Genomic DNA, 72,089 nt, shown 5'->3' with positions numbered 1-72,089 from the left:
TCGTCCTCTGCACTGATTACCACACTAGTGACTGTGAGACGGCAGCCCTTCCATCGGCTACTGCACACCAAGTCTCCCTCTTCCTGCTGCACTCTCTTATACTGCGCCATGGTAATTCCTCGGGTGTTGATCAGCGACCGTGGGTGTCAGTTCATCGCTGATGTTGTCGAAGAACTCCTTCGTTTGTGCGAAACGCATTTCTGACATTCTACCCCTTATCATCCGCAAACAAATGGATTCACCGAGCGAACCAACAGGACACCCACCAACATGCTTTCAATGTACGCCGCCACCGACCACAAGGACTGGGACTCTGTGCTACCATTTATAACATACGCATACAATACCGCCCAACAGGAAACAACACGTTACAGTCCATTCTTTCTCCTCTATGCCCGGTCTCCTCGACACACTCTCATCACCATCCTCCCGTTCTTCACAGACGACGATCCTGGGATTGCTGAGATCCTCTGCCGGGATGAAGAAGCCAGCCGGATAGCCCGCCGGATAGCCCGCCTGAGAAATCTCGCCTCACAAAAGCGCTCTAACTCCTGCCACTACAGCCACCATCGCCACGTCACCTACCACCCTGGCGAGATGGTCTGGATTTGACGTCCACTAGGGAAGCCTGGCTTATGTCAGAAACTATGTTTCAGAAACTATCGGTCCCTATGTTATCCTCGAGGCAATTAGTGACCTCACCTATCGGATTGCGCGCCTTACCAAAAGTGGGCGACGTTCTTCACGATTTCAGCTCGCTCACGTCGCGCGCCTGAAACCCTGTCATTCTTGTGCTGACGATTGACTCGCACGGAGGGCTTCGCCTGCGACAGGGAAAGTGTTACGTACTTGTTCGCAAACAGAGCACGGAGGGAGGAAGAAGGAAGAGGAAGAAGAGGTGTGCGCGCCAGTTCGACCTTTGTCTTGTGGCACCTGTGTTGCTCCCGCTGGCCGTGTGTACCTAGCGTACTGAACCGGCTAGAAAGTCTCGGTCCCGACGCTAAGGGCATAACAATATATTTGAGCACCTAGAATCGATATCCATTACATATCAAAATTTTGTACCTGTATCTCGAAGAAAGCAATTATATGTCATCATCATCATCAGCCTGATTATACCCACTGCAGGGCGAAGGCCTCTCCCATATTTCTGCACTTAACCCGGTTCTGTGCTAGCTGCATCCACTTGACCCCTGCGAACTTCTTAATCTCCTCCGCCCACTTAACTTTCTGCCGCCCCGTGCTACGCTTTCCTTCCCTTGGAATCCAGTTTGTTACCCTCAGCGACCATCGGTTATCCTCTCTTCGCACTACATGGCCTGCCCATGTCCATTTCTTCTTCTTAATATATGTAAAATATGAAATATAATGGGTTTGTTATTGTGTAAAGAAAGACCGGTTTAACGAGCTGGTTGAGCGCACTAAGTTAGGGGGATTATCAATCCTTGATTATGGGCATAAGGTCGAAAGTTAATTATTTTTGTGAACACTAGGCATGATTTTCAAACGTGGGTGGTGTAGAGGAGGACAGTAGAGCACACAATTCGTAATCTTTTGTAGGTGCTAGAAAGCGATAATAAAACCCCTCTTAATCAAAGCAAAATCTGTCATTGTTTCTACAAAGCTCAAATAAGCTTGCAATGAGAAGTAATGAGAGTGATTCCCTATTCTCCGCATGACGCGAGAACCGAGTGTCACCTGTTATCTCTCGATATACTAGGTGGCATTCGTCACTGAAAAGCGGATATCCACTGCACCACGAACAAGTTTTATTATTGCACTTAGGCGGCATGGGTAACGAGTGCTTAATGATCTCGTGCTACGTTTACCGGATTCTGCAGCAGTGGTCAGCGGCTGTTCGTATAGCTCGGGTACACGTGCTCAAGATTTCTTAATACAAACATTTCGACCCTGAAGAGCACCCTAATGAGCATAACATCGACAATGGTATAATTCTTGAGAAGGCAGCAAAGTGCTTTAGGAGCTCGGTTAGGAACAGCGAACAATATCTGTTGAAGCAATTACCGTTAGACTCTCTATTTATGAACAATGTGGTAGACCACTGGTGGTAACATTCCTAACACTTCCTTTTCCAGAACGCCATTATCCCTGCCACAGTAGGGGTGGGCATTTCTGGTACTGGCGGGGGCAAAGCAGAGCCCTTGTTCAGAAGAAGCGCTAGCTTCGATTTCGAGCATGTGGACTACACGTGCTGTTTTCGAATGACCGAATAGGAACGAATAGCGGACGGGCAGCCGATGAAAGGAGCGCCGCTGTGTGATGCATGCTCTATAGGCGTGGCTGGCGCTATTCCTGGAAGCGGCCCCGCTTTTGTCCGTCTCAGTCTCTAAAGGTCTTTGCGGCACGGTGCAGGGAAGAATGGAATTCGCAGAACTGTAGAAGCAAGCCGAATGTTACTCCCGGTGAGCATAAACATTTCGTGCAAATCGTGCCTAGGAATAACATTATAAAAATCTATATTATATTCGCCGGGTCAAATAGTTTGCACGGCTTAGGTGTTTCAATTACACTACACTGATATATAAAAAACGGTTTCGTAATTGAAAGCCTATTTCTCCGGTTTGCTAGAATTCTTAGTAAAAGACGTTTCTACTGAGCTCCAGTTTAAGGTAGCAGCCCTCGCATGAATGGAGTCTATTGCTGACCTTTGGCTCCGCTACTATGAGAAGTTTTCGCCTTCCCTTTACGGAATAAAAAACAGAAAGTGAAGAGAAGCAACCATGTTCAATTGAAGTGAGCAGAAGCTTGTGCCAATGCGCATGGAGAACATGGAAATATTTGCAAGCGGGGCACTGAGTGCTGCAATGGAACGTGTATTTTCTCAGAAAAATACAAAATTTGCATATCAATTGGCAAAACAACAAATCGCTGCGCACAAGAATCCCAAAAAAGCACGCAGCGGCGTAACGGTTCAGTTATACATTTGTCAAATACTGTCTTTGTCATTGGAAACAATATATTTTAGTATGCGATTTTGCATCTTTTTCCAACAGGCATCGGTACGAATATAAGATGAGCATGGCCTCCTTTGATACAATACAAGTGAAAAAGGTAGTAACCACTGGCTGCTGGTAGCATTATAAACGATATGGGCAACGAACAAGGAGTTATCACACGCGTAGTCTGAGTTCGTTGATGGAAAAAAGCGCTTGTTGGTGCAGATAGCATTTTGAGAGAAACATGAGCGCCATAAAGCGAAGCAGGACAACTATTTTGTCCGGTTGAATAAAATCGCAGTGCAGAGACATACGAAATGAGACATTTGCGCGTCAGAAAGAACGCCTTCTCTACTGCTCCGTAGTTTGAGTACCGAAAAGACCAGTTTTGTTACTAAGGCAGGGTGTCTGCTGCAATAGCTTCCTGGCTCTCGCGTTCGATTGTAGGTTCAACGGCCGTGCGATGAAGATTCTTTTCTCTGTACTGCTTTCCGCCTGCGAATACAAACTTTAGGATCGTCAGTCGAAATTAGTGACTCCATGATGAGTGAGTTCCGATGAGTCGAAATGAGTAAGCTGAAATGGGTCGTGAGTTGAAATGAGGGAGTCTAGATGAGTCTGAGTTATTATGAGTCGTGAGTCGAAGTGAGTGAGCGCAGATGAGTCCTGAGTCACAAATGAGTGAGTCGAGATGAGTGAGTTTGGCGATGATTGATAGAGGAATGCCACAAGGACCTGTTCGCGCCCCGTTTTGTTCAACTTCACTCTGAGGAAACTCTCCCCTCTTATAAGACGAATAGAGGGAATAAAACATAGCATATATGCTTATGATATCACTGTTTGGACGAGTGGGGGCTGCAATGTCGATATCTCGTATAGACTTCAGATAGCGGCGGAGAGGGTAGAAGAATACGTTCTTGCCAGAGTACATTTTTTTTTCTGTGACGTCTGCATTTAGACGGAGGGGGAAATCAAACTTGGCCAGCGCAAGTTACAACGTCTGATGTGGTTTACACAATCCTTAGCCCTCCACTATAGCTTTGCTCACATATCCCATATGGCTGAGAAACGTGAAATCGAGAGAAAAATTGTTCCGACGCTGTTTAAATATTTTATCTTCAAAACTGCCATTGCCAGCTTAAAACGTAGAACTTTCGAGCCCCCCTCCCCCCCCCCCCCCACCCTCCCATCACCACGAACACTGATTTTAGCTAGAGAGGTTACTTCAGACAATAGTGAAGCGCATTGTTTGTTCTCCATCCCTCCCGTTGTGAAAAATGTAAACTTTTTCATTCATTTGTGTTTTACTTCTGCTGCAGAGAGCACGTCTACGGAAAGACAGACACAGGTAGCAAAAAGACACTCAATGTAATTAAATAGCGCATAAACTTAGTGTCTTCAAAGAAAGGGCATATCGGCGCGCGATTGCCTTGTACTCATTTTCTTTCAATGTCATTCACGTGCTCTATGGCTTTTTAATGTATTATAGCTTGGAACAGTGGCTATGTCAGAGAGATAAGAGGCAAAGAAAAAAAGTCATTAGTTTGGAAAAGAGACTTCCATAATTTCGGTAGTGTTCGAAGAAAGAAAATGCTTGTTGATGGAGCAACGAGCAAACTATCATTTGGAAAAGGAAATGTAAGCATTTTCTCGAGAGCTAAAAACGAACCTCTAAAATATAGAAGGAATATTTTGATATTTTATACGAATATATGTCATCAATCTTTTGCCCAGATGCAAAAGGGGGGGGGGGGACTCTCATGTGCGCGCCTTCTCTCAGAAGAGGAGGGAAAACAATTTGAACCTATGTGAAGGATCCCATGGGAATTAATCTGCCGATAGACTAACCATGGTAGAAGTTATAAAATACAAGCTGAAGAAGACTCGTTAAGGCAGCTGAAAAAATCTTTCAAAAGTTAGCCAGAAAGCCAGAAAGGTCTGGAGGGATGGGTACGCTCCGCTGCAGTGGTTATAACTTGTACATTACTCCTGCTTTTCTATTTTTATCGGACATGATAAGATGTGAAACGGTTCGTAAAATAGAGTGCACTTCCAAACCTTGTCTGCCTCTATATTTTATTTTAAATACTTCTTTTCACTCTGTACTATCTACACATCCTGGGAATTTAAAAATTAGTGAATGATGACATTTTTCCGCCAGTAAAAATCGCGACGATGCCAGAAGAAAGAAAACAGGAGAAGGAAACCCTAACTGGAAACCTGGCCTTCATTGTAAACTAGACACTAAACAAGGATCTGTTAAAAAAACGCTGGAGAACTCTCTTTGTAAGCACTTGTAACGAGCGCATGTGGCGGAATTTAAAACAACAAACGAATTGCACACAAAACAGATATAAGCTGCGGCACATTTCAGATTTTTCTTTATAATGGAATCTCTTTTCGAGAAAGGGAATGGATGAGTGGATTATGCAGGCACTGCAGGTTTTAAGCTGTAGTGTAATGAATCTCTGATGGCGCTTTGGTCCGCTCGACAAAAAGTGATAGCGGCTCTATAAAAGAAATGCACTAAGTAAAGAGCGAAGATAAGTTGCTGCATATGCGATGATGTTAGGACGTATACAAATGGCCCATTTTATTGCCTGCGCATGCGCATAGCGGTTGCCATGCACATAAAAGCAGAGCCACATAGTAGCGATAGACTCTAAGGAATGTTCCGTTTTATCGGAACAATCAAGGGAGATGTTTTATGGTACGCAATGTTCTTTCTGTTTTTTTCGGCTGGGAGGGTCAACGACCACCCGAAACTGAAAACCGCGATGGTAATGGATTGTTTTCTTGCCAAGGTTTTCAGCCGGCACACAAACTATACATGCAGAGAAAAACAGCCTCTCCATATGGTCGCATTCTTTCTCAACTCATCTTTTCCACGTTTTACACATTTCGCGACTCTTTCGCACGGGGAGATACTTCGGACGACGGATAGTACGAAGCGATGAGCCTCTCTATCCACCCGCATGGACTCCAAAACGTTGCGTGATGGCAGAATTTCGAAACTGCAGCATTTGTATAAGTTTCCTGAGAAAGCATTTTTCTCTTCCTGAGTTGCGAAGATAGTTCGTGTCGACAGAGCATGTTACCAGACTGTGGGTGCGCATCGTATCCGCATGAACTCTCTCTCATATAAATAGAAAAAATATGATGTGCATACAAGGAATCGAACCACCATGCTTTCATTTTCTGGCTAAGCGATCAAGCCTCATTATTAGGGCACTTCTTTATTTTTCTTTGTTGCGACTACTCAACGACAACTTCTTGAGAAGAGTCCGTACATATCCTTGCCTATCGTAAAGACGCCGGCAGCCGCAGATGGAGAAGATGAAATATGTAGTAAGTAGCTAAAATTATAAAATAAAAAACAAATACATAGAAGGCAGTTTCTGAGTAGAGGTTAAGAGGGCAACGAAAGCCTTTGGAAATATTTTCCTGCAAAATTCGAAACAAGCCAAAGGCAATGAATCCCTTTCATTTAGAAGCATAGCGCCATCTAGCAAGACTGACACCAAACACCCAATAGTCTCAGGCAGCTCTTTACTTAGCCTTGAGTTGCTTACATCGCTGGCTGGACATTTTAATTCGAATGTATGGAAGGTAAAAATGAAGTAGACATCGGCAAAGCAACAAAGCATGCAAAAACCAGCTCATAAATGCTGTAGGGACGGAACTCGCAATCTTTTAGCAATTTGCACCTAAGGAAAACTGAAGTTCATCAATTTACGTTTTATTACGTTTTGAATTCACTCTCACGTTTCGAGATATACCAGTGCAGTCAACTTCTCTTGAGGCCTGCTCATCGTGTACTCGTAGAATCATTTTCAACACAGTTTTATCACGCTTATCGCAGGCGTAAGAGGAAAAATTACATATTTGTTCAAATGTTTATATTGAGCAACCTTAAGGACATTTTCATTATTTGTGAAAGAGAAATTTCAACTAGATTAAAAAAAAATCACCGCGCCGACAAAGACAAACCAAGTGTGTCAAGCGCTGGCGCTACTTTGAAGCCTTAACCATATAATTCTTGTGGAACAATATGTCCCAGTGGACTGAATGACGGGCGAGGAAGCGTAAAAAAGAAAGCAACTCATACGGGTGTGTCTACGGCAAACCCCATCTAGAAAGGAGCTTAACCACAAAATATTATTACAGATGCACAAAATAAAAAATTTGTTTCTAATTTATTGTATCCAGTAAGTATGAATATTTCGCACTGATAGTGGAGGTACTCCCCTTCACGAAATGTGTCCCGAATGAACCCTTTCAACCAATTTGGCGGCAATTGACGCAACACAAATTCGCCACTGATTCATCAATAAAAGCAGGAAACCAATTCATATTTATTGGGGTAACTGCAGCATGATTTCCATCTTAATTCTCGCGTTTGTGCTATATATTCCAGTATGACGAGGAATAAATATTGCTACAGGGAGGTTATAACTAAAGAAGCAATATTACACCAAATCGCCAAATTAATATCTCATTAGTCGTAATTCCTTTTTGACAATATTTGAATACGTTTGCCAAATGCCCTTCTGCGCTTATATTTGGCTTAGGAATATATTCTTCTTTGTACAGGATTACATGGACCATCTTTTGACATTTGTGATTTTGGCACCAGCTGAGCTCAAAGTTTTTTAGTCGGCACCTTTGAGCAATGCTAGGAAATATACTCTCTTCATGTGGACACCGCTAGGGAGCGACAGGCAGCTGAATGCCTACAGTAGTTCGTGTGCCACCACGTATAGTGCGCACTGTGTTTATCTGCTTTTTTCTTTCACCTTCCCTAGCATGAGGATGACAGTAGCGATGACAATGACGGTGCCAATAGTGGTAATGCAGTGAAGGTAGTAGCGAAGATATTGACGGCGCATTAGCTGATAATGATAACGAGAACGAACTCGATGCACCGTGTGCAGCATGCTTTCGCATTTCTCCACTACAGATTCTGCGGTTCTCTCGGAACTTTTTCATTTCAAACACGATACAAAGTTACAGAAGGTTTGGTAGGAACATTCAAATTTAGAACTGTGCAGCGGCAAACATATTTCAGGTATAAAAATTTCTATACACGTTGAAAATAAATCATGTGATAACACGAAAGAGGTATTTATGCGCAAAAGGCGAGGTAACATTCCGAGAGAACTGTGGAATATACAGTGCAGAAATACGATAGCCTGAGCCGTGCTGCTGCACATGTTGCATCCCGTTTGTTTCATTTTTATCATTAACTAAAATGCACCAACATTATGAAAGCTACTCTAAACATTGTCATAGTGAATTTTCGTTGGTCTTTCTTCTTCTTATAGGTTCTTCTTGGTAATTTGAAGACGTGGCCAATTGCCCCACAGGTGCGCCCCGTCCAAGACGGTGATCAAAGAAGACGACTTATGGATAACGACACATGATGAGTCACAGAGAGATGAACTGAAGTTTATATTCAAAACTTGGCAATATTTACAGCAAAGTTTGAAAAAAGACACATGGATCTAGCTAGCTCGGCATAGCCGAAGATGTACGCATCAAGCCATAACTCAGAACGGCGGACTCGTCCCTCGGGCTTGGTCTTAAGGTCTCGATGTGCAGCCCGCGTTTTAATTTCATCCAATCGCCACGAACTTCAACATGATTGGCTTGTGGCCACGTGCAACCCCGCCTTGAATTTAACAGAACTAAACCCTCTGTCCCCAAAACCCGCAAACCAAGAAATCCATTAATAAAGATTACAAAAACGCGAAAGGTGAAGAGAGTTAAGCCAAGGTTATTGGAGCGCCGAATCGCGCAACTTCAGAAGTGTGAGTGAAACCCTTTCCACGCAACGAAAGAAAAAACGCAAAATTCAAAATGTCACACGATTCTACTGTACACCTTGCCGCGTTCCCGTGTTAAGATCATCAAAGCAAATGAACAGCGTCGTTTCCCACTGCGGCGGCCTTCCACCGTCTCGCACCTCCGCTCTTCCTAGAACTTGCAAAACCCGTGACCTGTGGCTCAAGCGGCAGCGCGAAGAAAGGACGCTCGGTCGATCGCTCCTTCCGCGAACGCCTCCCTTTTTGTTCAACATTCCCCACCACTCTTCTACAGGCGCCGAATGGCACCCATTTGTCTGTACGCGGCGCGTCCCTGAACGAACGTTTCAACTGCGACGGCGGTGTCTTGTGGGCTCGTATGGAAAGCATACGGCAGTACGCAGAAAGCAGCTTAACCTCTCCCTTTAGGGACTCATTGACTGTCAGCCGCCCGGTGACACTCGTCACTCTAATGGCTTTCCTTGCTTCATCCGGTGATTCGCGGCGCCTTGTCTGCACGCAGCGAGCATCAATTCATGTTACAAGCAAAACTACCACTATGCGCTGAGTGCATAGCCGCTAATCCGAGGGCGCCAAGCGATACCTTACAGTCATTTTCACTAATTGCAGCGTCATTGTTGTCGCCACCATTATCCTAACGGTAGTCAAGGAGAAATATGATGGGCTTCTCACGATCCTGGGCTGGAGCAATTGGTTAATGCGCTCGGCTGGGGTTGCGAGGAACGGAGGTTCAATTCCCGGTGGAGACTGGTTTTTATTTGTGTGATGACGTCATCAGGATGCGTGACATCTGTAGTGTGATAGGTGTTGCCGACAGGCGGACAACGATTAGCTATTAAAAGCTTTCGTCTTAAAAGGAACAAATATTTGGGATAAGATCCATGCACAAAGAAATAAAATTTACTTTACTGGCGTGATTACAAGGCGCAGTGAAACAAATCCTTATTCGACACAGTTAAACATATCATAAGCCTTATCTATAGCTTCAACGTATGGGCTATGCCAAATAGTAGGAAAATGATTGCACGGATAAATTTCAATTCGAAGTGTTTTGGCTGTGAGTAGTTAAAGCAACTTCAGCGCGCTAGGAAATCAGCTCGATTTGCAAACTCGTGAATTCGGTTTCTTTTCTGCCGTCCCTTGCACTGAAAAATATGCAGTGGTTATGAATAGAGAATAAGCTTAATTTATACATATATTTGGCTCCCTGTGTCTTTACATAGGCCTGGACGCAGTATACATTTTGGTTTTGTCTCTAGAATATTTAAGGAAAAGACAGATGTAAATGCTGTCAAATGTAATTCAGACATCGTAGTCTCGTTTTCGTATGTACTATTTAGTTTCGCTAATTACCCATAGAATATTAGCAGAGGCGGCAAATGGCAATATAAATAGAGCACCCTCCTTCACACCACTCAAATTTGAAGGCAGCAGATGAAAAAATGTTGAATGAATATGTTATTTGATGAATCGCAAAACAGAGGTCAGTCACAATAGTGTTCTTTTGAAAAAAACTACTACAGCTGTTATGTTTTATTTAGCTGTGATTATTTGAAAGGTTAAACGTCATCCAGCGAAAAATATAAAAGTTCTAAGTTATCATGCATGCAATATGCATTCCTCGAAATTTCATTTTAACATTTCTTACAGGCGTGTCAAGTCAAATAACGAAGTCCCCAGCTTTTTATTTTGAAAGAACCGAAATTCCATTCGACCGCAGTTATATTCATAGAAATATAAATTCCGTTTTTTTTTTCGACACAACAATATTTCACTTCACTGTGAGTGCTGCAGTATTCGCATTTTTTGTTTATAAGGCGAGGTTTATGAAATGTTTACGTGGTGTACAAGTTGTTATCCACCGTCGGCTTTCGACAAAATAACGGCAGGATTTGTCGGCACTGCCCGGATATGAAGCATTCAGAAGCTTGGCTGGTGTGCTGCCTTTGCGGCCGTCACGAAGCTTTTACACAAACGCCTCAGTGCCCCGAGTTTATGGCGTCGCCGTGGTAACACTGTTAAATATATTCAATTTCCCATCTCCGCTAATGTTGTAAAAAAATGCATATGCAATAAAACAAACAAACATGTGGCCGCAGGTCGTTCAAAACGTAGTGCAAACGCCAAAATGCGTTACCAAGGTAATGAGACAACCATGTAAGAAGACGGCGTAAAAGGGCGAAGTGGAGCGCGCTTTCTCATAGGTAACAAAGATTTACGATGGCGGTAAGCATTCTTAGAACAACATGTTTCGGTTGACGTCTTCAGGCTCTTCGAGGATATAAGGATATAATGCCGCACTTCCGAATGTCAGGCGCCGTTTTGCCACGGCAGATAACTCTGTGATGGTTTTTGGAAGCAAACGTCCTTTTTACGCGTCTCATTCACTAAAAGAAAACTTCAACGAAACAAATAAAGATGGGCACATACGTAGCGTCACTGTGGCAACGACAAAACAATTTTCTTGCCGGAGATTTTGTTACTTTTTATTTTGACGGAAACTCTTATCGCAGAATTTGCACAATGCCAATACATTTTATATTGCCGCGACAGTGCAACAGGTGCGGCAAAATAGGATATAAAAACCTAAAAAAGGAACATTATTTTCATTAACACATTACAGACCAGTTAAAACCTTTATCGATGAGGTTGAAATTAAAACAACAAATGCATTCGAAAAACTCCAATAAATATTGCACCTTAAATTGATGAACGTTTAGAGGTACGCTGTGGAGAACCCAGGCGGGCTGTCTGCCTATTTTCTTTTTTTTTTTGAGGTAAACTCTGTTGTGAAGTATTTTGCGAGCCTTAGGAAGAAAATTCGTGGACATTGAATCGAACAATGAACATCTCATGCTCAGTAGGACTCTATATTATTGCAATTTTAGTTGTCTTTCCGGTTAGAACAAAACACTATTGCGTTAAAAAAACTGTGTCCAGCAAAGAGTTAGGCAATAATTCCTCCTATCTTTATATCGCTAAACTGCCTCCCCTCTCAAAAATAAAAAAATAAAAAAAACTCCATACTTCCTGTTTGAAATTACATCAACGTGAATGATATTCTTTATTCTTTAGTGCTACATTTCTTGCTCGTCCAGTCGGCCTTACGCTAATCACAAACATGTACGGAGGACCGCAATGTAGATGGACAGGTTCAACTTTACTAAACAGCGATTCCTTCATTCCCTTAGACAGGTAATTGATTAAAATAAATTATGTAAAAATAATGATCGTAATAATGGTTTAGCCGTAGCAAAAGTAAAGATATTTGGGAAATTTTGAAGTTTTTGAATTTTGACACATGTTTTTTATCTTCTGTGCATTGACTAAATGTGGTTCGGCTCTCCAAATTGATTCGTGCGAATTTGTCTTAAGAGTACAAAAAGGTAGTGTGCAGGCAACGGTATTCTAAGTCTTCAATAGCGAAATAGAGATGGCTAACAAACGATCTATAAATTCCGGGTCCTGTATAACATGTAACTCGTATGTTTCTACAAGAGCGACGGCGAATTTTAAAGCGTTCGATTCCAATGAGGCAAGTGGCCTGCACTCGAACGGAAAGGAGAAGACATATACAGATGCGAGAAATACCAGCCACACTGCGGCCCACCAATCACAGCTCGCTCCTAAAGGCTCGGTATTCAATACCATGAATAAAAGGTTATACCCATGATTTAGTGAAGAACACTATTTAGGTGCCTTAATTGCCTAGGAGTGCCATCTTATAGTGAGACTATAGGAGGGTAGATAGTAGTGTTCACTGCTGAGAAATTTTAGAAAAGTCGGTGAGGAAGTTGAATGGCTGGCCCGCTACTCTGCAAGGAGGGAGGTAAAGGGGAATGAAGAGAATCGTGGTTGATATATCTATAGAAGGTGAGAAGTATGAAAAATGCGCAGGCATGGTAACTTGCATCAAAATTGTGAGTCGAGTCATGTGCCGGTCTAGAAGCAGCACGACTGCCGTATTACCTGCAGAACTTTCCATTATTTAGGCCAAGCTTTCAATAGTAAGTTGTCCGAGCGAGGTCTACTGTCAAAAGATTCGAGGAAGCGGCTAGAGTTATAATTTATTGTTCACAAGCTGCGTGCACCTCTAACGCATGTCGATAGCTCCATAATTCCATTGGTGGAACGTTTCAGGGAATCCGCCTATGTAATCAAATGTGGATACCTGCGGGTGAAAGCTAAGTTTAAGCGTAGTCTATGAAGCAAGAATGCATAGTAGTAAGGAATTCCCCTTGGGAAAGGAAATGACATTTTCGGATCAAGTCATCTGAGACGGATCTTTCGAACTTCTGCGTGGGCTCTGTAAGCAGCTGTTGCGCTCATGATTCAGTTCAGAGAAAGACCAGTGGTGTAGATACTAAACGGCGCACCTGATCGCGGGTCACCACTCAGGCTTCTCTTTGCGTATGCATTGGTGTAGTTATTTCTATCGAGCCAACAATGTGAAGATATTCATTAACACTTTCCTGGCCTTGGGTGCTATAGATTATATACAAAAGGCTGCCATCTAACGAGTGAAAGCCAAAACGAGCAATCTGCGCCATGTTTGGTGAATGCGGTCGCGGGAATACCTGGCGCGGAACATGTGAGTGGCATTCTCGGTTTGTTGACCCTTTTATTTTTTAGTTCAGGAAAGAAATAATGACCAAAATGTGATTCATGGCCTATCGTTGTTATGCACGTTTTCCGAGCGACATTTCGGGCACCTGTTATGTGTTGAGAACGCAATCGGAGAGGCGCTGCGGCAGCGAAGGAACTCACAATGGTGCTGCATACGTCGAAGGCGGTTAAGTGCACTGCGGCCAGAATATATTGTCGTTTTCAAACGTCAGACACGCTGTTCTTCAATCGTTGACCTCCTTTTTTTGCATCGACAATAATATCTCAGCACCTGCATTGCACGGACGACTCCATATCACGATCACACACTCGATTTCAAGTAAACTTTTGTGAAACTTGCTGATTACTGGTGTTTGAGGCTGACCAAAGACCTTGTGCTGCTGAGCGAAAGTACTCAAGCGCGATCTCGACCGCGTCGGCTGTTTGTTTTATGAAAGTGAGAAACTGAAACGCCCGTGTGTCGAATTTGCGGTGCACGTTAAAAATTCAAAGGTGCTCAAAATTATCTGAAGCCCTCTACTGCACGCTTAACATCACTGGTGTAGCTTGGATGCGCTAAACATGGCGTCAAAATTTGCATTTCTGCTAGCATTTTGATGAAATGATAGCAGGTAATCGGCAGAGTGGCGGCCAACCCTTGAATTCCCATGCTGCGCTGTGGGTGCACACCATCGCTTGGACAATTATGTTTGGAAGGTTCGTTCTACGCAAAATACGCGAGGACCGAAATGCATACCATGATTGGTGAATAACGAATTTACGTTGCCTGCTGCGTGCGCCGTGCTAGCTAAAGGTCTGCTTCGGATCTGTTCACGAGTGACACATCGCAAAAATAAAAATGTGTAAGACTTCCATAAAATCAAAATGATCGATAAGGATAAAAAAAAAAACGGGCGCATAAATCCGAAACGCCAGGCGGAAACCTAGCCCCTCATGGGAACTACTAGCTGACTGACGCACTGTGTCGTAAGTGCTAGCCGACCACGCAGTTCTCCTTGTCAAATTACAACATCTGCAAACAGCTCACTTTTGGTCCCTTTCCTGCGATTAAACTTCTGCGATTAAATTATTACCTCTCGAGGAGAACTCAACATCTGCTACAGGCTTCTCGCTGACTTCGTATCTCAATCCAGCGAGGAAAAACTACCGTGGCAATTAAGTCTCCTAACGTGCTGAAAATGAGTATCGTTAAGTTGTACTGTTTCGTTTAACCCAGCAGATAATCGTTAGCTCAGTTAACACATGGTTTTATCAATTTGACATGAGTTTGTGTTGTTTAGTGCTCGAGTTTGGACTCTACTCGTCGAGGATTATTCACCGATATATAACTCCTTCTTGTAGCCTTGATTTATTCACATAATTGTCAATCCCATTGAAATATTTGCCGGATAATAATTAAGAACTACAAATATTTAGTGCAGTCATAATTGATATAAGCTATCCAGCGATATATAACTTGACTGGTGTAGCGTGACATGCAATTGTTAATATAATTATTACTGGTAATTAAGATATACAATTAGGTCAGTACAATTATACTCGATATAAGTTATCGAACGATATATAAAGATATGTAGCGTAATGGTAACCTCGACCCCAATTAACAAAAATAACGGTAGTTAATTGAGACAAAAATAGTATATGACAATTTTACTCGTTAAGTTATCTAAAGATATAAGACATGCGGCTATTATGCTCACCATAAGCTACAGAGCCACTGCAGACACATTCTATGGCGCACATGAGCCAAGTAATGCTGCGCATAATTAATAACTGCAAAGCTGACACCATCACTTTGTGTTTCAGGTTATCCATAGCCCTTTTTTTTACATCTCAAGGCACACAGCAAAGTTTGAGTACCATAGACGACCATAAATATTAACTTGCGCGTCGTTAATCCTGTACTGCAGTACTGCTGCGGTATCCAGAATACCACAACATGGCGGAAACAAACGCAGCCAGCGCAAGGGGGTGCCAAATTTTACATAAGGCTATTAAATATACTAGTTTCCTTTCGCCCTGTGTACTAGCCACTATAAGGCGCTCAGAAATCTTTGAAGCCAGAAACTGGTAGATAATGTAGATGGTGTGGCGCAGAAAACGTTCTAAAACTTTTAACTCTGAATATAAATTCTTCTAGTGCTGTTTCCCCACTAGTGCGGCGAATCATTCTCGAAGGTCCACAAAGGTAGCGGTGGTTAGTGAAAAATTGTGCAATTAACAAAATGAGGTTCCGTCGTCTGAGCTGGTATCACCATGGACGCAGTCGACGCTTGTAGCGACACACACCTTTCAGTGTACACGCGAATGTATTTCTGATATTTTGACAGGATGTATGCAAAACTAAGTTGCTTGAGTCCAGCAATTGTCACCGTCATTTTCTTCAATCTTCAGATAATATGAAAGCACTCCGGTGGTTAGGTAATAATGCAGGGTGCATAGGTAGGGTGATAAGGGGAGATACAACCCCTGATGAATTCATGACGATTGATGGCAGCAGTGTGTGCGCGAAAAGCTGCTGATCAGATGCTCTTATAGAATCATCATCAATGGATGGCAATGGTTCCGTGTGGACATGGTAAAATATTTACTGCCAAAAATGTAGTGGGGGCAGGTCCCCCTCACTTACATGTCCCGAGGCAGACCTTAGGGGGCCGCCCTTATTGAGCAAAGAACAGCCCTTGGAGGGTTATCCAATTCAGGGTGTTGGTGATGAGCCAGAGCTGGTCTGCAGCAGTAGAGCTAGCCAGGAGAGTATCCCAGTATGACTTCACTGTGGCAGGGGATGAAAGACGTGTGAGTAGGTGTACATATACGCACGAAGTTCGTGTGAAAACTGTCGGCTATGGGCCGGCGCGTACCTCTTCAATAACACTTGTTAGCAGCGCAATTTGTCAATCCAAGGCCCACCTTGACAGCCTGCTTTTTTGTCCAAAAGCAGAAAATACTGATACTTGGAAACTATACCCAATAATGGCGGCACAAAATTATTTATTGGGTCGCTGACACTATCAACATCACTATGCAAAACATGTACACTCCGTAATCCTTTTACAAGTTTGAGTAGAAGGCCAGATTTTAATTATTCCGGCCAACCTGTCTGCCTTTTCCTTTCAATAAATCCATCTATCTAATCACTCGGCATGGTTGATTTCACTTTTATTTTTAAAGGTTTCTCTGCTCTCCTACCTCGGTGGGCTTTTGCGTGTTTGTGTATGCCGTGCATTCCGCGAAGAGTTGAGGAACTAAAGACATTCCCGAAAGCTGAGCAGCGAAGCGGTGGTGGGGACCGGAGGACCGGCGCCGGAAAGGCGGCAAGGAGGGAAGATGTATTGGCTACCGCAAGCCGCACTGCCCTTGTCATCCGAACTGGTCGCTCTCCGCGACTGGGAGCGGTTGCCGGCTTCTGACAACTGTTCGAATCTCCGAGAGCTGGAAGCTGGGAACTAGGCAAAGCAGCGATGGACACGGCGAAGAGTACTCTCTAAGGGAGAGAAGAGTCGGATGGAGTGCGATGTACGGGAAGACCACCGGACCACGACGAGAGAAACTGAACGGAGTGTCGTGTTGAGAGAACGCACTCTGAGTGTCAAGCAATATGTGTACAAGTATAAAATTAAATTCAAAATATTCTGGAAATGCCAAGTGTGGTCGTGCTTCGTCAAAGAATGCCAGAGAGCGGGCGGACCAAGGGACCTGCATGACTGGGTGAAACAAATTTCAGTGGCTTAACTCACCTAAGCCAGGATATACAAATAGAAGGCAACTGCAGTCGTGGATGAGACCGAATTGGTCCTCTGTTGTCGTTCTTGTCGCAACTTCTTCTCTGCCGCACTCCGTCGTCGATTCGCAAGTATCTCTTCTCGCTCTTCTGCAGTTGCCATCGCATGTTCAGCGCTCTCAGCTTCAATAGTCCTCAGTGCAGCTTCCTCACGGCGAGCGATGTCAGCAGGATGAGTAAATTCGTGTTGTAGGCGAGCGTAGAGAGCGCTCCTACTAAGCGTTGTTGCCTCATCCTTGACACAGCACTACATACTTGCCTCTGTTATCAGCGTATAACACGCCTTCACAAGAACGTCGCTGCACCACGGCTATCTCCGCCGCTGCGGCGCGGCAGCTGAAGAGCATCGCGCATGCGTAGTGAGGCGCACAACTAAGTTATTATGGCACGCGTGGCTTTCGGTAGACTGGCAATATGTACCCGTACAAATGCATTTTACCAAATGTGTGAAGTATGTGTGTGATGTAAAAATAGAAAAGTAGTAACAGAAGAATGGAGCGCCACCCGCTCCGTGCACTACACTTGCAAAGGTGAAGCGGGCGGTGAGCAGACCGCGAGCCGCGACGTTAGTCGAAAACCCCACATCACGCTTAACCTGTTTTTACCAGTCCTGTATCATACAGTGTAAATCGCATACCACTGTGACCTGTCCTGTATAAACTTCAAACTAGTTTATTCAGGAACACTACAACCATCATCGTCATCATCATCATCAACCTGATTATACCCACTGCAGGGCGAAGGCCTCTCTCATATTTCTCCACTTAACCCGGTTCTGTGCTTGCTGCATCCACTTGACTGTGCTAGCTGCATCCACTTGAATTTCTGCCTCCCCCTGCTACGTTTTCCTTCCCTTGGAATCCAGTTTGTTACCCTAAGCGACCATCGGTTATCCTCTCTTCGCATAACATGTCCTGCCCATGCTCATTTCTTCTTCTTAATTTCCACTAGAATGTCGGTAACTTGAGGTTTTTCTCTGACCCACTCTGCACGCTTCCTATCTCTTAATGTTACCCCTACCATTTTTCGTTCCATAGTCCTCTGGGTTGTCCTCAACTTAAGTAGAACCCACTTGGTCAGCCTCCACGTTTCAGCCCCATAGGTGAGTACAGGCAAGATGCAAGTGTTGTATACTTTTCTCTTGAGCGATACCGGTAAGCTGCTAGTCATAATCTGCGAGTGCTTGCCAAATGCGCTCCATCCCAATCTTATTCTTCTTGTTATACTCCAACCCTATAACTGGACAAAGCAATCCGATATACAGCTTATACTGGAGAGATCATTTGCGGTATGCATCTCATATCGGACACGCAGCCCTGTATGGATCTGAAACAAGACGGAGTGGTCTGGAATGGAGCTTATATGCCGGGCAGACCATATCCGGTTTTAGTCAAACCGGCAGAACCCGCCATCTGTGGAACTGATACCGGACAGAGTATTTCCGCTTCTCAAATCAAGCGGACTGATCGATGAAGCTCAGCCAGAATTAAAATGACAGAACATGCCAGCGCGCTAAATAAGCATAAAAAGATACGCAATAAAGGTTCCAAGTCTTATCTATATGAGGGGTACGCTCAGTTTCACCAATGCCTCGAAGATATGAAGCCAGCGAAGTGTACGCTAGCAAGTATCGTTTTTGCCAAAATTAACCGAGCTGCCTCGCCGGGCAATCTGCTCAGCCTGTGGAAAGCGCACATGTTCGACTAGACTGCTGACCCTCTCTCTTTCTATAGTACTCATTTCGGCCAGTAGTGCACAAACTAAGACACACTTAGGAAGGCTGGGATTATCAACCGCACTGGCTCCGATTAACAGTATCTCTTGCTGGGTTAGTTGGTGTGACATTGTGTTTAACGAAAGGAAAAAACAGCGCTAAATGTCAGACAGAACACACAGAAACTCTGTGTTCTGTCTAGCATTTAGCGCTGTTTTTTCCATTGGCTCCCGTTAATGATGTGTTGTTTTTCCTTGCCACCGCAAAGTCGAGTTGAGTTAAGGTCTGTTTTGCTTGTGTGGTATTGCGTTTTATATTTTAATTGGTAGCTCTTTTCTCTATTTAAATGCGCATATTAAATACCGTACTGAAAAATCGAGGTCGTGCCGTGATGAGAAGAGATAGGCTGTGGTGCGTGGGAAACATTATTCGAATCTGTTCTTGTGCTAAGGATTTTTTCAATTTTTTTTTAATCTTCATTTTCACATTTTTTAATGTCCGGCGCCGCTTTTGTCTCCACAAACGAGGGCCACTAATCATAAAGGAAACGCCGAAATAAGCTCCGCCCGGCTTCATGACGGTTTAGCATGTTCATAAACCGGTGTACCGACTACAGTAAGAAATGAATACAGCATTTTTCAGTATAGGGGAGGCACGCGGCTGAAGCTCGGTTGAAGGTCTCACTGCGGCCTGCGCGAAAGACGCCGCAGCTGGCCCAGTGAAGCTTTCGCTTTAAACAATGGCCATGGCTTAAGTTAGCTAATCCAGGATGTGCAAGGCGAACGCAGTAGTAGTCTCATATGCGACCGAATCGTTTCTGTTTGTCGTTCGTGTCGTGCCGTCTTCTCCACCGCCTTGCGTCGTCGCTTTGCAAGTTTCTTCTCATTTTTTAGGAACTTCCATCGCTCGGTTAGCTCTGTCAGTTTCATTTTTCCTACGTGGTTCATGGCGATCAGTTTCAACACAATGAGTAGATTCGACTTGCAGACCAGCGTAGCGAGCTCTGCGGCGCTGGAGCTGAAGAGCGCGCATGCGCAGATAATTCATGACATTGATGGTGCCTAGATAATTGATGACGTCACGCGCGGCGTTCGGCGGAGATCGACTATATGTACGGGCACCAATTAATTTTTTGTATGAAGAAGAAGAAGCAGGTGTATGATGAAAAGAGAGAAGCAGCAGCAGAAGAAAGGCGCCTCGCCCACTCCGTCCGCCAAACGTGAGGGGCGAGCAGGCCGTGCGCCGCAAGACGCGGCTGAATGTCGACTGATGGTGAAAGTGCGGCTTGCACGAAATGCGCCGCCGCTACCCCCGTGAAGCTTTCTCTTCGAAAGAGCACCTTAGCGCGTGTGGTCCTTCACCAACTGAACTAGAGATCAGACTTCATGAGTGGGGTGTATAATTTCTTTGAGACCCTTCAGTCGCATAGGAATTCAGAATAGACAACTGGAGCAGAAATACGCACATTTCTGTCATCGCATGCGTAAAAAGCAAGGAGAGCAGACAAATAAACAAGAAAATCTAATGCATAAAATAAAGGCCATTGCGCAAGAATATCAAGAAATCTTGCCATAAATTGAGTAGCTTTGACTATCCTTTTGGTTATTACGATGCTCGGACTGGTGGGTTTATGTTAAAGGAAAACTCAAAGGTATCACCGGTACCTACACTACCTAAATTGGGCTTGTCTGACTTCAGTAGCATTACATATCGTGCAAAATGATAGCCCATACTCAAAGTATAGTGGGAAACTACAGGCGCGTCATTTTATATATTCCAGAACTGAAACTTTCGTGAATCTCTAAAGTTTAGGTGATGCTACAGACGACTTCAGGCACAATGTAAAAATCTTTAAGAACTTATCTTGTAAATCTATCCACATATAAATATACAAATGCCATGTCGCCGTGCTCCTACATCATAGTCTGGAAAGGACATATAGCTACAACTAGCAAAACTGTCTTTCATAATGAGTATGTATTAGATCACAATGCCAAGGCTATTCTATTTGTTCAATTACTACCTTTGTTCACAATATTTACTGAAGCACAGCGACACACCCTTACCTTACGTGACTATTATTCGGTCAGCTACTGTTGATAAAAATATATGGATTCGAAGTATTCATAAAATATAACCATTTAACTGGTGATATTCAAACGGACATGAGTACATTTCTGGTCAAATTATCAGGAATCCTGCCGAACTAAAGTGCTTTTTATGTGTAAATTTGCGAAAAGTCGTATGCTTTTGATACCTTTCTGGACAAATGAAATATTGTCCAATATGATCCTGCACACAAGTGTAAAAAACATGCAAAATTATAAAATGAATTATATGTATAGCCTAAAAGGAAAAACAAATAATTAGTGAATCCACTGTCTTTACTGCGACAATCGTCCTATAAGGGTATAACTCGCAAATGTTTTATTTGATTTTCGTGCGAAGCGTATAAGGCTCGGTATGTACAAAATGCTTCACCGTATGAGTGACCGGAGTTGTGAAAAACGTGCGGAAACTAAATTCGGGGGTGATTTTGAATCAAAATTGTGACGTTATTATGCAGCGTGCAGTTAAAGTCCCATCCTTTAACTCCCCATTTAGCATCCACTGTTGGTCGATTTAGATGGTGGTTTGCGATAAGAATTCGAAGCGAAGACATATATACCTCCAACCGTATATGCCAGTCATTCGTACATGCCAGGCCCAATGTGCTGTTTGATGTCAGAGCCCGTTAAAGGACCCCAGGTAGTCGAAATTTCCGGAGTCCTCACTACAACGTCTTTCATAGCTGTCGTATTTTGCCACAGAAACCAAGCCAAACCAAACCATCTTAAATCTAGGTGTCCATCTGGCAGTGAGAGGATTGCTACGCTAAAATAGTTTTTACCCAATACTAAACCAAATAAAGGTTTTTAACGCTCGAAAAAAAATTGTGTATTGTGTACCAGTACATATCTCAATGGTAAACGTTTGCCGGATAAAATGTCGGTGCTAAATGTATACTATGGAGTCTTATCGTCATGCAATCATAGGCACCGTTATTATTTTTATTTGTTTCTGAGACACGTATAAGAATGCGGATACATTGATAGCGTGTCTCCGGGAATTTTCCGCTTCTTTCCATACTGTTTCACGCTGTTACCTTTACAGTAAATTTGATGGAGTACATACTGACCGTTGGGCACTTTCTAAGATCGTAACTCTATGTGGTATTGACAACAGGCCGTGGTAATAAAAAAAACATTTATAAACAGAACTTGTAATATAGGATAAAATAGGCTATGCACAGTCAAAAAAGGCTTCGTCACGCAAACAGGGAAGAGTAGAAATAGCAAGTAAAAAAGAAAACTAAATACCCGGAACGAGCTGATGGACATGAAATAATATACACGTGGCTCGTGACAACAAAAGCCTGTTCAATAAACAAAATCTGCATAACTCATACGCACAAAGCGAGCACTTGTTGAATTACCTCAAAATACAGTGGGTGTAACGCACTTGATTAAAAGAGCAGCTCGCTATGCAAATATTAGAAATGTGGTTTTCAAACTGGAAGCGCTTGCTTGTCTCATGGGTACATGCTGTCCACAATTTGTGCGGAAATGCTCAGTCAAAACTTCCTGTCGATATCTGCACGTACTGCCAATGGATAAAAAAAAGAAGCAATTGCTGCGAATGGCGTTCGAACATTTGCCTGAAAGAACATATAAGCGTTTCTTTCCCACACACGAGACCACTACACAATCGCTGTTTCTCATTTTTGATTGCTCTCAATATATATAGTAGGTAGGGTTCTTCACTATACTATACTATACTATACTATACTATAATATACTATACTATACTATACTATACTATACTATACTATACTATACTATACTATACTATACTATACTATACTATACTATACTTCACTATTGCTATACTTCACTATATATAATATACTTTACTATACTATAGCTGTAGCAGGTCATGACTTACGCAAAACTGTAACCCACTCACGGACTGCGCAGTAAACATCGTATCTTCCTCAAGCAGCAACTGCAATGCACTCTCTCGCTGGCAGAAAACATCGTCGTCTTCATGAAGGTCCATGTGCGCCGCTCCTCATTTCACCTCCGTAGACATAAGCGACTTGCGAAAGTGCGGGTGAAGTCTGCGACCATAGTGGGGCGCGAATCCACCAGACGGCGGGACGAAGCTCATAGTGCCTTTGCATTTCCACACGTAGGAAGTTTCTAGTGCAACCTCATATTTTTTCATACGTCTCTGCGTGAATTCCAGCTGATATATATTGTAGCCGGAAAAGAGGAAGTGCGAGCGTTCCGTGAAGAAAGAAGACGCTGATGCGGGCGATCCTTTCTGTGTTCAGGGTATCCCCACCATCGCGCTGGTTCCTGCTGCCGCCCTGCTGAACTGCGGTCGCGGTCATGGTCCCGTCCTTTGGATAGGACGTGACATTTGGTGGAGGTGCGGGGTGCGAATCCCAAGCAGCGTAGCTCTACACGCAATTCGAACCCGGTCTTAAGTCTGGGCCACCGAATTTTCTTAGTCTGCTACAGCACTTGAAAGTCGCGCCAGTCGACGTCAACAAGGCCCAGCTCCGGAATTCGGACTTTTGGACCTAGTGGTGCAGGCCTCACCGACATCCGCGAATTCATTCGCGAAGTCGTGCGCGAAGGGCTCAGGAGGTTTTTTCCAGCACCTGAGCAGCCTTCCTCAGTATCCATTCTTACGGCTGTTCGTTAGGAAGTGCGACAGGCGCTCACACCGGAAGCCCTCTCTGCCTGGCCAATGGTTGCTGCTGCAGAAACACAGCCGGCTAAAGGCATGCTGCCGTTCTCCGCCGGCCTCCACCAGTGCCTCACCAGTACCAACGGGTTACGGATTTTGGGCCTCGACGCCGTGAATTTCTGGCGCAGCATGACACATACTCGGAGCCGCGGAGGGGACGAAAAGCCGACATCTGGAAAACTGAGGACAGGCGACCGTTGTGTTTCCACTGTGGGGAACCTAACTACATGTACGGTCGCTTCCCATACCGAGATCTCGGCCTGCGAGGTTTCAGCCGGAGTAACCGGCTACCTCGTAACGGTGAACTTATGCTTGCACTTATGCTTGAACTTATGTTGCACTCACAAAAGTGAATGGTTGCATATAATATTTTGTAATCTTTTGGCTTCGCTACTACAGTCTCCAGGGAATATTTCTTCATGGAGGGCTGCTTTTACAAATGCAGTAACCAGCAAACTACAGCTTAGCACGTCATACCCTATTTAGTTTGTGGACTAAATGATGTGAACAATTGCGCATGGAAGCTCAAGAAAAATGATAAGTTCTTTTTAAACAATCCTTCACACTGCTTTAGCACGTGGGCATCAAATTGAAACTCGCTTGTTGAAGGTCTTATATGATGAACAGCAAAGCAGACATAAGCCGAGGTAATATATTTTTAAATAGTTACAATAACAGCTTACCATGAAAAAATAATAACCATTTGAACGCTTCAACCTCTCCAGTACAAATAATATAAATATTTCAACTGTTCTATAGTCCAATATGTAACATCAAAATTTTCTATTTTGGCGAGAGACCTGATACTGATTTTAAAACCGTATAGAAAGAAAGCACCAGCACTTTAAAACACCGCCATTCTCTTTAAGCGCTTTAAAATTTGTGCCATAATGAAACTGCGTCCGGCTGCCCGTTATGTTTTCTACTACGCCGGTCAAAGCGAGCAGTAACTTTCAGTCCTTTCGTTGTGTAAGGCAGGCTCCGAGGAATCTTCGAGGATGTACGAGTTTTCTAGAAAATATCGGGCATGGTTGCGGCAACGTTGGTTTATAAGCTATTTATGTGTGGACGGATGCTTCCTTGGCTGTTACCAACTGTTCACAAAAGCCTCTAGGTGCCACAAGTGACATGTATCTGCAGCGCTGCTACAAATATCCGATTTCGCCACTATGCTAACGCGAAAAACAAACTGAATTGAATTCAAAGAATAGGTATGGATCCGGCAGCTACGGCAAAGGAAAAAGATCAAAGAACAAAAGGCTGGCCTGCAAAAGCCTGGTGAATACTGGGACAACTGGGAAAAGAGTCCGCGCGAAATATCAGCCAGAAGCGTGCTTTCTCCTCGCCAAGGAAGATTACCGTTGCAGAAGCTTGCTCGGAAAGCGGATGTCTTTGGTTGACTCCGGAAAACTATTCGAGGCAAACCTACATAATGTAATTTTTGGAGGCAGATAGACGCAGTGCTGGAAGCATAGACGACCTGGGGATGTTCTTTTTCAATAAACGTTTTTCTTTCTCTCCTAGCGTCTGTATAAAGGCTTACTATTGAGCACACTTAGACGCACGCATACGCAAATAAAATATTCTCTTTTCTATTGTGCGCGTATCCTGCATGGTGTCGTTATGGGAATAGAAAGTTAACTTTTCGTTCACTATGTCAGTCTTGTTTATCGCGAAAGTGCTTCCGGCAAGAATTGCTCGGTACAAATAAGTATTACCAAGGAGGGTGGGGTAATCCGATTGAAAACGCGGAGCTACCGAGATGCTTCTTAGGGGAAATAAAATCTCGTGTCTAAATATCGATCGACGAATAAGGAAATAAAGGTGTCTTATATTATGGAAAACAAAACCGCTTTCTTCAAGGCGCACTAGTTTGGTACTGTAAACCGAGGCATCTTAGGACGTAGGGAAACGAGATCATTTCTGGGCACAATGTGTTTCATCTGCCGAAAGTAGGAGTGACTTGAAACATTTCGCGAAGAGCAAACGTTGGAATCGCTCAAAGAAGAATGGAATATTTTCTCTTCAGTGGGACCTCATTTTGTCCCCTTTTATGTACTCGTTCACTGCAAACAGAAACAAGCTCCCTTTAGATATGATAACTTCAATCAACTCATGCAACTTTTCCTTGTGTTTCGTCGTTAGTTGCTCCAAAAAAAAATTGGGCACTTCACTGACGAAAATAACTTAACGCAAAAGAAGAAGTGTTTTATCTCCATTGTTATATTTGATGTTCGTCAAATATGCCTTGTAGTATTTGCAGGTAAATTTATATGTAAAAAATTTCAGCATGCATTTAAAAAAATGTAAGACCACTAAGGATTTCTTCTCTTTAAGAACGAAATTTATTGAACGAATTTAGCATTGGGGGGGGGGGGGAAGCAATGAAGTCAAACCTCTGTAAGAAACAGGAAAGGTCAGATATTTTTGGGAAAGCCTACCGTGAAGTAAGATTTCATATCTCGACATGTTGATTAGATGTTCTCTGAATCTTGAAATAGTTTTTATGGAACGAAACCTCCCGAGAGTATAAGGTTGGCATAACGAAAATGTGGTCCAATGTGCTGGATAACGGAATATAAGAAGCTAACAAAATAGCCATAAACTCCGAGTCGGATACGATTGTGATCAGTACTTTCTCGCAAAAGTGATGACAAACTTTAATCTGCGCTATTGCAATGACGTGTGGGATCTGCACTTGGAAATAAATCGACCAGTTTTCGAGTATGTTAGTGCCGATTTTCCTGCTGCCGAGGCTATAAAAATGTAGCAATAAAAGCTCTCTTCGTGATGCAGAATTCGATATTATCGCTATCAAGTCCTGATAAACAGGAGATAAATGCATTAGCAACGCTATGATTACCAAGCAGGGCTGTTTCAATCATGAGTTTAGGCAGGTATCTTGAACAGTCCCAGCATGGGGGAATTTCTGTTATGCCTTATAGGGCACATAAATTGCAATGTTTAAGTTTGTAAAGTCGTTAAGCTTCCAAAGCTGGCATAGCAATGATTGCGCGAATAATACATTACTGCACATGTTCAGTACATTCATCGACTCAATGGCATGAATTTTGAAGGCAAAACCATGCACAGAAGCTTTAGACATTTCATGGGAAGGATTTGATAGATAATGATTTTTTTCACGTATTGTATAGCTTCCCGATAGCAATGAATATATTTGAAGGTGTCTATTTGACAGGTGTTTCGACATTTTCAATTATTGGTGGCAGCTGATACATAAATATAATTATGCGAGAGCAATTGTATAAGAAATATGATCAAGTTGTTCAGTATATTAGCTGCTCACTTCTTTAAGTGTTTTGGGCACTTAATACTCGTGCCTCCGACAGTTTTCCTGCAAGTGTAGAGCCGTAATATAAGATATGCGACGTGGCTTTATTTGCTCGCTACTGATTTTTCATCACACTTGCTGTACGCGTACCAAGCACCACATATCAGTAGAAGAGAAAAGAATTCATTATCATTGAACTATAAAAATTAACCAGGTTGAAGATGTCTGCAGAGATCCAGTGTGCCGCTTCACTCAGCTGCTTTTCGCCGTTCATGTGGTTTTGGCTGCATGCCAATTTGGCTGAAGTAGAAGAATAAGGTAATAGAGAGCGTAAGCGAAAGACGGAAGTTTAAGGTACTGTGTGGACTACCGTACGCTCAATCAGCTCACAAAAAAGATGTCTACCTGTTGCCACGCATTGATGAATCATTACACCGGCTGCGCCACGCGCGCTACTTTTCATCGCTTGATCTCATGAGCGGTAACTGGCAGACCGTAGTCGATGTACCTGATCGCGAGAAGACAGCGTTTATCACGCCTGGTGAACTTTATGAATTCAAGGTCCTACCTTTCGAATTGTACTCCGCTCCAGCGACATTTAAGCGAATAATGGAGACAGTTCTATCTGATCTTAAGTGGCAGATTTGTCTAGTCCACCAGGACGACGATGTTCTGTTTTCATCAATGTTCTAAGAACACCTCCAACGTCTATCCGCTGTGCTACTGACTATCAGATCTGCCGGCCTCACGTTAATACATCAAAAGTGTCACTTTGGTTATGAAGAGCTCCTGTTCTTGGGCCACGTCGTCAGCCATCGACATTGTGGGCCCGATCCCGCTAATTTATCAGCCGTCACCAAATTTCCTACTCCGTCTGACAAGAAGACAGTTCGCCGTTTCTTGTGCCTCTGCTCCTATTACCGAAGGTTTATTGAAAACTTTTCGCGCATTGTCGCTCCGTTGACACGTCTCACCAGGGATTATGGCATCTTTACTTGGACAGACGAACAACAAAAGGCATTCGACGAGTTATGGCAACGCTTGCAGACAACACCTGTGCTTGCCTATTTCGGTGCGAGTGCAGATACTCTGGTCCATACAGATGCCAGCAGCGTGGGGTTCAGTGCTGTACTCGTCCAGTGGCAAGACGGTGCCGAGCGAGGTATCGCATACGCCAGACGGACTTCATCCTGTTCCGAATCGAACTATTCCACCACTGAAAAAGAATTTCTGACTGTTGTACAGGCGGTGATGAAATTTTCACCCTATCTTTATGGCCGGCACTTTCAGGTCGTGAGCCACCACCACTCTCTGTGCTGCTTAAAGAACTTGCGAGATCCCTCGGAAGCCTTGCACGTTGGAGTTTACGGCTACAGGAGTTCGACAGGATCATCGTGTATAAGTCTGCACGTCAGCAGAATGACGCCGACTGCTTGTCCCGTTCATCTGTCGAGGCTGCGCGTGAAGACGAAGAACCGAACTTCCCCCTTATCGCAGCCCCCGGCGCTCCCCCCCCCCCCCCCCCGTTTCGCAGCAGCAACCTGACGACCCGGCGCTCGCACCACTAATCGATTTTATGGAAGCGCGTACAGTCCCCCCCCCCCCCCCAAGTCCCCCGTCTCTTCGCCAGAGCGCAGTCATCGTTTTGCATGCGAAACAATGTTTTATACAAGATCAACTTCGCTTCGACGGGAAGAGATTATCTCCTCGTCGTGCCAGAGTTTCTTCGCGAAGAAATCTTGCAGGCATGTCATGATGAGCCCTCCGTGGGTCACCTTAGTTATGCTCGAACTCTGGCCCGAAAAAAAAAGAGTTATTGCTCGCCGAACCTTGCGGCCGCAGTACGACATGACTTGAGAACATGCCATGATTGCCAGCGACACCGCCTGTGAAACCGGCCGGTTTACTGCATCCTGTTCCACTGCCAAAATACCCATTTGAACAAGTTGGCATGGATCTGTTGGGTCCTTTTCCAAATTCTGATTCGGGAAACAGGTGGATAATTGCCGCTCCAGATTATTTCACGCCTACGCTGAAGCAAAGTCCCTGCAGCGCAGCACGGCAATCGAGTCAGCAACATTTTTCATCGAACGCATCGTCCTGAGGCATGGTGCCCCGACCGTTATAATGACGGACAGAGGCACTGTTTCACTGCCAAAACTACTGGAATCTGTCATGCAGCTGGGCGGCAGTACCCATCGCAGGTCAACCGCCTACCATCCACAAACTAATGGCTTGACTGAACGTCTGAACAAAACTCTCGTTGACATGATGTCCAGGTCCGTGGAAGTTGAACATCGGTCTTGGGATGAAGTCCTGCCGTACGTCACGTTTGCGTACAACACAGCGCAGCAGGAAACAATACAAATGACACCGTTCTCCTTAGACCGAGAAGTTTCGACAATGCTGGAAGCCCTGTTGCCCCATGACGGCCGTGACCTTAAAGTTCGCGCCGAGGAGTTTACTCAACGCGTAGAATGCGACAGCTGGTGAGGGCCCGCATCCGGAACAAGCAAGGCCGAGAAGCCCAGCGTAACGATCACCGCCACCCTGTAGTGACATTCGAACAGGGCGACAGAATTTGGCTCTGGACTCCGATTCGACGTCGTGAACTATCCGAGAAACGTCTGAAACAGTACTTTGGCCCATACAAAGTGCTCCGTCAGCTGAGTGACGTCCCGCACGAAGTGCTTCCGGACGGCTTTTCTGCTACTCTTGCCAACAGAAACCCCAGAACCACAGGTTGTTCACGTCGTGCGCATGAAGCCGTACTTTTCGCGAGAAAATTAGCCCACCGCCTTACCGCATGTTTCTTGCTTTATTTTTTGTTTCTGTTTTCGAATTAATCAGGTCGATGTTTTTTTTAGAGATAGGAAGTAATGTAGCGTGTGCAACAGGAGCCGCTAGGCGGCTGCTCATTGCTAGTCACGTGTGCTGACTTGAAGAAGAAGTGGCCCGTGGCGTTCGATTAGAAGAGGCTGAAATTTGCAGCTGACTATCTCGGTGCTCTCGCGTGCCTGTCGGATAAACCCCGCCCCCCCCCCCCCCCCCATTAAAAATCAACTTTCTGGTTACGGGCCTAAACGGCTGCGTGACAATATGTTGCCCGTCCCATGAAAATGCGTGCACCGCTTCATTCAGCACAGGTGATGGTGAAACAAGTGGTAGTATTTGACTAAGAAATAGTGCATCAACCTTCACATTCACTCGAACCAATGAAAAATAGCTTCTTCCTCAACCTTCCTACGAGAACACAATCCGCAAGAACACTTCGAGGAAGGCGAAGGAGGTATTTTTCTAGGTAATGCTCGTTCTTAAATCAAATACTTAAAAGGTCTAGAGCGATCGCCAGCTCAACTATGAGTGGAAAAAAGTACGTGGTCTTGGGCGGAGAATACGTATGTAAGGATGAAACGCCTAGTCAAGCTGCACTTTCGATGTGCCTTTCTTCCTAACGATAATGTTTGTCCAGCGTATAAAAAGCATATTTCGCCAATAGTTCTGCAAGCAGCTGAATGTTATTCCTCGCTAATAAATGGGGCTATCAATGTCGTGCATCTTTATAACGTTTGGGGTTTTGGCGAAACTTCAGAATATGTCAGTTTACAAGCGCTGAACATTTACCATTGTCTTCATCATCATTGGCTGGACTGTACCCAATGCAGGGCGGATACGTATTCCATGTACTTGAGTACCAGACATGGGCTATACTGCATGGCTTTATGTCACTTCAGCCCTAACCCCCCCGAATATTATACAGCACTAGTTACACTGGTATGAGATTTAAACCAGATGTTTGTGATCCGGTACACACACGACTGGCGCGAAAAGGGACTTTTCAGTAGAAGACAGACGGATTGGTAAGAAGATGGACGGACTCCTGAACGAATGGATATGACGAACGAATGGATATGACGGAACAGTTTTTAATATAAATTTTTATAGCCCTCTATTTCCAAAATAGCATCTGTCTGTTGGGGGGGGGGGGGGTGGTAAATTTATTTATGACTGCAGTTTGGATTTCAATACCACTATGTTCTCCTTTCAAATAATATAGTGCTATCTTTTGGTCTCGGGCGGAATGAATCCGTCCTGGTTTGATTTCCTCATTGTTAAACGCGCCTATTCCGCTTTTTCTCCATTTAAACAGTCAAATGCTCTTCCAATATGTATCTGACTTCTCCGGTAAAGTTATTTATTTCTCTATCCTGGTTACCTGCATATTTATTTGCTGACATTACATTCGGATGTTTGCCTGGATAGAGACCTATCTGACAAGATCATTTTTAGTGAAGGTAGCTCGACTCCAGCGTATTAAAGCAACCGTGGCCTTCCCCAGGGTGGTGTTTTCAGCCCTACCTTGTTAAATGTAATACTCATCGCCCACCAAGAGAACCTCCCTTCCACCGCCAGGTAGCAATGTACGCCCATGACAGCTTCATTTGGGCCTCGTCTGTGTAGAGTTTGCAGGTGCGTACAAGCCTTCAACGGGCAGCAAAAATAACTTGCTCTAATCTTCTGAAGCAAGGTATCAGCATTTCACGCGAAAAGTACGCCCTAGTGACATTTACACGCAAATCTATGAATTCATATCTGATATGCATCGATGGTAATGTCATTTCGTACTACAAATCTCATCGTTTCTTAGGTATTCTGATAGGCCAAAATTTATCATAGAGCTTGCACCCTGACGAAAAGAGCTAACATCCATAGCTCATTTACTCCGCTTTCTTGGCTGAAAATTATGGTTTTCGTCGGTGCAGACAATGCTGCAGTCGTACAGAGCACAATTCTCAATATTTCTGCGGTACATTACACCCGCACTTTCAAACACGTGGCAGACTAATTTATTTGCTCTCCATGCAGACTAGGGTCAGGCCTTTCGCAATTGAAAGGGCCTCCCTTGGAGCGCGTTAACGTTTGTTATTATTGCACTCGCCAAAGACCAGTCGCTTTCGACGTATTGCGCTAGACTCCTTGCGAATGCACAAACGACCTATTTCATGGGTTATACAGCATAAACTTTTGCATATGCCTCTGCAGAGACCACATTCTGCATTTGCAAAGACCATAGCAACGCGCCAGCTATCCATCCCAATGCAGTTCGCTCCGGCAGTATGACCTCAGTCGTCACTGTGGTGTCTGCGGCTCCCATATGAGCACCTTGCTATTCCGAGGATATCGACTAAATAGAATTTATCAATGCCAGCGGTTCAGCAACTGACACTGTTCAGGCTACACAATGACTATTGGAACCCTATACATACGTCTATACGGATAGCTCGGTAACCCCTACTAGTTCTGCCTGCGCAGTCATCGTTTCTGCGAGACAAGCAAACATTTACCATCTAATTTCGCATAAGACTACATCTACTGGAGCAGACCTGGGCGCATTTCGTACTACTGTGAAGTAAATCTCTGAGCAAACTCCTCACAAATTGGCTGTGTTGTCGATTCTAAACCTGTCCCTGCAATGTCTTGGCAAGGTGACCATGAGCAACTTGTAGTTGTGGTACGGCATCTGCACCAGTATTCACTAGATTAAGGTGACGAAATCATCTAACAGTGGCTACTAGGCAATTGTGGAATTATCGGCAACGACTTAGCCGACGATGCTTCTCGATCGGCGCATGATACAATTAACATTGCCCAGATAGCATTGACAAGTGCTGAAGCAGCAAGACACCTTCGATTGCTCGGACGAAACGGGACTAGACAACCGTGGTATATGCAAGGCGTCTGGCCAACCCTCTTGCACCTCTTTGAAAAATAACTTCAACCGCATATACTATTTGGACTTCCCCGCTGTCACGCTAAAATATTGTGTCGTCTGTTGCTAGGAGTGGCGTTTAGAAACGGCTATTCCCATCTGGGTTTTATACGATGTATTCCCATCTCACCAGAATGAAAGGCTCTCCAACATGTGAGCAGTGCTGGTGTGATGAGCGATTGCGCACATAATTTGTGATTGCCCTCAGTATGAGCGTCAGCGTGCCTTCCTGGCTGCCACACTCCGCCGCTTGGACTCTCGCCCTATTACGCTAAGCTAAGATTCTAGTTCCTTCGATGACACCTTCAACGGAAAGGAAAGCAGTGAAGGCGCTTCTTACGTTTTAAAGTATTCAGGGTTGAGCACTACACTTTAAGTGTACGCTCTCTATCCCCTTTTACTATAGATCTCTGGACATGTGACAGACTCCTTTTCTTGGCGCTCCTCTCGTTGCCTCATCTTGTTCCCCTCCCCACGCGTAGGGCAGCCTACTGGCCATCGCCTAGTTAACCTCCCTACCTTTCTGTTCTACTATTTATCTCTCTCTCTCTCTACATTCATTTTTCAACAATATATGTCAATGCTTAACCTGGGCAAGTATTTATGCACCTAATCTGCCACCCAGTGATACTTCAATTTCTTCAAGCGTTCTTCACACAATATTTTGGTCTTCGAGTAATGCCAAGGCCATGTCCCCTTGTGCTGCCTCATTTTAGCTTATTTGAACAGTTGCCTTCCAAGTACCCACCGGTAAATAGCTATCTAATATGTTTGTATTCACTTCTTAAGGTCAGCCTTAAGACACGAAACTGGATCAGCAAAAATAAACAATATTCCATCCTTCCAAATGAATCTTCATATTGGTACCTATTTTGACCCAATATTTGACTAAGTTGTATTTGCGAACTTCTTGTTGCGCTATTTATCCTAATAGAATTTTCGTGCTTTTGCAAGTATACGTCGTTCTGTAACCTTCTCCAATAGGTAGTGAATACCAGTCCGGCCAAAGAAAACTTTGTTCCGCCAACCTGGACACTTTTGGCTTTGTATTGGTATGAGTAAAAACATAAACATCTTCAAACCTTCTTTATGAACAATTGGCTAAAATCCTTGAGCCTGTCCTCATGGTCTGCAAGTATTCCTGGTTATTTAGAAATATCGCATCAGAGAGTACTTCATTAAACCTGGAAGTGTTTGCTTACAATAATTGTTCCAATTGTTTGCAAAATAGTTAATTCTAAATTACAATTATGTATTCTTCTTTTCTAACTCTTGTTTTCGCAAAATGTCTTTTCTAAATGATGAAAAGCAGCGTGGATAGCAGAAAACACTTCCTTGCTGCTTTCTACACTGTACGCCTGATGCTCTCATTTTTATTGGTGTGTCTTTGAGCGATATTTCAACTTTATAATCTCGGCACATTTCCTTAGAAGATCTATTACCTCATGACCGATACCTTTATCTCTGAGGATACACTGTCATACTGGTACACCCAGCTTATATACAGAAGGCTAAATACATGATATTATTTTTCACTGCAGTTATTTCAATACACTGCATAAAAAATGACATATCGCTTCTAAACCTGCTCTGAATGTCCTTCATATATCTTCTAATACCAGTACCTTCTTTGGATGTCAGCGGTTTGAATAATTAAATTTGTATTTTCCCCAAGTTTGTAGGTATCTAGGTGGGTAGCCAGCTAGCAGCGTGAGGTCTGATTTGGACCTCACTCGTTCTACTAACCGAAGGAATGGTACTTATTTTAGTCTTAGTAGCTATAGAAAGTGTTTTGCATCAGTTCCGTTTTCTTCATTATACCTAAAATTCAATCTACCATTTCGCGAGGTGTCTAAAGTGTCCGGATTGGGTACGATGGTTTCATGAGTTTTAACAAATCTACTCTACGGCTTGAATCGTGTTCAGTAATCCTATTCACTGTTATTTTGATCATCCCTATTTTGCGATTGGTGACATTTTCCGCCGCTTCAATCCAGTACAGATATTTCAATTCAAGGTGAATTCCTGATGTGCTGCCATCAGCTGCTCCTCCATGCCACTCACGTAAAGCTATTTTCACTTGTAAAGTCTTATATATTATTGATGTTATGTGCATCGATCGCTATGTGCAATGACTATGGACACTGAAAATAAGCTTCTGTTTTCTGAAATGTCTTTTACCCAGACAGCAGACATCGATCCTGAATATTTTTACCCAATTTTAGTTGCGCCGCTAACTTCAGCCATCCATCTATCAGTGCAACGCTTTATTCTAGCCCGAACGTTGATTATCACTTGGAGACTTCATTGCGACAAAGTTTCAAAAATTTAATGTTTTTTTTTCTTGCTTAAAAAGTGCCGACTTTACCTCTAGAGGTCTCAATCTCATTCTAATTGTCTCATTCGCATTTTAGATCGCCTTATAAGCTTTCATTTGCCACCTGCTCCATATCTTCCTTTTCTATTACCAGCGTTAAACAAGTTTACTTGTTCAATTTACGAGTAGATGAACGCGTTTTCATTTACACTTTACTCCAGGTCAATTACGTACTCCCTTTTCAAAACTTTCTGCTATTACAGCTGTTTTTTCGTTGCTTAAGCTTCCGTCTCGTATTTGAGTTTCCCACCCGTACGTTTTGACAAACCCTTTAAATTTTATGATTGCTTTGGAAACAGTATTCTTCTAGCCTAACTCAATTTCCCTAAAGAGGTAAGCATCTTCAAATAACTTAATCGAAAAACGAGGGACAAGGAGCAGAGCAGTGGTCCAAACAAAAACAGTGAAGCGCTGCAACCACTGAACTGTCTGATGCGGCGTCTTTTGTCTGAGTGATAGAATGGCCTTTTACACTAAGTTGATGGTAATATTATATTGTTACGGGGTAGTTCAGCTTGTAGCAGAGGGCGGACACCGAAGACAAGGCTTTCAAACAAACGTTCTCTGTAGGCACCAGCCGACGCTGTTGAACGTCTTCTTCTCTCAAACTCACGAGAGTCTTCTTCTTCTTTCCTTATGCGTATGCACCGCCTAATGTGACACTACCCCGCAGGCTGAAAAGTACCGTCCAGGTGCGCACTAGCGTCCAAACCAGGGTCCATGTAGTACGGTTTTAGGCGTGCAACATGGACCGTCTCGGTGCGTGGTGTAGAGGCATGGCGGACGGGATGCAAGGGCGCAATTTCGTATGTCACTGGTGTCACTTGTCGTAAAATACGGTAGGGTCCTGTATACCGGGGCAAAAGTTTTTCCGAAAGGCCAACGCGGCAAGCTGGAGTCCAAAGCAGCACGAGAGAGCTGCAAGAATACTCGGTGTTGCGATGACAGGAATCATAGCGACGTTTCTGGGAGTGCTGAGAGGCTGCCAGTCGGTTGCGAGCAACAACGCGGGCAGCATCAGCTCGGGCTATGGCGTCACGAGCATATGAGCTGGCAGTGGTGACAGACGGGAGCAGGCTGTCAAAAGGAAGCAGAGGTTCACGGCCGTATAGAAGATAGAAGGGGGAGTAGCAGGTAGTGTCGTGACGCGACGAATTGTAAGCGAATGTCACAAATGGCAGCGTTATGTCCCAGTGACGGTGGTCATCAGAAACGTACATAGACAACATGTCAGTCAGCGTCCGGTTAAGGCGTTCGGTAAGCCCGTTCGTCTGTGGATGGTAGGCAGTCGTGAAAGAATGACGAACGTTGCACAGCCGTAGGATCTCGTCGACTATACGAGCCAGAAAGCAACGGCCACGGTCAGGGAGCAGTTGGCGGGGAGCTCCATGACGAGTACAACGTCGTTGAGGAGGAAAGCAGCGACATCAGTTGCACAACTGGTTGGTATTGCTCGTGTGACCTCGTAGCGTGTGGTGTAATCAGTGGCCACCGCAATCCATTTGTTCCCCGATGCGGACAGTGGAAAAGGCCCTAGAAGATCCAGACCCACTCGAGAAAATCGGTCTATGGGTATGTCGATTGGCTGCAGAAGTCCAGCTGGTAAAACTGATTGCTTTTTCCGGCGTTGACAGCGGTCACAAGCAGCTACGTAGCGGCGGACTGCGCGATATAGGCCTGGCCAAAGGAACCGACGACGCACACTGTCGTATGTGCGAGAGACGCCTAGATGACCCGCTGTAAGAACGTCGTGAAGCTGTTGAAGGACGGCTGAGCGTAGGTGCTGAGGGACTACTAGTAGAAGGTCGGGGCCATCAGGTCGCATATTGTGCCGGTATAAGGTGCTGTCGTGGAGCACGAACAAACGAAGGGAAGGGTCATGGCGATCGGCGCTGAGGCGATTGATAATGTCGCGAAGCTGAGGGTCCTGGCGTTGCTCATGGCGAATGTTGGAGAAATCAGAAATTGAGAGCACGCAAGCGTTTGTCGCATTTAGGTTGGCTTGGCGGGTCGACTGGATGACGGGACAGGCAATCGGCGTCTCGATGCAACTGGCCAGACTTATACACTACTGAAAAATTGTACTCCTGAAGGCGCAAGGCCCAACGTCCAAGGCGGCCAGTAGGGTCTTTGAGTGCAGAAAGCCAACAGAGTGCGTGGTGGTCAGTGACTACTGTGAATGGCTGCCCATACAAGTAAGGGCGGAACTTTGTAATGGCCCAAACTAGGGCTAAGTACCCTCGTTCAGTGATGGAATAATTTTGTTCGGTCGCAGAGAGGAGTCGGCTGGCATAGGCGATGACGCGAGGTAACCCGAGCTGACGTTGTGCGAGAACGGCACCAATTCCATGACCATTTGCGTCGGTGCGTACTTCCGTGGGCACTGAAGGATTGAAGTGAGCCAACACTGGCGGACCGGTGAGGTGGGCAATAAGAGCGACGAAGGCGGCCGATTGTTCGTGGCCCCAGGTAAAGGAGACCTCTTTTTTCAGAAGCTGCGTGAGCGGACGGGCTATTTCTGCGAAGTTTGGTACAAATCGCCGGAATATATGAGCAAAGTCCGAGGAAGCTACGCACGTCGCTGCTAGATTTCGGTTTAGGGAAATCCCTTACAGCGCGAATTTTGTCTGGGTCCTGCTGGATGCCATGGGTATTGACTACATGTCCTAGGACCTTGAGTTCCCGGCGACCAAAGGTACACTTCTTGGAGTTCAACTGAAGGCCAGCTCGTCGGAAGACGCCAAGAATATCCGAAACACGCTGGAGGTGGCCTTCAAAGGTTGATGAAAATACGATGACGTCATCGAGGTAGCACAGACATGTGGTCCATTTGAGCCCGCGTAATAGGGAGTCCATCATACGCTCGAATGTCGCAGGGGCATTACATAAGCCGAAAGGCATCACCTTGAATTGGTAGAGGCCAGCCGGGGTGACAAAAGCCGTCTTTTCACGATCTCTTTCGTCAACAGAGATCTGCCAATATCCAGAACGGAGATCGATGGAGGAGAAGTAGTTAGCACCATGCAGGCAGTCGAGAGCGTCATCGATCCTTGGAAGAGGGTACACGTCTTTCTTTGTTATCTTGTTTAGGTGTCGATAATCAACGCAAAACCTCCAGCTGTTTTTTTTTTCTTTTTGACGAGTACTACCGGAGACGCCCAGGGGCTGCTCGACGGCTCAATAATGTTGCTTGCCAACATTTTCTCTACTTCTTCCTGAATGATCTTGCGTTCGGAAAGAGCAACCCTGTAAGGCCGTCGATGAATAGGTCGGGCATCTCCAGTATCAATACGATGTGTGACGACGGACGTTTGGCCCAGGGATCCGTGACCGAAATCAAAAATGTCGCTGTATGACCACAAAAGGCGGCAAGGGCGCTGACATATTCGGGACGCAGGTCAGAGACAACCATGGCTGAGGTGCGGTCCTCCGGACTATGTGATGGGACAGGTTGTGCAGGTACGTCGGCGTGACGGTCAGACAGCACTGCAGAAATAGTAAAGCTGGACAAAGGCGACAGCTCGGCAAGGAAAATGCCCTCCGGGAGAACTTGTGAAGACATGCTGAGGTTGAGTACGGGAATGTAGGTGAGGTTATTCTCGACGTGTACAATGTTATGAGGTAGGACGATGTTGCGCTGTAGAGTGACGTCGGTGATGGGGTTGACAACGTAGTCGCCGTCAAGAAGGGAGGGAAAAGGTGACATGGGCACGTATACTGCCGCCTCGGGAGGTAGGCGAGTAAATGTACTGGAGCGGAGGCGGGGCTGGGATTGGTCAGCACTGGTGTCGTGAACACAATAGGGCAGGACTAGGCGCAGAAGTCCGGAGGAACAGTCAATGAGGGCGGAATGGGCTGTTAAAAAGTCTAGGCCTAAAATCACGTCTTGACGACAAGTATTAAGGACGGCGAAGAGCACAGGGACGTGGTGGCCGGCGATGCTAACGCGTGCAGTGCACATTCCGATGATGGCAGCAGTGTTTCCATCAGCAACACGAACTGTAGAGGTTTCAACGGGCGTAAGAACTTTTTTGAGGCGCTGGCGGAACGACGAACTAAGAACTAAAATATGGGCTCCAGTGTCAATGAGAGCGGGCACAGGGACTCGATCTACGAGGACATTGATCAGGTTGCGGCGTGGTGCGATGGTCGAAACACAGTTGGCTGTCCGGGTTGGTAACGCAGCGTCACGTCCGGGCGCTGCTTTGCCTAGTTTCCCGAGTAGGTGCCTTGGTACGTTGGGGACAAGCTGCGGCGACTAGTAGGTGATCGGGAATGGTGGGCTTGAGGCGGTGGAGAACGGCTAGGACGACGGTCTTGCACTGTGTTCTCAGTACGAACATGTGCTGGGGTGACAGAAACGCGTCGTGGTGCATAATAGTTATGGCGGACAGGGCTGTAATAGGGTTGAGAGGGGGGAGCCGGACGGCTGCGGCAATAGCGGGACGTATGGCCAGCTCGACAGCAGACGAAGCAAATAGGCCTATCGTCAGATGTGCGCCACTCCGCAGGATTGCAGGTAGGGTAGCGCGGTGTGTAGGGCGGGGTTGTGGCAGCAGCAGCAACCACTGGGATTGGCTGTGGTGCAGGGGGTGGTGGGGCAGGATTTGAAACGAGGCCCACATTAGTGAATTCTTGGCGGACAACAGCCTGTATCATAGCTATTGTTGCCTGTGCAGGAGGTGACGTACGTGTAACAGGAGTCAAGGCCTCGATTTCTCTGCGGACGATGGTAGTGAGGTTATTCTGACTTGAAGGCTGCTGTAACGTGGGCAAGTCGCCACATGAGGATGTAGTCGCCGTGTTGGGAAGGCGCTGAAACCGATGAACGATGCGGCGCTGCTTCGCCTGTTCGAAACGGCGACAGACTTGCAGGACTGAGTCCACCGTAAAGCAGTCTTTGCAGAGAAGTATATTGAATGCGTCATCAGCGATACCCTTAAGTATATGGCCCACTTTATCATCTTCGGTCATGGAGGTATTCACCTTTCGACACAATGCGAGAACGTCCTGTATGTAGGCCAGGTATGACTCGGTTGACGATTGAGCCCGAGTAGCCAGGTCTTTTTTGGCTGCCAGAGCTCGCCCAATTGGTCTGTCGAATAAGTCCTGCAGTTTTTGTTTGCAGATGTCCCACGTAGGCATCTCCTGTTCGTGATTGGTAAACCAGGTCTTCGCCGTTCCCGCCAGATAGAAGATGATGTTTGCAAGCATTATGCTAGCATCCCAGCGGTTATTCTTGCTGCACCTTTCATATTCGTCGAGCCAATGTTCAACGTCCTTGTTGTCTTCGCCGTTAAAGATAGGCGGATGACGGATTTTGGTTAGAACCATGGGGGCAACTGGAGTTTCCGTAGCGGGTGATGCGTCCTGGAATGCCATACTTACTGTGGTAGTCGGAGGGGTGAGCTCAGGGAGGTTACGTCCACTGCGCAAATCCAGGTTTCTGGCGCGAAAGTACGAGGAGCTGTGGCAAGGGGAATCGAAAGTACCTCCACCAAGGTGTTACGGGGTAGTTCAGCTTGTAGCAGAGGGCAGACACCGAAGACAAACCTTTCAAACAGACGTTCTCTGTAGGCACCAGCCGACGCTGTTGAACGTCGTCTTCTCTCAAACTCACGAGAGTCTTCTTCTTCTTTCCTTATGCGTATGCACCGCCTAATGTGACAATATGTTTATTATTTTCACCTCTTTGTAATTAACCTTAGTGTGAATGTGATAAATGTCCGTGGCTGTTTAAGTTATTTCGGTCATCATATTATTAAGTACCTAACTAGCTTCAAGTATATTATCACGGATGCGAAGTTTCTCACTTCAAAGATATCCCCTTCGCAATTCATTGAGATCCCCGCTGATTTTTTTTACTCCTCGTATTTTCTGCATCAGCAGTCGTGGAGAATTCAGAGTGGAAAGCTGTTTTTACCGCAGTATGTCCACCAAAACTTGCAGCACTGAGTTTTCCAATTGCTTAAAACACCTTTTTTCACATCCTTCTTACCTTCACTTGGGCTGTACAATGTGTCAGCTGGATTGAAGTTTAGTACCATGGTTATCATTTGCCACTGCAATTTCATTAATACATTACCACAAATAAAGACCTTACAAAAGAAGGCAATCACTTAAAAAGCATCTTTTTTCAATGCCGCAGGTCGAGACATTGACGTTCCTCTGGATTCTTTTCGCCTGCATCGTGCTCGGTAACAGTGCCGTTCTAGCAGCGCTACCAAAGGGCCGCAAATCACGCATGAACTTTTTCATCATGCATCTGGCTATCGCAGGTAAGGCTGCGCTTTTTATAACATTGTTACTTTCAGTAGGGGGAAGTAAGGGAGGAATAAAACTGAGACATAAGAGTGGTTCATGGCCTACGGCTTGATCTGTACCTTTCGTAAGCTTAAATAGGAAATCGTCTTTGTATGATCGGAATTCAACGCACGTTTGATACTTTGGAAAAATGTTTTGCAACGATGTACAGTAGTCGGTTACGTAATGCTGAAGGCCTGAAGAAGGTTCAGGCGGACGGTTATTACTAACAGAGACAATGTAATGCTGGATAAAGGAAATAAATAAAGCCTGTCTGCGAAATATGGCTACAGAATTTTTCTCCAGTGGCTCTTCAGCTTATGCCGGCAAAAATAGCTGCAGGTTTTATATCGTTGGATAGCTTATGTCGAATGAAATTGGACTGCACTAATTATAGGTATAAGTGATTGTGTCTAGCTAGATGAATATAAAATTATCAAACTTTTCGCAGTTTCATTAGGTCATGCATTGTTTGATAGCTATTGTATAATATAGTTGCACGGAACTATTTTTAGGTACTAAATATTTATCGAGAATTAGTTCTTTTTAGCTTAAAAACAGGAAATTTCGCTCAAACATTCTCTTGTATCTTTGAATATGTTATGTCGAATGTAATTGAGTTCCACAGAAAGCATTTTTTAACTATTTGCCCTTATTTAGTCCACTGATATTATAAATTGAGGTTTTTGCTATAGCGGGGTCACATGTCGCTGGTTAGCTTATATCAAGTAAAAAACACTGCATTAATGGAAGATCTTCATTAATAAACGCTCATTGGTCAATTGGGAATCGCCGAAAGTTTGGCTAAACCTTTGTCATATATCTTTGAAAAGAGCTGGTCGAGCGGAATGAAGAATAAATGGTAAACCACGCAAAATAGAGACCTGTCTAAAGTTAGCCGAAATAACGCCCGCATACTTTGGTTCAAAAAATGGCACAAACCAGATGTAAAACACTACCACGTAATGCTACAAATTATTTACATATGAAGAAGTAAGGTTACGTGGTATTTGCTTTCGCAATGGTGAGAACTTTTCTTGGACGGAGCTTGACGCATCGCGTACACCAGTTAATATTTCTTAAGATATGACAAAATTAACGCTTTGAAATGAGTAGTAATATGCCAGCAGATAACGTTACTTTGCATACGCTCTAAATGTTACTTAAATATATTTATTATAGTGTTTCTCTTATGAACGCGGCTTTATCACACTCTAGAAATCATATATTACTCAGGAATTATTTGTAACTTTGATATTCTTCGTGTAAAACCTGCGTTCATAGCTTTTCTGTTCACGTCTCACATTGACGAATTTAAGTTGAATCAATTATGCACATAATGTCAAGAATGCAGCTTGTATTTCAATTAAGACATTTAGTTGCCAAGATTTATTCTGACGCCGGCACGCAGATCTGCCAGAACTCATTACGCGATATTAGCCCACAAAAAATACGGCTTATTTCAGCCTCATTACGATAATCCTGCCGCTTGGAAAATATAAGCATACTAGCCTGTCGCGCGTGAAGTAATAACTGCACCTACAATTATATATATACGACTGACCGAAAGGGGTGAAATCTTAATCGTTATCAAAGTGGGCATTTAAAAATTATATGCCATTTTGGCAGGAGCTTCACCTCGCAATTGCAGCTGCACACTAATACCGAATCAGCGGCAAAACATTCAGGTTGGAAGGTCTTTTTATCAATACGTAAAGATGACAGTCCTGAAGTCAATTCATTAGTTTCGCGCTATTTTCTTTCAATGTTTTTGTTACTCCGTCGTTTTCAAAAACACTATTTTGCTGCTATTTCTGAAGAGACGCTGTTTTGAAAACTTCTGAGTATATGTATTGCCGAAATGAGTGCTGTGTGTGATCTAGAAGAAGGTTTTATAGCCAAAAACATTCATGTCGTTCCATACAAGACTTTCCGCTTTTGTGTGACTGATGCGGTGCTTACATGAACGCGAAAAAATTACGGCCATTATATTAGGGTTTTAAGACGACTATAGGAGACCCAAGTATCGCAGGGTGGCGCTGCAGGCGCCACTGAACAGCGCCCTCTCCGGCCAACGCCATGTAATGGGTCTGGAAGAGTGAATACCTCGCCTGAAGGCATTCGTGTCTTTGTAGCTTCTGCACGCGGGAGCAACTCGCTTTGCGCGCGCTCGCGTTCTTTGTCGCTCGCGTTGTTGAAAGCTGCTTGCGCGCGACCTGACCGCAGTCTACTCGCCTTGCGCACGCTTGCATTTCCGTGCTGAAAGAAGGCTGCCTTGCGCGCGCGCGCTTCTGCTTCTACTTTTCAAACTCGCGCTTGGACGAATTGGTGTTTGAAGCGAGTGTGCAGTGATGTACACGCTTCGATGTGGTTTTAAGAAAACAGCCGACAGCGGGGGCTATTTTCGCAGTACAAATGTCAAAAAGGGAGAGCTGTTAGTCAGCCATGTGCGTTCTGTTGAGCAGATTATAGAAGATAAGCTGTTATCGTGAAGGCTAAGTGTGTGTCGCAGGTCAGCGTCCATATCACGTACGACGTGAGATTTGATACAAGTATATAATATTTATTATACCCATTTCATTACGGCCCAGATTTGTAAGGCGCATGCAACCGTTCGATGCGCTGTTTGCTTTTTTTCTGAAGAGCTTGTAGATGTAATCTAGTTGGCGCCTATGAGCTTAATAAAAGATACGTGGGTTAGTTTGCATCTTAGGCGCGCTTTTCGGCATATGCCGATATGTTAATTTTGATGCCGATTGTCATGCAATTGAATACTCAGAACATTTTATACGTAGCTTCCACCTGAATAGAATGTGCATTCACATGTATACAAAGAAACATCAACCCCCTTCTGCTGCAAACGAGATATTTTCGCGTTTTAATTTTGGTGAATCGCATTCAGCTCCTAATAACTGGTCCCGCAATTTTTCGAGTAATTTAAATTCCACAGAGTAAATGAGACGGTTGAAATTTTTGCTGCGTGGTTATTACATCATTGTTCCTATAGCTTTCATCTTGGTATATAACTCTTTTATTAAAACACTCGCCCCGCCGCGGTGGCTCACACGTTAGGGACTGCTGGTCATGGCGACGCAGGTTTGATCCCGGCCGCCGCTCGCTGGAGGCGAACTGCAAGGAGGTCTTTAGAAATATACGTACCCGGTAAATAACTACGGAATGGAGGGAGGAATTTTTACAGGTCTCCAATACAGTGCCCCTCGTAGCCTTGTCGCGCTGAGGTGTACGTTAAACACTACAAACCTAAACGAACATGTTCACTCAATTGACTTGCTTACAAGTCATTTTATATATCCTGCCTTGGAGCTTCAGTGTATGCTTTCTAAAGAAGAAACAATCTGCGTCTGAGCATGAGTTGCGAGGCAGCATATCCTTGTTCTTTTTTGTTAGTTTTGCTCTTTATGTCGTGGGTTCGAAATGAACCAAACGGCCCGTCTCTGTTAAGTGACATGTTTCTTTGCAGCTAGCATAGACATGCACTGAAAAGCGCCAGCTTGCGATTTTCCGTGCTAATAGTGTACCTGCAAGGCAGGAATTCAGGGGCGCTACAAGCATGTTGCTGCTGTGTGCCGTTTCATAAACTCCCAAGAAGATCAGTCCTGCAAAAGCCAGGCACAACAATGGGCAAACCCAGCGGCAAAAATCCGAAGCCCTCTTTAGAGAACATCTGGGCCTTAATGAAATGGGTATAATAAAATTGAAATACTTGAATCAAATTACACGTCATACGATGTGATCGCTGACCTGCGACACACCCTTAGCCTTCACGATAACCGCGATAACAATCTGCTCAACAGAATGCACATGGCTGACTAACAGCTCTCCTTTTTTTTGCATTTGCGCTGCGAAAATAGACACCGTCGTCGGCTATTTTCTTAAAACCACATCGCAGCTGCGCACTCGCTTCGAACATCGTTTCGTCCAAGCGCGAATTTGAAAAGTAGAAGCAGGAGCGCGTGTGCGCGCGCGACAGCTTTCTTTCAGCACGGAAATTCAAGCGCGCCAAAAGTGATTAGAATGCGTCAGGGCGCGCGCGCGCGCGCAAGCAGCTTTCAACAAAGCGAGCGCGCACAAAACGAGCTGCTTCCACGTGCAGAAGCCACAATGACACGAAAGTCTACAGGCGAGCTGTTGCGACAGCCAACAACACACAAATACACTTCTCTACATTTCGAGTGTCGCAGAACCACTCCAGCCGTGTTTTAAACTCAGCTGTGACACCTGTTTGCATGCCTGCGAGGCTACGGCGGCGTGCCGGCGCGAGCACTCACAAAGAGAGGTAACGCGAGCGACGCGAGCAGCACACGAAGCCGCCAGAACAAGTTCGGTCAAGCGCCGCATAAGCGCCGCGCCCTACCAATGCTTCAAAAATTTGCCGCTTGTGGAGGAGCGCGCGCTGCAGTCGCACAGCCAAACTTGAGGTTGGGTTCGCAATTGAAATGGGGCTAAATTTAGTAAGACAGGCAGCGTCATTTAACGTGCCTTCTACCTAGTGGCTGTTTCTCAAAAGCAAACGTAAGCGGAGGGAAAATTGAATAGTCAATGATAAATGAATGTCCACCATTGTGAGCTTTGGTCCTCATGATGATGTCATGGTTACTCTACGTGTGACCCAGTCTACTTTTCGATAAAATTTTGAGTGAGATGGAGCATACATATGACTTATAAACAAACCTTTTTTGTATAGAATCGTTGGTACATTATGCATGTATATCTATTTGAACAGCGTTTATCGGGAATGGTGTAGTAAGACACTAAGTGCAACTTCTTTGCTGCTATTATTTGTTTACTGTTTTCCTCCATTTAGACCTAGGTGTAGGGCTGGTTAGCGTGCTCACGGATATTATTTGGAAAACGACCGTCGACTGGCATGGTGGGAACGTCGGCTGCAAGCTGGTGAAATTCGCTCAGGTAAGGGAACTCCAAAATAACGAAGAGTGAAACTTGCTCGATAAAATCGGCAAACTTCTGACCCGGTACCGTTAGCTTACATAGGTTATAACATTTTTGATTGCTAATTAAAATAAACTAATGAAGGTGCTAAACATCATTAATTTCTGGTCTACCTTCCCGAGCCTCGTGCTCTCTACAACGTTGCTTGACGCTTTTTTGATGCAGCGTCATGCGAAGGCATAGTAGGGCTGGTTAAGTAAGTAGCGTGCTGCAGGGAATGCTACCCCCTGTAATGTTGAACAAGATGACAAGAATTCCAAGTGCTTCGTATCGGAAGGCCTGATTCATGTCTCTACACATAATGAACCATAATACATAAAAATACGAGGAAACCCTTGAACTATAGGAAGGTGACCATTCACCATTTGCCCACTACAAAGCGTCCTATTCTAAATGTGAAAAAAAAAAATTAATGACAGCACCCGTGCGCACGCAGAGCGAAAGTGGTGAGGCTAGCAGGTCAGTTTCGAACAAATCATTTACCATTTTACAATTTACCATTTTAATTTAAAACAAGGAAAGGAAATGCGGACAAGGTAACTGCAAGATGTTGACAAAAATGCAAAAAATGTTATCTCCTGGAAGGGAAATACAATAAGGGTCGTTACGATTCACATAGAGGTAATGTTAGACACTAGATGTGACAATGAGCCGTGCTGTTGCCTTTCGATGAACGAATATCTCGTCATTTATTTCCTCGTGTATTGCTGCCCGCGTTCAATTCTCTTTATAGCGCTTCGTTTTATGCGGAGGAATGAGGATAAGCTGAAAAACAAAACGTTGTAGACAACTGGCGCTACCTCATGAACAAAATCATGACTACATAGAACCTAAAGCAGGCTTATCGCTTTTATATATCTTGCATATGCACCTACTGCTCATCCGAACAGCACCGGCGACACAGGATCAACGATGCGGGATCTCGACGACAGCTAAGCATAAATTACGATCACAAACATTCTTTGAAAATAGCCTATATGAAGTAAAAATTCAGCGCAGGCGACCTTTTTATAACCGAGAAAAACTAACATTCATACATCAAACAGCCAGCTAGAGGTACTCGAAAAAAATTAGCTAACATCGGTGAGTTATTCCGACGTCTTGCCTACGACACAACCAAGAGCGCCAGGCAGCATGCCGTGTGGTTCCGTGATGGCGACTAAGCAGGCTCTCAGCAGAACCCGACTGAAGATGCGCTAGGCAGCGTGCCCCCTTCAAAATTCTTCGGCAAAGATGTTGCCCTGCCTGCGCCTTAGCTTCCAATATTATCCACCACTCCCCTTAAATTCCTAACTCTGGCCGCTAAATATGGGTGGCATTACTCTCTAGTTTAACCCGGCCGCGGCTGCTGAGCTTCCATAGAAGCGAAGCACAAAAGGCGCACTTGTGTTTTTTTATTTTTCATCATTGCAGGAAATTTTTGACAAATTCTTAAAAATTGATTTTGTGCACAATTTTCGGCATGCTGCATAGCGCAGCATAAAAATTCATATAGTCACTTAGATCTCTTAGTAAACGTATACCTGTTTCTCTTTCTGTTCAAAAACAGCTACTTTGAGTTCTTCGCACCTATTATCTATTCGATACGAGACAAAAAAATATTGCTACACTTCTCAAACCTCGACCACCCAGTTTAGAATTCGCATAACCATACTTTCCCTCAGTTAAAAATTTCAAGAGGCCCTAAAGACCCCTTAAGAGCGATAATGCGGATATCTTGGGGGCTAGTTCTACTGTGGTAATTATTACACAGAAGTGTTTTTCTGACACACTTCGTCGCTAAACGTTCCTATACCGAATGTCGAGCGATAGCATGGTTGATATAACACACAATACTGGTTTCAATGTTTATTTTACTGATTCCTTTCGCTTGTAGCGATTATGACATCTTCAGAAACGGCGCGGTGTCTGCGAATTGAGCTCGGCCCCAGGATTAGAGACTATGAGTATGGGTACGTGGCAGATAATGCATCATCTTATAGTTAGGCGTGTCAAATGGCATTGATCGAATACCGCGCAACTATCACCCGATGTCCCGTGATTAAGTGCAGTTCGCGCGGTTGTCATTACCATTTTGTCACCTCTAGGTGGCGGCCTGCACACCTGGGATGCCTCCTTTATTCCTCTCTGCAACGCTGCGAAAGCGACTGAGAACGCATCTGCCAAAGCTCTGCGCGGTGGTCGCGCACTTTGTGAGAGTTGCACTAAGGTGCCGCATAAGCAACCAAGTTGTGCAGTGAAGCCATACATAATATTTGAGGAATCGAGCAAGGAGATTAGTAAAAGTCGAGAGAGAGGTGATCATTTTGGCTGTCGTAATGAAAATAAGTCTCCGTCGCTACAGCTCACATGAAGCGCGGCACGGCGGAGTGCATTTCGCGTTGGCTTCACGATGGTAAAGTTTGCGTGGCGGAGAAAGAAATTCAACACGCAATTCTGGCAACTGTATGCACAATGACGCCCATCATGCTATTGTTTAGACGGCAGGTTATACAAGAAGAATTACGATCTGTTTCTCACGAACCGGGATTGGCGCAGTGCTTGAGCGTTTGGGTGTTGGTGGAAAGAATAGTGGTTCGATTCCTTGAGGAGACAGCCGATTTTTGTCTTGACATCGCAGTGCAATCACACTTTCTTTACCCGGCGCGTATGAAAGAAGAAGCCTTTCGCCTTAAAATTTCTTCCCAGTTGGCTTTATCGAAAAATACGTTTGAGACTTTCTTGTGGACAAATTCATTCCGAAGCAATTGATTACAGCATTCAGCTTCCATTTTGCTCCCATCCCTCACATCGTGTTTCAGCCATGCACCGAGTAGGGAGGCATTTTCAACTGCTTTCATTTCACGAACACATCTTTTTTTCGGTTTGCAATCTTACCCCGGATGACTCTGCAATGTTGCAGATAAAGCAAACACTCTAAGAATAAAAATAGGCGCAAAGAACGCCGACGTCAATTTAACGATACTGTATTTTTACATGTTCTGGCAACAATGATAATAATATTATCATATGTGATGTATAATTGTCAAAGTGGAGGTTAAAATGGTAAGAAAGTGGAGGTTATTCTTAATCATTCTTGAACAGTCAGTATGGTTAATAACTGTGTGAGTCTAAACACTTCCTTTGCTGTGAGTTCCAGCGGCTAGGTAACAGTGCATTTATTTTAAAACGAAAAACACTATGCGCATTATTGTGAACATCAAGAACACCGGTAAATGAAAGGAAGTCTTTTACATTGTATTCGTAATATTTACTTCAAATAGTTAGAAGAATTCAGGACTATGTGGACCGTCTGTTTAAATAAAGGAGTCGAAAAAGCATACAAATACATTTTTAACCAATCAAAAACATGTTGGAGTTATTCGTAGTATACCTAAAAAAGTATTCGGTCATTTACAACTTTGTGGACTGACAACTTTATGGGCTTTGAAAAAAAAAAAAACGCTGTGCAGAAGGCAGTTCTAGAATAATGCGTCTTGTAAAATATCAGTGTTGTGTAACAAAATTGGGTTTCATAAATTTTGCCTGCTGACTGTCAGATCATAAGGAATTGATGCATTGCTACCTGTCCACGGGCATCGTAAATTAAGAGCCAAATTCTTCATCCATGTGACCATCCCGGCCTCGGCGGCGGTTTTTCGATGGCGGCGAAAAGCAAGGTGGCCGTGTGCTGTGCGATGTCAGTGCACGTTAAAGAACCCCAGATGGTCGAAATTTCCTGAGTCCTCCACTACGGCGTCTCCCATAGGCCTGAGTTGCTTTGGGACGGTAAACCCCACAAACGAAACCAACCAAATCATCCAAATACGGATTTTTAAATAATAAGTACTCAGTCTTTGCGTGCATTTTCCTTGAGGAAGGAACCATTCAAGCTTCCCATTCCTATACCATGCATCTTTATCTGAACGCATGATTCACTGCACAGCTCTCAACGCTGAGGGCAGCCGCTGCGGCTGCAGCAAAATTCGCCTGCCTATTGAAGCTTGAAGTTGCTGTATCAACTATACCTTCCTGAGAAGTCATGCATAACAATAAAATCATGAGCTAGAAATGCGGAATTATTCCACATGCTTTCCTGCACAACGAAATATATTGCGCTGTAGCCTATGCTGTACTACAGAATTAGATAAATATAATTCTACTAGACTCATATTCCCTGCAACAGATGCGCACCAGCCGCTCCTCATCATTCTCAATGCCTTTTTGAAGGAACTGCAAAGGGTGGTTCTATATTCAGCCGTCAGCTCAGTCACGGTGGCGCAGTAGTTAGGGCACTCGACCTAAGGATGCGGGACCAAATCCCGGCCTCGAAGGCGCCTTTCCATGCAGGAGAAGAGCAAGGCGCCCGTATACGGTGCGTTGTCTGTACACCTTGAATAAAGCCAGGTGGAAAATTACGGAGCCCTTCACTACGACTTCATTCGGAGCTTGAGTCGCTCTGAGACGTTAAACCGCGTGAACATAGCGAAACAATAATCAGACATCCTCTTCAATCCCTTCTTGAGTTCCGCAAGCAGAGAGGGTTCTTCGTTCCAAATAAGGAAACTACAAAATCTTTAGGCATTTTAAAATTTAGATGATTGTGTGGAAAATCGGCAGCGCAAGAAATAAGAATATTTTGTGAAAAGAAGTGTTTAGCACCATTGCCATTGTGTTTCTCCACTTTACCCTTTCCATTTTCGGTACAACAAAAGTGACCGCTTCCTTGAAAGCAAAGCGGTGCACCCATTTTTGAATACTTTTAGAAAGGGCCTCAACAAACGTTTACGTTAAAAGAGCGCATTAAAGTCTGCGCACGAGTGTTTTTATACAATGATGCCAAGGAAGCCGAATAATTGTTCTAACTGAAGCATTGATCATCGTTGATACACAGCGAATGATGGGCGTTATTTTAATAAGATTAATATTGCCTTTTCTGGAAGGTTGTTGAGAATTTAGATTAGAAAGACGTCATTCCCGCATGCATCGCGTTTTTTTTAGAAAACCACAAGTGCCTTGTGAACGTTGCCTTCCTTTCACGATGATCATTGATATAAAATACCTTTCTTTATATAATAATTTATATAAAAACAAAATAATATAATAGATTTCTCGCGTTCTTAATACAGCTGACATTTCAATAATAAAATCTGTATCAATCTGCTTAGGCCATCTTCGAGTTCATAACGATTCCCTTGAGATAGGCAAGCAAGTTGATTAGTGGGTTTAAAGTGTTGAATTCCTTCCTTTTGATTTCTTGTGTAAGAAATCAGATTCGCTTCCTAAAAAAAAAAATTAATTTATATCCTTCGTTTCAGGCCACACAAAGAAAAAAACGGTCCAAAGGCGTGATTATAATTTTTGGGTTTTTTAGCAACTGGGCCAGTTTTTAACATCCTTATTTATTCTGGCTCATGAAAATCACCCTCACTGCAAGTAGCTAAACATTTTTGGATTGAGGGTGGTGCATTAGGAAAATGGATTATAACTACCTTTCTGACTAGAATGTTACGATCCTTTTTCCGACGAAGAGAAGCTTCGTTAAAATTACCACAGCTTAGCGACCTGCGCTATTTCTATTTCTTTAACCTTAATTCGTAAGAACGCGATGCGAGATGAAAATTTTTGTAATGCAAGTGCTTGACAGGATAAAAATGCGATACAGGGTACGTATATATTAACCGATTGGCACCACAACAATTAGTTTGCTAGTTAAATAAATAACAGGACTGCACGTGCGTTTCGTGCCAGTTCATATGACTTGGATGAGTACATTGTTACCATTATTCTTATCTTCTACTCCCTACCTTCCCTAGGTGCTTGTCACCTACTCGTCGACATATGTCCTGGTGGCATTGAGCTTTGACCGGTTCGACGCAATTACAAGGCCCATGAATTTTTCTGGATGCTGTAAGTATCTCAGTGTCGCGTATACTTACATCGCTGATAATATTCAAGAGCGTGTTGCCTTGCTATTCATATACTATTTTATTTGACACAGGAGGTAATTTTAATATAATCTGAAGAACAGCACAACACGAAGAGATACGTAGCCCTATTTAGGTGCGTTGAAGATCACGGCGTGCATTTTCTTTTCATGCTGACATATTTTCGTTGCTTCAAAAATACGGCCAACTACTTGGTGAATATTCTTTTGGAGTAATCCCGATCGGAATTTCTTATGCAGGCTGAATTGTACACACAGTTCTAAACATCTTGCCTCACACTCATTTTTACGTGTAATGCCGTTTTCTGGTGCAGCCTGGTGCGAGCAACGTGATAAAGCGAGTGAATAACATTACTCAAAACCATATTTGATTTCCGGCTTTCCGCATCAATGCTTCGTTGGTTTTAACGTTAGCTCTATATATCCCTGGAAGGCGCCCACAACGAGATATAAATGAACAATAGCTGATATTTTCCTTTTAATGTGACATCACTTCTCTCAAAAGACGCCGTGTTTTTCGCAGGGAAACGCGCCCGCTGGCTGGTAGCGCTGGCGTGGGCGGCCTCCATGGGCATGTCCCTGCCGTCCGTCTTCCTCAACGGGGAGGCGGTAGTACACGGACGCTTGCAGTGCTGGATTGAGCTGGAGCTGTGGCAGTGGCAGCTTTACATGACACTGGTTGCCTGCTCGCTATTCTTCGTGCCAGCCTTGTTGATCGCTGCCTGCTACAGTGTTATCGTGTACACCATCTGGAAGCGGGGCAAGATACTTGGAGGTACATTCTGAAACCGCATTGAAAAGCGCTACCTAATCATTCTTTTCTTCGGATGTGATAAAATTTTGCTTAAACCTTCAACATTATGGCATTTTGGTTCTTATAGCATGTGCGAACATGGCAGGCGCATCATATCATAGCTGCACCAGAGTGCTTGTGTGAATTTCTATTCTGAGAAGCTCATTCTCTGGGACGTCGACAAATGTTTTTAGCAAATTAACAAAACAAAAGGGCGTTTTCTCAAAAGGTGTGCAAACAGGTCTTCGTTTTTACTCTTTTCCTTCACATATTTATGTGCCGTTTCCATTCCGCTTGGGCTCTCAGGTATAAAATGGCATTTTGCTAAGTACGAGATTTACTCTTGACTGGAGGAAACCATCGCAACATTATGCCATGCCCAGAATAAAACTACATTTAGTGTATATGAGTTTGCCTTTAGCAGTGCAGTACCAACATGCGGAGCGCTTATATACCAAGTTTGCCTCTTCCCACAGAGATCTCTGAAAGCGAGCAAATTGCAGTTCATACTGTAATATTGTTACGTATATGCCACCGAAGAGGACGACGATAGAAAATAGAGTGAGAGACCACGAAGCTGAAGAAACCGTTGGTGCTTGCCTGAACACCTGCTGCTCTGCTTTGCCGTGAACACTTGTTCATCACCTGCTGTGGTTTCGTGTGCTAGCCTTTTGCCCGTATCATCTTGGTGGAGGTGCGGGGTAGAAGGCTAGCACCGGAAACCCCGTATCAATATGACCACACGTCCAATGCTGACACTTAAAGCGCAAGATATCGACTCCACGATGAGAGGCATATATAAAGTGGAATGCCTAGAAAATTAAGCAAAGCCTTAGCCTTAAGCAATGCATTAGTGCCTTTAGTGTATGATGAAAAAACAATCAATCGCAGGTCTATCAAATCTAATCGATAGTCGTACTGCGTTCGTTTTGAGTAAACAGAATGCGCAAAGAATTATGCATGCTTTAAGAACGAATGTAGCAAAAAGTGGTCAGAAGGATGATACGCATAAAAACTCATATGGGTACGCGAAAGTTCAGGTAGGCAATGTTATTTCTTCTGTTGCTAAAAAAAGCCGAGGTGTTCTAACCAGATCCAGAGACTACTAGCAGAAGTAAACAGACACAATAATACAAGCAGCAGAGGAGACGCATTCGAAATTCCGCTGGTAGGGAGACAGGTAGTAAAAGGAATTGTAGCTGCATTGCAAGATGCAAAAAAAAAAACCCACTAATCAAGATCAGGAACCTTTGCTGCTGCTGAAATGCTCTGGGGAGTTGTTCCACAAAGTCTTTTCAACAGCATCATGCTGCAGAACTTCTTAACTACAGTAAGAATTTAAGAAACACCAAAATCCTCTTAATCCTGAAGAATATAGACATGCTGAAAGAAGTTTCAACAATCAGCCTACTTTACCCTTTCTGTAAGGTATTTAGTTAGGTTGTCATTGTTAGATATAGCGGTTACATTTCATTGAACCAAAATATTTTGCAGGATTCCGCAAATGGTACTTCGCAACAGACCATATCAGCACTACCCACCAAATGGTGGAGAACTGGATACATGATAACCCACTCCCAAAACTGTTTTCAAGAAGCAAGTATTCGACTCAGCCAGCATTTCAGCGGTTATTCAGGCATTATGAACCAGGATCTACATCAATCACTATGGAGGAGAGCCACACATAATAGTACTAAAGATATTTACACCGTCTGCACAGCCGTATAATAAGCACAGAACAGCAATGATATGTTTGTTGCGGAAAGGTGTTTGGCAAGAAGACACAGCTTGTTTCATGCTTCAAGAAAGTTTTCCAAGGCGTGAATTCGGAAGAGGTGGGTACAAGAGTTAATGCTGAATATTGTTGCATTTTGCGATTCACTGGTGACATTGCCTAATTAAATTGAAGCGGACGAAAGGCAAAGTATACTAAGTAACCTAGACAGGCAAAGCAGTAAGGGTTTAAAACCATACTCAGGATACTAAAGCAGTAAGGCAATATATTAACAGTAAATAATAAAAACAGCAATTTACAACAGGTAGCAAAGCACTGAAAGTGGAAAACGTTTCAGTGTAGTTGATACAGCAGCAACCATAAATCCTTACCACGAGAGCTAAATAATAAAAACGAGCGTAATGAAACGCATATCACAGACACTTTTAGATTGTAAGGCACAGTTGATTAGTAGACTACGCAGACAAGGATATATCAGGTTTATCTTACACGGGACACGCATGTAGAGGAAAAGCATATTTGTTGAAAAAAAAAAAACGGTGCAGGTTAAATTGAGGACATACATTGGAGCTCATGAAAGGAAAATCTGCCATGTGACAGAGAATGTGAAAAGCGGATTACAGGAAACACGAGAGCTACTGATCACTTTCTAGCCGAAATAAAGAAGACAGGGACCTGCACGGCCGCAGCTTCTAAGGCAAATGTAATAAAATTGATGGTCGGTAAAGAAACTGACAGCATTCATACTAAAGATCCGTAAGGCAAGAGACGGGTAACATTTGTGCGGATAAAATTAACAGCTTTGCAAAGATAAGACGGTTACAGCTCGTGCATGATATATAATTGCAGGGCTATGGGAAAAGCTCTTGCCTTCCGGTGAAAGTAGTAAATCTGGCGTAAATAATGTAGTTTATGGCAGATGGGTTTCACTCCATTTTATTTGAACAACGTGCGCATGACGCTATACGCCCAAGCTCTCTTTGAAGCAAAACAAAAAACATAACTCTTCATCACCTTCGCACCGACATTAGGACATTAGAGAGAAACAAAGATGAACTTGTTCACAAAGCAAGGGCTTTCAGTTGCTCAAAGTCAGTATTCTTAAATACTATACCGCACATTTGTGCAGCTGGACAACGCCTGCGGCTGTATTTCCTGCGTCATCGAACGCCTTCTAGTTCGTTTTCTTTCGCGCGTTGTTGGAGTGAATTTCTTCTAAAACATTCTTTTCTCGTAAGTTAATTCGCTGAATATTACCAAGAACGCCGGTCACCAGTCAGTGCTCGAAATGGATTGCTTCTTTTAAGTTTACTGAATTGAAAGATGTCTAAGCAAAAAAGATACCTCTAGCACCACCGGCTTCAACAACTACAGTGTATACATTTAATACACATAGCCCATTCTGCAGCTGTAGTAAGAATCAAGATTCAAATCCGAGCTCAAAATAAAATACACTGAGTCATTTTTTGCAGTTATTACCATTCAATGCACCCTGATAAACTAAAATGGGCTGTTGTAAAGATATTGTTTGTTTCCTAATCCACAGTTGCGGTCGGAAATCATTAAGCTTGGTAGGCTAATAACAAAAGAGATGTGCAGAGAACATAGCCCGTATTTTTCCAGTTTAGGTGATAGATTTAAATTGAACACGAAGGAAAAGTGGAAATATAAAAACAAGAAAAATATCAATTCAGCCGTTGCGGATGCATCGAAGGCGTAAAGTGCAATATCAATAAAAAAGGTAGAGCCAAAATTTTCATGAATATTTTCAGGTCGCTTCGTCACAAACTGTAAGAGCTGTGATCGCATCCTAAATCACATTTGGGTTTCCTAGTATGAACCACGTATCATTTTTCGAAAGGGGTTCGTATCTTTACTGCAGAACGTTAATGTCCACTTCACCGTGGACATTAACAGTTAGAGCGTTAATGTCTGTGAGTGGTTAGAGCGCCCGTCTCGGCTGCGGGAGGTGGTTAGTTCGAAACCCACCGCCCGACACCCACCGGTAAAAATGGGGTCAAGCGTCCCCCGGCCTGGCGCTCGGCTTTTCCAGGGGTGTGCGTTTGGGAGAAACTCCGTAAACCCCGCTGCGCGCCCCTCCTCCGCAATAGGCCCAAACCCAGTTTCGAACCTCGCAGCCTGCAAAGGTGGTTCTGTTTGTCTTTCAAAGGTACTCCCTTTGACCCTCACCTGAAGTGCTCCCTTAGAGCCTCAGCTACAGCAGTCCAGGTGGGATATTGTATTTTGTCGGGAAGAACTGCGCTTTGGGTGTTACTCGTTTTTCAGTAATATTGTTTGAAATGTCCTTCGAACAAGGAGCCACTGAAAAAACGAGAACGTAATTTCAGTTCACAAATGCGGTGATAATACAAACCGTACAGCAACCAACAAAACCCATGGTTCCCCAACAGATTAAAACGTTTGCAAAACAAAACGAAACGCCTTTAGCGCTCGTCTAAAAAAACAACACACTGATAACTCATGGAATAAGGATTACGAGGCCGAGAAAGTATACATAAAAAAGTTCGTGATGCCAAACGCACTTTTTTTAATTCCGATTTACCTAAAATGCTGACCACTAACCCCTGGAAGGATTGGCAAGTCATGAATTCACACATGCGCGTACCATTTCAATCGCTGAAGAGTCAAGTGAAACTATCTCTGATACAGACTGCGCCAATATATTTAATGAAGCGTTTTCATCCGTATTTACTAACGAATGTGATCCGTCTCTTTTTGTACCACCGACATTTATTCACAACCCTATGCCTCCCCTAATATCCTTTCCTGCAGGAATCTTATCATTGATAGAAAACATGAAACTATCATCTTCCGCTGGTATCGACAATATCAACACTAAAGTACTGAAAAACATTAGACACATGTGCGTCTTTGTTGTCCTTGTTGCATGCAGTCACTACTCACAGGCCAACTACCCAACGATTGGAAACAAGAACAGAACAAGGTAACAAGAACTCACCATTAAATTTACTGTCTCATTTCTCTAACCAGCGTACCCTACACAATCATGGAGCAACTATTTTCACCTCGCGCAACATGTGTTTCGTAGGGCTAGCCTTGTGAAACCCAACTGGCCATTTTCGTACACGGCCTGCAAATAACCTTTTATTCTAATCAACAGTACGACGTTACATTTTTTAATTTTGCTAAAGCCCTCGATAAAGCACCCCATAAACGTTTAATGATAAGACTTTTCCTATAAAACCTGGGCCCCAAAATTTTAAAATGGATTGAAGACTTTGTAGCTAATCGCTCCCAATTTGTGACAGTAAACAATAAGTTCTCTAACTCCCTTCCGGTGGCGTCATGTGCTCCCCGAGGATAAGTACTTGGTCCTTACAGCTTCTAATATGCATTAATGACCTACCAATATATGTTACCTGTAACATATGCATCTATGTTAACGATTGTGTAGTTTATCGTACTATCACTGGCCCTAGTTATCAATCAACACTACAATGTGAGGTTAATGCTGTGATAACTGGTGTGACTGTAGTGACTCACGTGGCATGCGTCCGGCACGTGCCGAAGAGAAGGAAGCAGCACCAGCACGAGAGCTTAGGAACGCTCGGGACCTTCGCCTCGGCCGGACGCTACCGTCGTCAACTCTTCAGCTTCTCCTCAAATAAATGTGGCCGCGGTCGCCCCTGACTGGCGATCTTTACATTTGTGGTGACCCGGAGAACCGTGCCTTCACCCCGGTGGTGTCCTAGGATGGCATATTGGCAAGGCCCGACTTTCGACCCGCCGCTTCCGATGTTCCGGCCTGCAAGCGTCGGCGGGGGGTTTACTCAACTGGAGGCTGCGATGTACCAGAACTGCATCACCATCCAGCAGTTCAAGCACGCAGTCCTCTTCGAAATCTTACCACCTGACATCCTCTGCCGGCTTGCCTGCCCTGCCTCGAGTTGCCGGCCATATGATGAGCTGCGTGCTGCTGTCCTGGCGCACTTCAGCGAAAACTACTGCCCGCTGCCACTCTACGACGCGGTAGACCCGCTTTCGGCGCCGCCAGCATCCGCTACCTCACCAGCATCACTCTCGTCTACGGCTGCATCCTCGGGGCACAGCACGCGGCAGCTGTCTCCGGCTAGCTCCCTGCCACTCCTTCCTAGCGCATCTGGCCCGGCTACTCTCCCACACGTATCTATCTTCTACGACACAGTAAGCGCAGCCTAAGCTGTTCCATCCTCCTCTGCGTCACTTACACTCCCATTATACAAGTGGCAAGCTTTGTTGTCATTCAAGTGCTGGCATGCGAGCCGTGTGAGGCAGCAGCACCGGACTTCAGCACGTGCCTCGATTTCTCGCACCAAGCGTCCTGCTCATCGTCTGCAATCGCCCTCCATCGCGATTGCGCATCAGTGGGCTCCGCAGCCACCTCGCTCGAACACCACGCGCTATGCGACGCAACATCTCTGGTTCGTGCCACAGAGCCTAGGGGCACTCATTTTGCATTTGTTGTGCACCTCCCGCTTTTCCAAGGCCCTATCAGGCAGCAACAACATGACAGCTTATGCCTACCGCAAGTGACCCGTGCGTATGTACATCGCAGCCCACAGCCGCTGTCGTCATCACGGTTAATTTTGCCCTCTCGTGCTGCAAGCTTAGGACGGTACATAGCTCTTCGTCACGTTGCCTTCCCAAAGCTGGCTCGCCGCAGTGCTTTGCAGCAACGATTCGGCCAATTCGTTGTGAACACAAAGCCTGTCTTCAGCGCCATTGCATGTCAAGCGGACAAGCGGAGGATTCAAGGTGCTGCCGCACGCTCCTCAACAGTTCCGCTTCCTCAACCGCTACGTTGTACTTAGCCGCGACGTCCTGAACAGCGTTGATGAAACCTGCTTTCCCCTTGGACTACGACTTGGACACGAACTTACATGTAACATGTGTATAGCCTATTAAGAATTCTTAATAGTTTTTTTTTGAGCAATGCCTTTTGCTTAGACTGCGCATATTTTTTCCTTTTTCTTTTTTTTTCGACCAATCGCCAAGGGGAGGAGCTCTGTAGTGACTCACGTGGCACGGGTCCAGCATGTGCCGAAGAGAAGGAAGCAGCGCCAGCACGAGAGCTTAGGAACGCTCGGGACCTTCGCCTCGACCGGACGCTGCCTTCGTCACCCCTCTTCAGCTTCTCCTCAAATAAATGTGGCCGCGGTCGCCCCTACCTGGCGATCACTACATGACCACTAGCTAATGAAACTTAACCCATATAAATGTAAACTTTTATACTTCCATCGTCATCGCAATCCTCTTGGTGTTTCATATGTAATCTCTGGTGTACCCGTACAACCTGTTCAGTCAAATACATATTTAGGCGTAACGTTTCGTAGTGATCTTTCCTGGAATTTGCATGTAACTAACACAATATCATCAGCAAATAAAACATTACGTCATCCTGCTCCATGGTGCTCTACGCCAGCTGCTGACTGACCGTGGCCGTTGGTTTCTTGCTCGAGTAGTCGACGAAATTCTCCGGTTCTGCTCCATTAAGCACTATTTCACCACCGCTTACCATCCACAAACGAACGGCCTCACCGAACGCCTCAACCGCACGCTCACGGACATGTTGTCAATTTATGTATCGGATGATCACCGTGACTGGGATGTTACTTTGCCGTTTGTAACGTTCGCATATAATTCCTCCCGTCACGACACAATGTGCTACTCCCCCTTCTATCTCCTATACGGCCGCGAACCCCCCCCCCCCCCCCCTTTCGTTTGACAGCGTACTGCCTCCCACCGTAAATGTCAGCTCCTATGTTCGTGACGCCATATCTCGAGCTGACGCCGCCCGGGTTATTGCTCGCCGCCGACTAGCTTCCTCCCAAAATTCCCAGCAACGCCGCCATGATTCTCGTCACCGCGACGTCCACTACTCTCCGGGTTCTCTCGTCTTTCTCTGGACTCCCGCTGGTAGAGTTGGGCTGTGTGAGCTCATGCCACGATACGCAGGACCCTACCGTGTCTTACGGCCAGTCACTCCTGTGACATATGAGATCACCCCTGTGCATCCGCCGCAACAGTCCGCTATGTCACGTACCGAGATCGTTCATGTCGCCCGACTGAAGCCGTACTACACCCGCAGTAGTTCGACATAATGCGCACCGAGACTGTGCTTTTCGTGGGGGGGTAATGTTACATATATGACCTGTGCGTTGCTGGATGTTGCAGAAGAGGACGATTAACAGTAGTGCCGCGAAAGGAAGACGAAGCTGATGAAACCGTTGAGACTTGTCTGAACACTTGCTCTACTGCGCTCTGGACGCTTGCCCTTCACCTGCTGTGGTTTCTGTGCTAGCCTTCTGCCCCGTATCAATATGTATAGTATAAAGTGCGATGTTGTACAGTGTCATTAATCGCGATTTATTCCATAGAATACCTACATATATTACCACAATTTTCACGCGAAGCTTTAGTCACGACTCGTTACTCAAGTTCATATGTCGCTTGCGCATTCGCACACTGCAAGCCGTGTTAGGCACATCTGACGATTTTTTGTATTTCAGTTGCCTCTCTGCTTCAAAATAACATTGGTCAGAAGTTTTGAAACCACATTGTGGTGGTGTCTTTCCGTGGGAGACTGACAAAAATGCACGTCCTTTGGCTTGCAGTATTCCTGAAGAGACGTTAATTTCTTTACCACACTATGAAGGGGAATGTATAATTTTGTAACGAAGACCAGCGAACTCAACGCGATCTCAAAGGTGTTTGTACACCTTAAATATTTCAGGCCATGAAGATAAATAAAAACAAAAACAAGGATAGCCTTGAATTTCGACGTCAATCAAAGCCTCCAAATACTATTCCGCCTTAAATCCAAAAGTAAATATTTATAATGAATTGCAGTTGGCTAGCCTTCTTTTATTGTGGCACTATAACATGCAGACTTCATCGCTTGCTGTTGAGAATCAATTCAGAAATGGCACCACGTCAATTTCGCTGTTGATAAACTGAGCACTTCAGAAGACTGATAAGTCATCCAGCACAGTGAGCTTGGCAAAGTCGCGTAACTGGTGATACTGACGCTAAAGCAGTTTCAGAAACGCTCTCAAGCTAGTTGAAGAAACCAAACTCACATAGGTCTCTGCTGATATTGGACAACTACATTACTTGGTAAGCGTTGCACGTTAGTATGCATTTTCTAATAGGATTTTAGAGCATTGTGATTTTTCGAGCTCCTGAGAAAAAAAGAAACATTGTGTGAATCTCGGCGGCAACTAAATATTTGAACATTGTTTACCGAGCTTGTGGGGGGAAATACGCTTAGGAGCAGCCTTTCACCTATCATCATGTATTTCGTTATTTTACTTATCTGCTCATACTTTCGCTGTTTTCGCACAGATTTCATCTCCTGTGATGTGTCTACTACTGTTCCTAAGTGGACACCATCTTTACCAATTTTTCCCGACAACGTATCCACACAGCGTCGAGCCCCCACTGGACAACAGTGGCATATTTGAAGAGACTTGGCAGATCCAGTTCAAATACCTCGGTTATTAACACGACTGAGACCATCGTTAGCTCCTCATATACTCTCTGACAATAAGCACCTCTTACGGGGAGTACTTCATGTTCAGCAGCCTGACTTACTTAGAAGTATCATGCTGTTGCATTCTTCTATAGCTATAGAGGCCACTTCACCAACAAAAATATGAAACCCTGATAAGTATTTTCTACGAGCTAAAATTTCACTCGCTCCCATGTTCGACCACTAAACTTATTCTAGCTAAAGTCCTCTGAAACGTTCACCTTTATTCTGTGTAGACAGAATAATAGAGCGGGCGCTCGACTCTCCCTGCTGCACCTCCCGAGTTTGCCGTGTGTCGGTGAAGGACTTTCACGGGCTCGCAAGGTCAACCAAGGGTTTAGTCGTTTTGGTGGTCATGTTTTTTGTCTCCAGTGTTCTAAAGCTAAACAAAACACCGAAAGAGAGCCGATTCAAACGCGTCATGTTTTAATGCAGATACTCGGATTCTGCGCGATATCAATGCACTTTGAAGAGCCCCTTATGGTCAAAATTTTCAGAACCTTTCACTACGGCGCCTCTTTATAGCCAGAGCCGCTTTGGGACGTTAAACCTTGTACATCAAAACAACCAAATCGGTACGGCTTCTCAGTAGCGTCTTAAGAACTGATTGAGCCTCCGCAGAGGGCGCTTTTCTCGTTACACAAAGGTTTATGCAGTGTGAAACCTCTCAAATTTGTTTTCTGTTTGATAGTTAGCTTAAGCAGGTTCAGCACTTCTTAGTCCTGTTTCTATGCAATGATGCATCGCAAACACGGAACCGCAGTCAGTACAAGTGCCGGCACTGGCAACTGAAAAGAAACTTCTTTTTTGTGTTCTCCTTTAATCCAATGCTTACCGGCATCTCTTTCTCTTTAGCAAAAAAAAAGAAAAACAAAAAAAACGCCAACCTTAAGGTCTTGGAGGAATAAGACAAATCAATTCCTTCAAGATGAACACAATTAAAACCGAGGTAAAACAGGTTACTCTCTTAATATTTTGTGTTCTTGCACTGCCTGCAAGGTGAACTGACCATATGTCAACATTCACCTTATCTATAACATTTATGAGGTGACTCTGTCGCGATTGACCTTGACCAAGCAAGTACATAAACGCGAGCAGTTGAAGCTCTTGGATTTGGTTATATCTTTTGGTACCCTCCCTTCTATGCTAGAAATATGCTCCACAATAAACAAAGTGTCCTCCGCCTTATAGGCCTCTACACCCAAATGTAGTAAGGCGCACAAGTTTCACCGCTGCAGTGTGGAATGCGCATACAAGATCTTTCCCATCATGCGTCGCATATACTAAAAACAGATGGACAATGAGCATCAGGGTTTTCTTTTCAGCATCAGTTAAACTGGGGTAGTCGTATCTGAAAACTAATCGGAAAGAACCCAAACAGCTACCATTCAGTATGAGACATGAATCCTAATTTGGCCGTTGTGATTCCGCTTGAATGTGGCCGCGCATGCTTCGGTCAGACAGGCACGTGTTGTAATGAATGGCTCCATGAGCATGGATATTTAATGAATTCAGGCAAGGGAAGGAGTCTTCCAATAATTCTAGTTAAGGCAAGCAATGTGGCCCGCTTCTGCACCAGACGCGTTTCCTGTGGATATATCAAGAAATTGCGGTCGCAAAAAGCTGTGAATTTTTTTTTATTCATATGAGGGGACAGAACTGTGTTAGCTAAGTTTTAGTTGAACTCCTGAAAAAGAAATTGTTTGATCTTATTTCTCATAGTATTCGTGTTTTGGTTTTAGGAAAAAGACAAAACCTGTTTTATCCTCTTAGTCAGGAGAAAAGAAATGAGAAGCCGCTTTAAATTTGTAGTCATTGCTTGCTCTGTTTTTTCAGGTGCTTTTTTGTTCTGTTTCCTGTGCATTAGTGTATCGCAATGAATTATACTGATGAACTACCCACAAACGTCACTTGCACCACAGAAGAGGTATATTATTGTTTCATCTGCTCTTTTTTCTGTATTTTGTTGAAATCCTTAACTATTGTAACTATTTTCTTAATGCATACGTACTAAATGCAGCTTTCTATAGAATAAGGTGATGATATCAAATTCACATTCATGTGCTAGTGAGTACAATATAATTATTTCTATCTATGACACCAGTGCTTAATTTGCAAAGTCGTCATTGAACTGAAATTAGTTCGATACACATATCGAAAAGAAAATTAATGTAACTGTAATTACAGAAAAAGCACTTTTTTTTTCGTCATTGTCATAAGCATAACTACGCCCATCGCATTAGAGAAGCCAATTCCACGTTTCCAAACTGACGCCAGTCGTGTGCCAATTGAGTCTCCCCTTGCAAAGTTCATAGCAACCTCATCCGTCTACCTACTATACCGTCGACCCCTATGCTACCTGTTCATTAAAATACAGTTAATTTCCATTAACGTTGACCGGATATCCTCACACCCTCTTCCCTTATATTCTTGGCTTGTGTCTATGGCCTTGAATTGGACTTGGCTCTGAGGATAAATTTCTGACCACTGTTGCTGCTTCTTAACTATGCAACTATCAACTACGTCGCCATCAAATTCAGGCGTAACCTTTTCGTCAGTTTTCAGCTTTCTGCCTGCTTCTGAGTGGGTTCAAATTGGCACTTGTAAAATTTTTTTTTCGAAGGATACTGGCAAACTGGTGTTCATGATCTCCGGATACCTATTTAAAGTACCCATCGATGGTGTAGAGATTAACCATCCTCTTCGCGTCAAATATTTGAACCCTGGTAGTAGAATTTCTCCATCACGTAGAATAACGGCGTTTGTAAAAAAATATTACCATGCATGACGTCTGGCATAATATCGCTATTCCGATTTGATAATTTGTTCTCTCCCTTAATAGGTTTGGCGGCTCAGGAGTAAAATATTTCCGCAAGCCCCTATATATATGCTCTGATTTTTGCAATTATTTTAGTTTCTCTAGCTAGAGCACCCTCTTCCCATTTTTCAGCGGCGGCTATCTTTGCCAAAAAAAATCTTAGTTTGTTGAAAACTGTCTGATACGTTACCCTGTGACAATCTTTCTGCATGCTCAATATCTTGTATGGTTTGTAGGTGTACGGGGAATGGAAGATGACATGAGGAGTGCAAGTTCGCGAGGCATCATTCCTAGGGCCAAGGTCAAGACGGTGAAGATGACACTGATCATTGTGTTCGGTGCGTATACAGCTTACCTGCCCCTTAACTCACGTGCCGCTCCTGGCAGGATAGAAGAAAGTGGGACATGTTGTTCTATTTCTCTCCGTACTTTGTTAATTTAGTTGTGAAGCACGTTTTAAGTAAAAGGGCGGATATGGAAACAATCATATATCGCAAGCTCTAACACTCTGGCTGCACTGCGACCGCTTGACACCCATGCTGCGGTCTCGACAAACACATTATACAGCCCTGCTTCACTATTAAAAAAAGACTGGAGGATCTAGCGCTGTACCGACATTCATGTACAGGCGTGACGTCCGTTGATGAAAGCTACAGTTGCATGAAGGGAATTTTTTTTTCAAGATGAAGCTACGTCATCCTGGATTTTTACATAACCTAGAGCAGCCAGTTATGGTACATGAATAGATGAATAGATGAAATGAAATCTAAATCAAATCAGGCCCATGAGAATGTTGCACTCGCCGCAACGCGATCACAGCTAGTTCCGTTTAATCGACCCATCGACATTCGCGTTCAGGTGGTCCTTGTCAGATATGTTTTGTATTTCTTCCGAAACACGATTGATTTAACCTTGCTGCGACAAACACTTGAGCCACATTTACGGTAGTCAAGAAAGCGAAATATTAGCGCAACTCTGCAGTTATTTGTTAAATGGAAATCGCACTAACATCCCGCATTGCCAAATGGTGGTCGCACGTGACCTGGGAATCGGCGTTGTCCAGCTGGGAATTACGGATCAGCTTGCCCTTTTTGAACAGCATTGAGCTACCACATGTCTAGTATTTTAGACTAGGAACATCATTTATTGAACTTTTAAAGGCTTCCAAAATCAGTCAATAATATCATGGTTTCTATCTGACTACTTCTCAAGATATATATCCTCAGGGGAAGTGGCATCTCCCACAGACCCTATGCTAACAATTATGACGGAGTTAGAGGGAGTAGTGAGTCGTGTGCACACTTCTTGGACTATTGTGATATCGCAATCAAGGAGTGGTAATATAACGGAAGACGCTACATTTTCAGAATGGCTGTTATTACTTATCAGCAAGAACTTTTGCCTCAGCAGCAAGCTCGAGAAAAATATGAACGCACAACGACGTCGAGACTCGTGCACGCAAAGTGCGGCAGAGCCCAATGCACTATTTTCTCACAAAGGGCGACAAGGGGCTCAGCGCTGCTTTCGTGATGCCAAGTTTAGCTACAGGTCGACATGGTGATCCGAAAACGGAGAGCGGGGCAGCGGATAACGCATTTTACTCTATCTGTTGCAGCGTTCGTGCTCTGCTGGAGTCCGTATTTCGTGTTCGACCTTCTTCAAGTGTACGGTGTCACTCCCCGGACTCAAGCTGCCGTCGCCGTTGCAACGTTCATCCAGAGCCTGGCACCGCTGAACAGTGTTGTCAACCCGCTCATCTACTGCTTCTTCTCGAGCAACAAGCTCTGTCGACGTCTGCGCCACGAAGCCCTGCTTACACTCTCGCCTCACGAGCAGGTGTCCTTATGATCGGGCCCCCTCGCCCGAGGTTAGGGTACACGCATATACACGACGCAATCGTCGGTGATCTCGAACTTAATGCCCTGAACAACGCTGTTGCGCTAAGTGAACGTTGTCAATTGTTGTGTGATGCCTACACTACAGATAAGGAACCCCATCTGCCTTGTATCATCGATGTGGAAAACAGGATCATCATGGACCATTCTTAGCTCTCCCCGGAGCAACGTAAGAAAACATTCCGCTTGTTGCCGGGGCCGATTAAGGCTTGCCGGAGATGTCTTGCCATCATCCTCCTCTGGCTCCGATATAGCTGTTCTGTGTCTTTATACATTTACTTACTAATGATCAAGTCTCCTGTGCGGAATACGTGTGCGCTTGCTTGGCCAAAACAGAAGCGACGTAGTATTCACGGCAATGAACAACTTGCTGGAATTCTGCCTTATTTGTACGGCATGCGACTGCTACATGCCGGAATACTAAATAATAAACTGTTTCTGTTGTTAATTCGGTCAGAAATAAACCGTCTTTTCTTTCACAAGAGGCTGAAAGCCGCGGTAAAATGGAGAGTTCCACCGGCAAAGTGCACTCCACATTCCGTTCCAGGGCTTTTCAAATTTTATTTATTTTGCACATACAGCTAGCCTCAGTCGAGGCTGTTGCAGGATTGGGGTACATCATGATAGGTAATTAGTAACACGTCACATGTTATACAAAAACTATGGAATAACGTCAAAAATTGAGTAGACATCATGCGATGTAATGTCAAAGTCTGTGGTTTAATATGCAATGCAACTTAATTACAGGTGAAGTAATATTTTTTTACAATTGTAGCATTGAAATGCTAGATTATCATGTTTGGAGAAAACAATGATTACGGCAGGTTAGAAAGAAATATTTGCAGAGAATCAGATCCAACAACATCCTCAAAAAACATGTTCCGTTCCCTAATTGTTTATGGAAAAAATGAATAACGAAAGGTGTCAGGATGAAACTTATACTCTACTAAATGCGGTGAATGGTTAGTTCTAGTATTTTTTTTCGATAAAGGAACTAGGTAAAGCTCGGAATCTATTTTTGATGCACCATTTATCAGAAGAAAGAGGAACTTAAGGCACAAATTTTGGGCGCGGGTACTAATAATTGCCAGGTTCGCGCTGTTTAAACGTTCATTTGGGAGTCGTTAGGTCGATAACAAGCGTTGAGGTGCCGGCTAGTTGGTAATACATTTTGGAATAACAGCGCGAAGGACGAGGACGAGCGCTGTGTTTGTGTCCTTCTGATCTTCGTCCTCGTCCTTTGCGCTGTTATTCCAAAACGTTAGGTCGATGCTTGTTAAAAATAAACCTTACTGCTTTCCGCTGGACACTCTCTAATTTATTTCACAGACTCAAAAGCAGCCCTGCAAGCAACAAAAGCGGCTCTTCACCGTGAAGCTCACGAACAACTCGTTGCAGAAATACGACAAATTCATCACTGTGCAATTAATGGAGGACATGACATCATCCTCCAGTGGCTTCCAGGACACAGCCAGATAACGGCCGATCTTCGGGCGGACGAAGTCGCACGAACAGCTCACCAAGACGGCGATTGTGTGTTGATTCCCTTTTCCAGGGCAGACGCAGCGGGCAGGCTTTGCGCACTTGCGCTGAAACACGCACTCTCCTTGTGGAATTCTGTCCAGTTTGCTAAATGCCGCTTAAAATCCCTGGACCCTGACCTGAAGCTCCGCCTTCCACCTGGCCTATCCCGACGCGAAGAAACTTTGCTTTGCCGCCTGTGTGTTGGTGTAGCATTCACAAACTCGTATTCTTCTATGATAGGCATCGAAAACAGCCCTACATGTACAAACTGTGGATGCGACGAGTCTATAGGCCACATTCTTTGTGAGTGCCCGATATACAGTGAGGACAGGAAGTGTCTGTGCCGTTCGCTGGAGCATTTAGATGGACGCCAATTAAGTGAAACTAAGATTGTAGGTCATTGGCGACGGCGATCGTCTGCGGCGAAGTCCTCCCAGGCACTGCTCCGCTTTATGAGAAACACAGGCCTAATCGAAAGACTATGAGTTTGCTATGACATGACTGTAACGTGATGTGATGTGGCGTGTCTGTTATGCGACTGTATTTACTTCAACTATCCCTCTCTCACAACTTTTATATCCCCTCATCCCCTTCCCCCAGTGCAGGGTAGCAAACCGGTGGCTTTTACTGGTTAACGCGCCTGCCTTTCCTCCTCATCTTCCTCCTCCTCTCTAATTTATTTATGAATTGTTGTGTGTGCGGAAAGCAGCAAAGAATGTTGTATTCGAGCACAGGCAGGACAAGGAGACAATATGCTAGCAACTTGGTGTCGGGGGAGGCAGACGGGATGGATCGCTTAAGAGAAAAAAGCGCGGAAAATGCTTTTGATGTTATATATCGCACATGGTTTTTCAATTTCAAATCTGAAGAGATAAGGCCACCGAGATATTTGTATTCTTAGACTGCTTTCAACGGTTCATTTCCAACTTCATACGGGAAAACTAGCGAGTTCTTTTTTTTTTGACACAGTCATGTAAACTGATTTCTCTAGATTCAGAGTCATCTGCCATTCTCGGCACCATGTTACTATTTTATCAAGTGCTTGTTTAAAGTTACCTGATCGTCATGTGATTTAATTTCTTTATAAATAATGCAGTCATCTGCGAACATTCGGACTGTTTCATTAATATTTGATGTTAGATCATTGATGTAAAGAAGAAATAAAATAGGTGCTATTACCGTTCTCTGGAGTACGCAAGACATTACTTTGACACGCTGTGATGCGCAACCGTCATAATACACATACTGGCAGCGTTCTGAAAGATAATCTTGTATCCAGTACGTTTTTTTATTACATCCAAGGCAATTGTGAAACATAAACATCAGTTACGGGTGCGAGACGCGATCGAACGCTTTTGATAAAAGTAGAAATAAGATGTCGACCTCGCTACGTTTGTCGAGAGCGGATGCGAGATGGTGGATTGTTTCTAATAGCTGAGTTGTGGTTGATAGCCCGTTCCTAAAGCCATGTTAGTTCTGACCAAGCAGATTATTTTTTTCAATGAAAGTTACGATATGCTTCAGAATGATATGTTCGAGGATCTTCGATGCAGCACAGGGGAGTGAAATAGGGCGATAGTTTATTTATTTGTGGTGTCAGCATATTTATGAATGGGAACTACTATAGCGATTTTACAATCTCGCGGCACATCTGCGTTTTCAAGAGACTTCTTATATATAAGGAACAAGTATTTGGAAACCTACTCTGCGTATCTTTTTAGAAATGGATTTGAAATATTGTCTGGACCGCTAGATTTCTTTTCATCAAGATTAAGGAGAAGAGCAAATATACCTGATTCACTTGGTATTAGTTCGTCCAGAATTAGTCTACAGGGCGTTATTTCTGATTCTAGGTGTGGCATAGAATCATCGTCAAACGTGAAGAGCGATTGAAAATACTCATTAAACTCATTAGCCCTCCTTGAGGCCTCTTGCGGGGGTATATCTCCAAAATTTTAGGGGGCGGTTTTAATGAAATTGCTAAGGGTAATGTTTGCATATTTACGCTTTGCAGTTTTAATTGCTTCCTTTAGGTCATGTGACAGTTTGTGAATCTGTTCAATGTGTATTGCCAACGGTTTGCGTCGTTTAGGTTTCCTTAGTCGTGACAGTTTGCGTTTCATGTGTATGATGTGCCGAGTTATCCAAGGATCAAGTTTATTTACAGTTTTTACCTTTACAGGAACATAAAGGGATAAGCATTGTTCTACTCTGAGCTTAAATGTCAACCATAGATCACTGCATGATACCGATGGGTCCGCGTACATAACAGCGAAATTTGAATAAAAGCAATCAAAGGCATTAAGAACACCAATGTCGTCAGCATTTTGCCGATCATAAAGTTGTATCGCTTTTTTGGCATGAGCTGGAGCAGTCACATAAGCTGATTTAACTGGCTATATAAAAGTGCATGCACTCGAAGCTATAGACTAGTAGCCATACAGTTATCTTTAGAATGTCAATGCCTCTAAAGCTACAGACTGCAATTAATATAACCTGTTTTAGCTGGCTATAGAATATTGTATATACCAAAAGCTATAGACCAGTAGGCGTACACCCTTATATGAAAGTACATATATCGTGGGTTCGAATACCTCGTGCGACTTGCACTCTAGCTTGATTAAGAGTTGTGTGCTGTATACAACGAGAAACCGTATGTCATCAACTACAATGCTGTACGACGAATGGATTACGTCACAGTCATGGTATAGCTGGTGGGAGCACTGTCGCCGCATGGAGGTACGCCTGCAGTGAGTACCTCATACCCATCATGGTTTCGGTCATGGCCACTTTTCAGTTATTTATTCATTGAATTGAAAATAAACATCCGAAGATATAAAGCATGACGCACATGCGCATACACACGCACTCACGTACACTCGCGCGCGCGCGCGATAGCATATATTCTATAGCTCACCATAAAAAATGCTAAAGACTGCAATATTTACATTAGGATACCAGAATCAATCCAGAGATTATGGACTTCTATAGCAGGCTATAGCTTTTTGGCCGACGATACCAGAAATTTTTATAGCTAGCCATAAACGTTTGTATGCGGCCATAGAAAATGCTAAAGACTAAGTACATAGGGAGCCATAAGTCTATAGAATAGGTTAAAGACTTCTATAAAATCGACTATAGAAAAACCTAAGGACTACAATAGGAACAGCTATAGCGTTTGGGGCCGAATATCTATAGCTGACCATATAAATGATTTTCTATAGCTGACCATAAAAGTTTATACCTGACCATAAAGAATGCTAAATACTGCAGTATTTAGGGCGCCATAAGTCCATAGAACAGGTTAACGACTTCTATAGAACAGACTATAGAGAAACCTGAAGACTGCCATAGAAGCAGTTATAGATATTTGGGCCAAATTTCTATAGCCGAACATAAAAAGAATTTTCTATAGCTGACCATAGGAAATTTT

The 72,089-nt window shown here is 44.2% G+C and overlaps 1 protein-coding gene across 1 annotated transcript; it reads left to right on the top strand.

Moving 5' to 3' along the window:
- The first annotated feature begins 41,368 nt into the window (after positions 1-41,368).
- Positions 41,369-67,085, top strand: LOC146188371 (cardioacceleratory peptide receptor-like). Its single transcript, XM_084603097.1, has 6 exons — positions 41,369-41,417; positions 46,268-46,371; positions 52,209-52,302; positions 52,863-53,114; positions 65,474-65,575; positions 66,853-67,085. Exons 1-6 carry the CDS (start codon positions 41,384-41,386, stop codon positions 67,083-67,085), a joined length of 819 nt encoding a protein of 272 aa, XP_084459223.1. The 5' UTR covers positions 41,369-41,383.
- The last annotated feature ends 5,004 nt before the right edge of the window (positions 67,086-72,089 follow it).

This window comes from Amblyomma maculatum, chromosome 5 (assembly GCF_055883805.1).
Source record: "Amblyomma maculatum isolate TAMU_Amacu chromosome 5, ASM5588380v1, whole genome shotgun sequence".
Taxonomy (NCBI): Eukaryota; Metazoa; Arthropoda; class Arachnida; order Ixodida; family Ixodidae; genus Amblyomma; species Amblyomma maculatum.
This window is presented reverse-complemented; position numbering and strand designations above follow the sequence as displayed.

Excerpts from the sequence above, each read along its gene's own strand:
- LOC146188371 (XM_084603097.1), top strand. The coding sequence starts at position 41,384 with ATGAACTTTTTCATCATGCATCTGGCTATCGCAG. Across the intron at positions 41,418-46,267 it reads CATGCATCTGGCTATCGCAG|ACCTAGGTGTAGGGCTGGTT; the intron begins GTAAGGCTGCGC and ends TCCTCCATTTAG. Across the intron at positions 65,576-66,852 it reads GACACTGATCATTGTGTTCG|CGTTCGTGCTCTGCTGGAGT; the intron begins GTGCGTATACAG and ends TATCTGTTGCAG.